General features: G+C 48.0%; 4 protein-coding genes and 1 pseudogene across 7 annotated transcripts in view; 2 read left to right on the forward strand and 3 right to left on the reverse strand.

Moving 5' to 3' along the window:
- The window catches only part of LOC136640396 (zinc finger protein 397-like), a 15,937-nt gene extending 10,976 nt beyond the window's left edge, over positions 1-4,961 (reverse strand). Inside the window, exon 1 of one of the 2 annotated variants that reach the window (XM_066615504.1) lies at positions 4,873-4,961. The gene's annotated coding sequence lies outside the window, so the exon portion shown is untranslated. Of the gene's footprint in view, positions 1-2,720; positions 2,808-4,872 lie in introns of those variants that run through there. The other variant, XM_066615505.1, reaches the window with a different exon arrangement.
- A 602-nt stretch (positions 4,962-5,563) lies between these two features.
- Positions 5,564-5,682, reverse strand: LOC136643177 (5S ribosomal RNA; annotated as a pseudogene).
- A 6,519-nt stretch (positions 5,683-12,201) lies between these two features.
- LOC136640332 (zinc finger and SCAN domain-containing protein 31-like) lies at positions 12,202-35,214 on the forward strand. 2 transcript variants are annotated; one of them, XM_066615380.1, is made up of 4 exons: positions 12,202-12,289; positions 13,654-14,396; positions 16,306-16,432; positions 33,202-35,214. In XM_066615380.1, the coding sequence occupies exons 2-4, from the start codon at positions 13,680-13,682 to the stop codon at positions 33,912-33,914; spliced, it is 1,557 nt and encodes a 518-aa protein (XP_066471477.1). In that variant the 5' UTR covers positions 12,202-12,289; positions 13,654-13,679; the 3' UTR covers positions 33,915-35,214. The 2 variants fall into 2 exon arrangements, with proteins under 2 accessions (XP_066471477.1, XP_066471476.1); XM_066615379.1 differs by lacking the exon at positions 33,202-35,214 and adding an exon at positions 25,609-30,055.
- A 1,554-nt stretch (positions 35,215-36,768) lies between these two features.
- LOC136639136 (zinc finger and SCAN domain-containing protein 2-like) lies at positions 36,769-47,475 on the forward strand. Its single transcript, XM_066613152.1, has 6 exons — positions 36,769-36,777; positions 38,823-38,915; positions 41,262-41,981; positions 42,758-42,884; positions 46,040-46,817; positions 46,882-47,475. Exons 1-6 carry the CDS (start codon positions 36,769-36,771, stop codon positions 47,465-47,467), a joined length of 2,313 nt encoding a protein of 770 aa, XP_066469249.1. The 3' UTR covers positions 47,468-47,475.
- An 8,487-nt stretch (positions 47,476-55,962) lies between these two features.
- On the reverse strand, positions 55,963-60,886 carry LOC136640387 (zinc finger protein 271-like). Of its 2 annotated transcripts, none has more exons than XM_066615479.1 (4): positions 60,655-60,886; positions 59,390-59,472; positions 59,029-59,155; positions 55,963-57,998 (listed from the first exon to the last, which is right to left on the reverse strand). In XM_066615479.1, the coding sequence occupies exons 2-4, from the start codon at positions 59,411-59,413 to the stop codon at positions 56,104-56,106; spliced, it is 2,046 nt and encodes a 681-aa protein (XP_066471576.1). In that variant the 5' UTR covers positions 59,414-59,472; positions 60,655-60,886; the 3' UTR covers positions 55,963-56,103. The 2 variants fall into 2 exon arrangements, with proteins under 2 accessions (XP_066471576.1, XP_066471575.1); XM_066615478.1 differs by having other exon boundaries at positions 55,963-58,001.
- Between the last annotated feature and the right edge of the window lie 8,837 nt (positions 60,887-69,723).

Raw genomic sequence — 69,723 nt, forward strand, 5'->3', positions numbered from 1 at the left:
AGCATACCAGATAACAAGAGACCTGCAAGGCCTCCTGGGAATTGTAGTTTAAGAACATAAGAACAGCCCCACTGGATCAGGCCATAGGCCCATCTAGTCCAGCTTCCTGGATCTCACAGCGGCCCACCAAATGCCCCAGGGAGCACACCAAATAACAAGAGACCTGCAAGGCCTCCTGGGAATTGTAGTTTAAGAACATAAGAACAGCCCCACTGGATCAGGCCATAGGCCCATCTAGTCCAGCTTCCTGTATCTCACAGCGGCCCACCAAATGCCCCAGGGAGCATACCAGATAACAAGAGACCTGCAAGGCCTCCTGGGAATTGTAGTTTAAGAACATAAGAACAGCCCCACTGGATCAGGCCATAGGCCCATCTAGTCCAGCTTCCTGGATCTCACAGCGGCCCACCAAATGCCCCAGGGAGCACACCAAATAACAAGAGACCTCATCCTGGTGCCCTCCCTTGCATCTGGCCTTCTGACATAGCCCATTTCTAAAATCAGGAGGTTGTGCATACACATCATGGCTTGTACCCCGTAATGGATTTTTCCTCCAGAAACTTGTCCAATCCCTTTTTAAAGGCGTCCAGGCCAGATGCCATCACCACATCCTGTGGCAAGGAGTTCCCATTGCCACTGCCACTACTGAGAAGGCCCTGTTTCTGGCTGCCATCCTCCGACCTCTCTCAATGGTGGCACAAACAACAGGGTCCCCTCCAAGGACCTAAGACCCGGCTTGTACAGAAGAAGGCAATCTCACTGGTAGAAGGCAGTACAGGGTCCCAAGCCATATAGGGCTTTTCAGTGTCAAAACCAGCACTATGAATTGGGTCCAGATGGCATCCACCCAAGAGTTCTTAAACCCATTTCTTCCGGGCCCACAGGTATACACTTTTGGTTCCTCTTGCGTATATGCAACGTTGGGCAGAAACGGCTTAAGGATTGCAAGTGTGAAACTACTGATCTTCTGACTAAAATAGCAACTTGTCCTTTAAAATGGCCACTGTGACAGAGGACTGGAGAATAACGAATATCACACCAATCTTTAAACAGGAAGAGAGAGGGGACTTGGGAAACGACAGGCTGGTCAGCCTAACATCTGTAGCAGGTAAGATGGTGGAAAGCCTAAACAAGGATATCTTGGAATGTATAGAACAGGGGTGTCCAAAATTTTTGGCAGGAGGGCCACATCGTCTCTCTGACACTGTGTCAGGGGCTGGGGAAAAAAATAATTAATTTACATTTAAAATTTGAATAAATTTGCATAAGTTTACATAAATGAATATATTAAAGATTTACTTGAATGAATGAATGAAGGTCTTGCAATAGCTCAAGACCTATAAAAGGCCTTGCACAAAGCAAGGCTGGCCTTTCCTTTGCTGCTGCTACTGCATCACAGACATGAAACAACAAGCAGTGGAGGAAGCCCTCATCCCACAGCTCACACGAGAGGTCAAACAGTTGCCCTCACACTGAGAGCAGTTGTATCAGGCCAGTGCAGGCTCCAACAAATCTCTGGAGGGCCAGAGGCTCATTGGAGACTGGGGATTCCCTGAGGGCCGCATTGAGAGGCCTCGAGGGCTGCAAGTGGCCCCAGGGCCGGGGTTTGGGCACCCCTGGTATAGAAGAACAAGCTTTGCTGAGGGAGCATGGCTTCTATATGGGTAAGTCTTGTCTCAGAAATCTTTTAGAGTTCTTTGAAAAAGGTTAACAGGTACATGGACGTGGGTGAGCCCACTGATATTCTTGGGGCTGGCATAAATGGCCTGGGATTGGGGATAAGCAGCAATGGGGCCAAGTTTCTAGATGACACTAAACTTTTTCCAGGTGATGAAAACTAGAATGGATTGCAAGGAGCTCCAGAAGGATCTCTCTAAACAGGGGGAATGGGAAGCAAAATGGCAGATACACTGCAGCATAAGTGTAAAATGATGCACACTGGTGAGAAATAAAAATTTCACCACGTCTCAGGAAGGAAATAGTAAAGTAGGAAAGGGTGCAGAAGAGAGTGGCAAAAATTATTAACGGCTTGGGGCACCTCCCTTATGTGGAAAGCTTGTGAGCTTTGGGGCCCTTCAGTCTGGAAAAATGTGCCTGAGGTGGGACATGACTGAGACATATAAAATTATGCATCGGATGGATAAAGGGAAATTATTTTTCCTCTTGCACAACACCAGAACTGGGACATCCACTAAAACTGACTGATGGGAAAATTGGAACAGACAACAGAAAATAGTTCTTCACCCAGCATGTAACTGGTCTGTGGAACTCCTTGCCACAGGATGCAGTGATGGTATCTGGCCTAGATGCCTTTGAAAGGGGATTGGACAGATTGATGGAGGAAAAGTCCATCACAAATTAAAAGTTGTTACTATATGCAACCTCTGGGTTTTAGAGGTAGGTTACCTCAGAATGCTAGGTGCAAGGGCATGGCAACAGGTTATAGGTTTAACCTCTGCTGAGTAAGAGGCACTTTTTCAAGTGGGATTTTTAGCAGGGGGAGAGTAACTGGCCCTCCTCACCCCAGCACTGTCTGTTCTAGTGGCTGTCTGCTGGTGTTCATTTGCATCTTTTTAGATTGTGAGCCCTTTTGGGACAGGAAGCGATTTAGTTATTTGATTTTTCTCTGTAAACCGCTTTGGGAACTTTTAGTTGAAAAGCGGTATATAAATACTGTTAATAATAATAATAATAGATACCTTGTTGTTTTGGGTACTTACAGAGGCATCTGGTGAGCCACTGTGAGATACAGGATGCTGAACTAGATGGGCCCTTCACCTGATCCAGCAGGGCTCTTCTTATGGACCACTGTGAGAAACAGGTTGCGGGATTAGATGGGCCTTTAGTCTCATCCAATAGGGTTCCCCTTATGTTTGGGAGGTTCCCCTCAGAAAACCCTGTCAATTAGATACTGGGAGTCATCAGTTGTCAGGGAATAGAAGACCCAGCCACGTATAACCAAGATGCAGGTCTCTTGTTATCTGGTGTGCTCCCTGGGGCATTTGGTGGGCCACTGTGAGATACAGGAAGCTGGACTAGATGGGCCTTTGGCCTGATCCAGTGGGGCTCTTCTTATGTTTTATAATCCCAGTCACAGGTGGCAAAATGCAAGGAGGCTATTGATTAGCTAATCTTCAGCAGAAGCTTTCTAACCCAATGGAATTCTTTAAATATACCAGATAAGCAACAATTAAACACCTCAATAATACAGCAGAACAGCAAGTACAGATTCCAGCATAAGTTCAGAGCAAATACAAAGGTTTTCACCTGGCACCAAGACAAGTACACAAAAATGGCTCCAGGCAAACTTCTTTGGAGAGGGAATTCCAATGCTGGGTACTACAGCCAAAAAGGTCTTGTTTCTTGTCACAGTTGACAGAGGGTCTCTGACCAGCTACTTCAGAAGATGATTTTAAAATCCAGGTTCTTGCAGGTTCATGCAAGAAAAGGAGATCATTTCACTACCCTGGTCTCAAGCCATTTTAGAGCTTCAACAGCTCCACAAGCACTTTGAGTTGCACTTGGAAATGGACCAGGAACCAGTGCCACTCTCTTAGAGCTGGCAAGAGAAGTTTCATAATCTGATCTCACTTAAAATGCATGCAGTTGTACATTGCACTAATCATAATTTCAAAACTCCTCCTTACCAGCAGCAATGACCCTTGTCTAGATAGCTAGCAGACACCCATCTTCACACAATATAATTCCCCTTGGAACAAAGCTGTGTGGTCATGTCGCATTGCGGCAAGGAAGTCTGCTGGTAAAAATGGCAGCCACCAGTCACCAATAAGAGTGTTGCCAACACCAGTAAAACCATCCTTCACCTTCCCCCATTTTCACTGTCTGAAATCATTGAAAGGCTCCCCTGTTTCACCACCATTACTCTAGATTAAAATTTAAACTTGACACAGGGCAGCACAACTGCTAGAAAATGAAAAGCACAATTATAATGCAGCTGAGTTAGAATAGCACTGTGCACTCTGAAGCTCTCAAAGTTGTTGGCAAACATAAGCTCACTGCGGTCCATACAGACAGGCTAGTACTATTATCCCTAAATACAGTATAACACATGTGGGTCCAAATTGCTGGTAGCTTGCGTAACCCATTTTTGCAGGCCCACAGGTGTACACATTTGGCCCCTGTTGCATATATGCAACACTGGGCAGAAATGGCTTTTAATTCACAGCAGAGATAAGAACCCAATGTGTAACCCTTATGTATTCGCAGGGATCCTGTGCTTTTAACAGGTGCGCAACAAGCAGAGATTCAACAGATGCAGTTTCCCCCATCACCATGCTAAAATTGTTTTGCCTGTTGGACTTTTGCATGCCATATCGCTCTGAAAGCACAGGGGTCTCATCAGAAAGCACGCACACACAGAGATGACAGCTCTAGAAGAGAACCACATATTATGTTAGTAATAATGCATTAGAAAGATTGATGCTTCCACACACTCTGCCCCCCCCCCCCCACCGAGAGGCTTCAGAGCAAGGCGGACATACCCCACGGCCTAAGATTGCCAATTCTGCAATTCCTTTAAATTGTGCGTGTTATGGTGGCTTCAATCTGCAAGGATTAGTTGATGAAAATCAACAGTAAAATCTCCATGCCCTGCAGGGCTTTACTTGCTGAATCCTACAAAGGCATAGCTGCAGAGGCTTGTTGAAAACTTGGCAACCCCAATGCCATGGGCGAGTTATGCTCCACCAGTACATTTCATATAATTATCCCCTGGATATTATTTACCCCAAGATTTAGTTTGAGAGTGTACTGAAAAGGAAGCTCATGTCTCCCCTTTTCCTGCCTGCAATGTTTCTCCTTTGAAGCAGGATCAATCCCCTCTCCCTTCTCCCCCCACCCAAAACCCCTCACCTGTATGTCCCCTTCCTCAAAATGCACCAGCCCCAACAATGCCACTCCTGCAGAATTCAAAAGCCCATTTTTCTCAAGGGAGGCAAAACAGAACAGGAAGGTGCAGCTAGTATTTAAATCCCCTCTAAAGGTCTGCAAGTCTTGGGTCTCTCTAGCAATGAGATGTCTCTTGATTTAACCCTTGGAGTACGGTACCCAACAGATACAACTACACACAGTACAGTACTCCCAGAGTAGCATGAGAGCAGTGGCTCCCAACATTTTTTCACATGCGTACTCCCTGGCAGCCCATTCCCATAAAAATTGTACCCCCCGTATTAGCAAAATGTTTGTGATCCAATACAGTTGCTGTTCTTCCAAATTTATATGCTTTCAACTACTGTTCCGTATCTGATCATATAGAATTTGATGACCAAAAAAGAACAATTGGTGGGGTTTTCGCAGCCAGCTAGCTGCCTCCCTTCCTGCCTTGCTGGCCCCACAAGGCATTCTACTGCAGAATGACCTTTTTCCTCCATTCTTCAATTATTTTTCAAGTACCACTAAATGTCCTGGCAGATTGGGAACCACTGCATTGGAAGGATAGTTATTAGAAGATAACCGTTTCATCCTTCAAGTCAAAACTGTGGTTGTCTTTAGTTGTCTTTCACAGCATGGTTGGCAACCTTCAGTCTCGAAAGACTATGGTATAAGCCTACAGCACCAGGTATTCCCAAGCGGTCTCCCATCCAAGTACTAACCAGGCCTGACCCTGCTTAGCTTCCGAGATCAGACAAGATCAGGCATGTGCAGGGTAACAGTTGTGCAGGCAGAAATCCACCAGATGAAGCTTTTCCCACAATGCTGAAGTTGGCTCCTAGTTCCCAATTTGTCTCAAAGACAAAAAGCTACAAGGTGCAGCCTGAATTAGGGCCCAATCCTATCCAATTTTCCAGTGCGGGTGCATCTTCTCCAATGTGCTGCATCCTGCAGTGGAAGGGTCATCACTGGGAACATATGTTCCCTTACCTCGGGGCTGCATTGCGGCTGCACCAGTGCTGGAAATTTGGATAGGATTGGACCCTTATGCACTTGGTTTTCATGCCATTGTGAATTGTGATTTACCACTGCTATTTGTGTTTTAATACTATTGTTAATGCTATAGGCTGCAATCCTAACCACACTTTCCTGAGAGTAAGCCCCATTGAACAAAATAGAACTTACTTCTGAGTAGACCTGGTTAGGATTGTGCCCATAGTGTTATATAGTACAGGGGGGTGTAGCTGGAGGGGGGCGGAACAGGCGGTCTGGCGGGGAGCCTCAGCAAAGCGGGCAAGCAGCCCCTCCCTTCGGAGCCATTCCTGAGGGGGGGAAAATGGAGCCGTACAGCTCATTAGTTTCAAATGGCAAATGTATCTTTTTGAGGGGAGGCTGGCAAAGCTGAGAGAAAAGAGTGGGAAAGAGTTGAAGAGGACCTGAGGGAAGACTTTAATTCAGGGACCTGCAGTGGGTGAGCAGGCAGGTGAGGCAGAGCCTCACTGCCAGAGTCCTTCAAAAAATGCCATCGCCATGTGAGGCGCCCAAGCACTCACAACCCATGCAGAGAGTGAGGAAGGAAGGAGCGCAGAGCGCATGGGTAGAGAGTGCTTTTCGAAGGACGCTGGTGGGGAGGCTCTGCCTCACCTGCCTCGCTGTCCACCGCACGTCCCTGCTTTAATTCACATTAGTTTCAAATGGCAAATGCATCTTTTTAAGGCAGCCATTTTCAACCACTGTGCCGTGGCACATTGGTGTGCCACAAGTGGTCCACAGGTGTGCCACAGGAATTTGGGGGAAGAGTATTTATTAGTAGGGCCAATGGGGAAGTGAGCCCCCCACCTGCAGCAGGGTGTGCCTTGTCAAGTGTCAAAAACCTGATGGTGTGCCTTGACAATTTTAGTGCCTTGTCAGTGTGCAGCAGGGGTTGAGTGTGCTTGAGCACCTCACACTGCGGCAACACTGCTTTTCAAAGGACTCCAGTGGGGAGGCTCTGCCTCACCTACCCCCCCCCACACACACACTGCATGTCCCTGCTGTGACCCCTGTTTAACCTTCCCATTAACTTGTAGAAGGCCAGGGTAAAGAAAAGGTGTGAAAAGCTGATGCTGAGACTTAGGACCAGAGTGAGATCTTGCCCCACCAGGTCCAGAACGGACGGCCTTTCCTTATATGGGCAGGCTTATAGAAGCTCCTGTGGGAGATGCTGACCTTGCTTGTCCATAAATACAGTATTTCAGTCACCTGCCTGAGAACAAAGAGCATTGCCATGGGAGAGGTGATACAGGTCACTAGAATAGAGGGGAGGAAATGGTACTTACCCTTTGTACTTACCTTACTGAATCCTGTACCTTTTATATCTTCTGCCTTACCTAACCCCATACCCCTTTACCCCCCTGGATTGTTTAATAAATGTTCTAGCAATTTTTTCAACAGTTAAGAACATAAGAACAGCCCCGCTGGATTAGGCCATAGGCCCATCCAGCTTCCTGTTATCTCACAGTGGCCCACCAGATGCCCCAGGGGGCACACAAGACAGCAAGGGACCTGCATCCTGGTGCCCTCCCTTGCATCTGGCATTCTGTTATAGCCCACTTCTAAAATCAGAAGCTTGCACATATACATCATGGCTTGTAACCCGTGATGGTCTTTACCGCAAGCGGTGTTTGGGGCCGTGGCAAAGACATTTGCAGAGACTGCAGCTCTCTGGCGTTCAGGAGGGAGCTTCAGAGTGTGTGCAGATATCCTTCTGCAGCTTGGCAGGTGCCCCCCAAACAGAGGAAGTAGGGGGCAGCAATGGCAGAAGCAAGAGCAGCAGCAGGAGCTTCAAAAAGCTGGAGGCCTTCCTGATTGGTCCTGGACTGCCAAGGTTGCCTGGCATGTAATAAGAATAAGAAGAACCCCTGGGATTCAGTGCTATCCTGGGAGGAGGGGGTTTCCTAGATGGTCCTTCTCTGCCTGGTCTCTGTAACTTAGGATGGCAGAAGAAACAAACCATCAAGCCATTGTCTCTGTTCAGCTGCTAGTCCAGCTGAAAGGGAGCAGGAATGGGTGTGCAGGTGCTAACCGCTAGGTACTATTCCCCACTGCCAGTCTGCCTTCTTCCAGGACTCACTTGCTCCTCAGTTCCCCCAGTGCCTAATTTAAATAACAGAGATCCCACTATGGATTCTATGGGGACCTTACTAACTTTCCCCCACTGTGAAAGCTGTCTGTTTATTTCTGTCCTCTGCTTCCTGCTCTTTAACTGGTCACTAATACACTAAGAGGACTCATCCTCTTATCCTTGCAAAGTTTACTCAGAAACATTTGGTGAGGGACTCTATCAGAAGCTTCTAAAGGACCAGGAATACGAGATCTACTGCCAACATGTGCGTAACTTGGAGGGAGGGGAGGCATGGTAGCGTTGGGGGGTTTGCCTTACAAGAGCTATAGGAACCTCCCTGTTACTATCGCTTGAGATAAGGGACTGTTTCCTACCAGAGCCAGCCCTTTCACTCCATAGGAAGTGCCCTGGGTCAGGAGTGAGGAGCACCAGAAGCATGGTTATTGATAATAGCATGCCTCAAGTGTGGAATGGATTTTTTCCCCAAGGATATTTATTTATATAAAGCTTGGCAAGTTTCTAACATCTACTTACCTTACTCACACCTCAGGGCCTCCTTTTGAAAATCCACTTCATCCAGGAACTATTTTATTTATTTATTTATTTATATTTATTTATTTATTCACATTTTTAGACAGCCCTTCCACCAAAGAGCTCAGAGCGGTTTACACAGCTGCTCCTCCCCTCCTTCTTGTCCTCACAACAACCCTGTGAGGTAGGTGAGGCTGAGAGAAAGTGACTGGCCCAAGGTCACCCAGGAAGCTTTGTGGCTGAGGGGAGATTTGAACCTGGATCATCCAGGTCTAAGTCCACCTCCCAAGCCACTACACCAACCTGGCTCTCAACTAGAGTCCTATGCAGATGTTACCCACATATGGTTGAAGCCAGAACACACTAGCATGTCCTATCTCCATCGCAGACATGCTCTTTAACCCTGGCCTGCCGCTACAGATGCTGTACGTGTGGTCAGCAGAGAAATATGATGTTGTGCTCTCTGTCCTCCCCCAACCACTTTCTATTGGAGCACACTAAGGTTATATCTTCATAATGCTAACATCCACTGAGGAACAGAAGCCAGATCCTGCTGCCTTTTAACTAAAAGATGCCTTTCCAAGATTTGCACCCTTTATTTAAAGAACAAAAACTGAATAAGATGCAAACTCTCTTTTGCAAAGAACTCCTCAAAGCACCAAACTGTAGGTTCACTGAAATGTGTGTGAGAGCAAGTGGATAAGGGTGGACATAAATTTGAATGTTACACTGATATTAAGAACATAAGAACAACCCCACTGGATCAGGCCACAGACCCATCTAGTCCAGCTTCCTGTATCTCACAGCGGCCCCACTAAATGCCCCAGGGAGCACACAAGACAACAAGAGACCTGCATCCTGGTACCCTCCCTTGCATCTGACATAGCCCATTTCTAAAATCAGGAGGTTGCACATACACATCATGTCTTGTAACCCTTGATATGCGCAGAACTTGGGCTCAGTTGACTGCAGTAAATTGGCCTGAGGGGATAGTAGCCTGTGCCCTTCATGAGCCAATAGGCAGTCAGTCTGAGTTTGTCTGAGGAGGACCAAATGGAAAACTGCTGCAGGAGAGAAGGCTGCAGTACCAGTGGAGGAAAGGTAGAGGCTGCTGTGTGCAGAGGAACTGAGGCTATAAAAGGGGCTGCACCAGCAAAGAGCTGGAGGACCACCAGGGAAGCTTGGGAGAGAAGGAGCTGCAAGGAGCAAGCTGGAAGAGATCAAGCTACAGAAGGAGCTGAGGAGAGAGCTGCAGGAAGGAGCCCCTGGGAGAGCCTGTGAGAAACAGGGAACAACCATCCAGACTGTGCCTCAAGTCCTGCTGCTTCATGCCTGCCTAGTGCCTTCCTGCCTGCCTCAGGTCCTCTCAATTGGGGGAATTTGAAACAAGGTTGTTTTTATTTGGTTCAGGTTCCATTTCTCCTAATAAAAGCCTTAAACTCAGTTTGGTGTCAGTGGTCTCTTTCAATCCTGCATAACACCTGTAATGGATTTTTCCTCCAGAAACTTGTCCAATCCCCTTTTAAAGGCATCCAGGCCAGATGCCGTCACCACATCCTGTGGCAAGGAGTTCCACAGACCAACCACACGCTATTAAATGTGAAATATGGGTTTTGTTGTCACTGAAACTTACAATGCAATCTTATGCATGTTAACTTGGAAGTTAAGTTTCATTGTGTTCCATGGAGCTTACCAGGTAAGCATGGATAGGATTGTGGCCTTATCCTACGCTCCAAGCAAGAGGCATAATGCATGCATCTAGCACCCAGGGCAGTGATTCCTGGTGTTGCCCTGTCAGTGCGCAGAGGCAGAAGTAATAGGTGGCAATGTCATCACATCATCACCAATTACTTCCAGGTAAGCAGCTGCTGACTCCGCTGACTTTTCGGTGCTCTCTGAAGCGTAGCGAAAAAGCAGCCAAGTCTGTGGCTGCTTAAAGGTGGTGGGCGCAATCTTGTTTCCTGCTGCTGCCCTGAGCCTTCTCCTTTGGAAGGAATAGGGTGGCAGGAAGTGAAATTACACTCACTGCCGCCACCATTTCTAAGCAGCAGTGCTACTTATTGCTTAGCGATGGCAGCCGTTGTGGATGCCACCCCCAATCCTTTATAGAGGGGAAGGCACTGGGGAGCGGCCAGAGGTGAGATTGCATCTGTTGCTACTGTGTTTGAAGAAACACTTAGAAGTAGTGGAGGGGAGGGATGCAGTCTAGCTGCAGCCACCATCTTGGATGGCCTCAGCAAGTTTGCATACCCCCCCTGGGCATAGTGCCCAAAGCAGGTGACCCTCACCCTCAATATTTTATTTTTAATAGACTTGATACTACATGGTAAGTGACTGGATTTGGGGAAATGTTAGACCTGTACTTTTAACAAGCTACTATGTTTATATATTAGACTATGTTTATTCATACACAGTGAATGGGACTTACTCCTGGGTAAGTGTGGATAGGATTGCAACATAGGATTGCATGTTGCAATCCTGGGTCCCTTTAGGGTCCCTTTAGGGAGAAGGGCGGGATAGAAATAAAGTTTATTATTATTATTATTAGGATTGTTAAAAATGGTCCTGCTTGATGATGTCACTTCCGGTCATGACATCACTTCCTAACAGATTCTCATTCTAAAAAGTGGGTCCCGGTCCTAATTGTGAGAACCACTGCTGTAAGGTTTTATTATTTTCAGAGTGCGGCTTGCCTGAGGCCACCTAGAGCCAAATCCTATCCAACTTTCCAGTGCTGGTGCAACTGCAATGCAGCCTCTAGGCAAGGGAAAAAAACATTCCCTAATTTGAGCTGGTCTCCGTGACAGCCTCTCTACTGTGGGATGCAGCGCACACCCAGTTACTGATACGTAGAGGTGCTAGAAAACAGTTTGATTTTTTTCAGATTTCAGGGTTTGTTTGTTTTTTTATAAAAACAAGAAGTATAGAAAGCAGTTTTTATTTCGTTCTCTGAAAAAATCGTATCTCTAATAATGTGCTCGGGCATGTGCAGGGTCAGTGTGATCTTGTCTGATCTTGGAAGCTAAGCAGGGTCAGGCCTGGTTAGTACTTGGATGGGAGACCACCTCGGAATACCAGGTGCTGTAGGCTTACACCATAGATTTTAGAGACTGAAGGTTGCCAACCAATAATGTGCTGGTTCCGGGCCATGACTTACTGCTCCAAAAGTGAATGGTGGTAGCAAGCCTATTCGTAAAACACACAAATACTAATTTTTCTGCTTATGTTCTACTTAGAACACTTACAGCCCAAATATTCCCACCAAGAGTGGCGCCACCAAATGTTGAGAAACACTGATGTAGCTGAAGGCTCTTCTCCATCCCCCAAGACTGTGTGCAATCCCCTCTCTGCCCTGCTGTTTGAAGCAGGCTGCATTCATAAAATGAACAGAGCAGCTTCTTTTCTAGTTTTATTTATTTATAGTTAAGCCAGTTTTAGCATCATGTGAAATCAAACATTAATTGTGTGTTTGGTGGTGGTGGGGGGAAGACACCTCCTTTCCACCTGGAACCCAGTTTGAATTTTGGTGCTTTCTTTTTTTTTGCAGCTGGTGAGGAACTAAAGGGGTTAACACAACTGAGCAGAGATTTCTAGACAGGCCCTGCAAGGCTGCCTGCTTATGCCTTTATTTATTTATTTTTGGGGGCAGATGGGCTTCCTTTTCCTGCTCCTGCTCTCCCTGGTTGGAGTGGAAGAAGCAATCCTGCTGCAAGGGGTTCTAGGCTTGGGTTGCAGATTTGCAGAGGAGGAGCTGCCTGGAAAGAGGTGAGCAAGCGGGGGGGGGGCAGGAAAGAACCAGACAGGGATGATTGGGGGGGGGGTCCAGGTCTCAGGGTGGGAGGGGGAGTCTGTGCAGCTGGCTTCTGCAAGAGGGACCCTGTTCTGCCCACATCAGGCAAGGCAATGGTGGAACAAAGAACCTCATTGATTTGCAAGGCAATGGTGGAACAAAGAACCTCATTGATTTCCTTGCTCCTGCCCCAGGGCTCTCTGTTGGACATCTGGATTGCACCATCTTGGAAGGAAATTTTTAAAAGGATTTGGAGAAAGATAGAGATGCACACAGGGAAAGAGCAAACAAAGCATGGGGCTGGCTCCTGAGTAAATATGCACAAACCAGCAGGCTTTGTGTTTGGAAACAGCAGGTTGAGGTCTCTGAACCTGCTCCCCCCCATAAAACTTTGAAGCTCCATCACAAAGTTGATCCCACCTCCCAGGAAGGACTTAGCAAGGAGAGACCACCTGGAAGGAGGTGACAGCTTTGATACTGTGCACGCAGAATCTAGGTCTGTCACTTCACCTTTAAACCATGTTTGCTCAATGTTGCATATTTGCAACAGGGATCAAATGTGTGCAACTGTGGGTCGTGCAGAAATGGGTTTTAAAAATCTTAGTCGGTGGTGCAAAAGAGGGGCTGTGGGAGCGCTGGGAGGCTCAATGGTGGGAATTCTTAAAAACAACGCAGTTCCCTCAGTCCAGACTGGAAGAGCAGCAATGGTCTCAGCTCTGGTCACAGGAAAAGACAAAGGGATTCCAGTTCTCCTTCAAGACTCTACCATCTTAGGAAAGGTCCTTCCCCCATATACCCAGATTCCCATGCATAATTTAAAAATGGGCTTCTTACTTCAGAACTATTGTATTGACCCGTGGGCAAGTTGATGCAAATCAAACACAATAGTTCTGCAGTAAGAAGCACAGTTCCTTGTTTTTAAATTGTGCGTGGGCATCTGGGTTGGGGGGGAAGGACCTTTCTTAAGATGGTGCTTGCACCTGTAGGGGGGCTTATGGCAGAGATGAGGGTTAAGCTGGGGGCATCCTGACTCGTAGCTCAGTCTCGCTGTATTACACCATAAGAAGAGAGAAGTTAGATCAGTCCAGAGGTCTTTCTCATCCCTTTTCCTACATGGTAGCCATCCAGCTGCCTGTTGGAAGCCCACGAATAGGGTGTGTAAGCATTAAAGCATTTCAGACCATTTTTCTCCTTGGCTTTACTTGTTGGATGCTCAGTGGTAGGAAGATTTCTCCTTCCTGTGTGTGTGTTTAAAAATATATGACATGTTGTTTGAGGTGTGTTTTTTTGCTTGGTGTGGATCATTTTTTCTCTTATTAAGACTGGATTTCCCTTGCAGATCAGGGCATTCAACTGGGAACAGAAATGGACGAACAGGACCTGGAAGAAACCAAACCAGGATTGGAGTTTGGAGAAAGAGACCATCAGGTTGTCCAAGTTGGGACCATCATGGAGTTTCAGGCTGAGTCAGCCCTGCGACAAATTAAAAGAGAACCAGCTGCGGGGCTGCAGGAGCGCTGGGAGGCTCAATGGCAGGAATTCTTGAAAACAATGCAGTGCCCTCAGCCAAGATGGGAAAACCAGCAATTTTCTCATCTCTGGTCACAGCAAGAGACAAAGGAGTTCCAGGCCTCCTTCAAAGCTGTAGTAGAAGCCCGCCAGTGGCCTGCAGGAGGCTATGTGAACCAAATGCTGCCTTGCCACACTTCAGCAAGCCAAGGGGCCCATGAAAGGCTGGATTCTCCGGTGCTGGTGAAGGAAGAGATCCTGGATGATGACAACGACGCTGTGAGCTTGGACTTCTGCCGCCAGCGCTTCAGGCAGTTCTGCTACCAGGAGGCCGAGGGGCCCCGAGAGGTGCTGAGCCAACTCCAGGAACTTTGCCACCAATGGCTGAGGCCAGAACAACACACCAAGGAACAGATGCTGGAGCTGCTGGTCCTGGAGCAGTTTCTGATTATCCTGCCCCAGGAGATGCAGAGCTGGGTCAGGGAACGGGGACCAGAGACCTGCGCCCAGGCGGTGGCCCTGGCTGAAGATTTCTTGATGGGCTTGCAAGAGACGAGGAGGACAGAACAACAGGTGAGAGGACTGTTTTTTAAATACTTATAGTAAGAAATTTATTGTGTATTTTTGCAGTTTTATTATAGATGTATGCATTTTTAAATGGCCTGTTAGTTGCTTTGGGTGCCCCTTTGGGAGAAAAGCAGGATAAAAACCAAAGTTGCTGAACTGTTAATGTGGGGAAGTTTCTAGTGTAGAATGGCACAGCTGGCAGGGTGCCTGGGAATATCTGTTTTGGATTTTCCCTCCTACCTGTCCAGTAAAATGCTCAGGGCGTATAGAAGTGGCTTATTGAGTTTTGTGATGTATCAGCTGGCAGGATTCATCCAAGATGTTGTTGGCAGCCTTCAGTCTCGAGAGACTCTGGTATCGCGCTCTGAAAGGTGGTTCTGGCACAGAGTCTAGTGTGGCTGGAAAGGCCAATCCGGGAGTGACAGTCCCTTCCACACTGGGAGCAAGTGCAGTCTGTCCCTGGTCTGTCTCCCTGGCTATGGGCCTTCCTTCTTTGCCTCTTAGCCTCAGACTGTTGGCAAAGTGTCTCTTCAAACTGGGAAAGGCCATGCTGCACAGCCTGCCTCCAAACGGGCCGCTCAGAGGCCAGGGTTTCCCACTTGTTGAGGTACACTCCTAAGGCCTTCAGATCCCTCTTGCAGATGTCCTTGTATCGCAGCTGTGGTCTACCTGTAGGGCGCTTTCCTTGCACGAGTTCTCCATAGAGGAGATCCTTTGGGATCCGGCCATCATCCATTCTCACGACATGACCGAGCCAACGCAGGCGTCTCTGTTTCAGCAGTGCATACATGCTAGGGATTCCAGCACATTCCAGGATTGTGTTGTTTGGAACTGTGTTGTTTGGATCCCAGATGACTTTCATTCAAAAGGGGTGTGTCTGTGTGTATGTTTGTATGTGTGCATGTATCTTAACTAATCACAAAGCCTATTAAATCAGTTATTCCTGATTTCCAGCTGGCACTGGAGCAGTTAATCCTTCCTCTATCAAATGTAAACAGCTACTGTTCCCAGGAGGCTACTGGGGCCGTGGGAGGGGATAGGAATTATGTTTTGGCTCAAATCAGAGAGGGAATCAGCGCGGGGCTTCTGGATTCCCCACCCCCACACCACATTTCCAACTGTAATTAGAATATTGTGCTGGTAATTGAAAAAAAGCCACATGCGAAAAGGGAAACTGGTAATTAGCTTACCTTCGAAATAAATGGCTGTCCTGGTTTCAGGTTAGTGGCACCACAGAAGCCCTTCTCACCATGCATTACCAATCAGCGTTGTTGTCTTAGTTAACTGCTTTGGGGCACAATCCTAACCTACTTTCTAGCACCGACATAAGGGTAATGCAACTTTGGGATAAGGGAACAAACATTGCCATATCTTGAGGAGGCCTCCGTGATTGCCTCCCAACTGCAGGATGCAGCACATGCCCCACTGGCACAGCTCTGCCAGTGCTGGAAAGTTGGTTAGGATTGCACCCTTGGTGTGTTACGCGTATCGGTTATAGCTCCTTGTTAGAAATAATGTCTCAAGTGGGTAAGAATCCCACTCCCAACTGGGCCAGTAGCATAACTAAGGCATCTGTACCCAGGGGTACAAAATGTTTTAATACTCTCTCATAAAATAAAATAAAATTTAATACCCCGTTGCATCCAGGAAGGCTGCACGTGGCCACTTTGAGTGGCCAACCACTTTTTTTGCCTCAGGTCTGCCGTCAGAGGGGTGGATTGGCACCCCTTCAAGGAGTGGTACCCAGGGCAATTTACCCCTGTCCCACCTTTAGCTACACCTCTAGTGCAGGCAGATTAATCGGACTGGTCCTGCCTCCTGGCAGTGGAGCAGCTCACTTTCTTATCATCCTGCTGCACCAAGGGAAACAACAATTCAGGCTAAGTGGTAATGATCATTTATATTTTCTTTTCAGATGCCAGTGTCTTCAGAAGGAATGGCCGTTAGTTTCTCCAGGTCAGAGCAGAATCCCTCCGACATCATGGAGTTGCCATTCCCTGTGGAGGATAAGCAGGGGGACGAAGGGGAGAGCAACTTGCTGGGTAAGAGAGGCCTTCTCAGACTGTATCCCAGGGCGTATAAGCAATGCCACGAGGGAACTGCTAGCAGGCCCTAAGAAATATTAGTCTGATGTATTAGTACAGGACCAACCTTGTTATACATGGATTTGACTCAACACATATGGCCACTACCAATGAGAAGGAATGTGCTGATCCCTGGAAAAGGGGAAAAATGCATCCCTTTAAGAAACTACTTTTCTTACTGTTGTAGAGAGTCAGTCGTGCAAGCGATTATAGGTATAACCTAATTATCCACAGATTTTTCATTCGTGGATTTTTCCATCTCAACATGATCAGAAGGGCTGAGAAGGACCCTTTAAATTAAAGGAAAAAAGTCATTAAACAATAGCCTCCTTAATGTGAGAAGGCAACCGGCAGACAACCCATCAGTCATTCTCTCTCCAGGCAGCTTCAGCTTCACTCCAAGGGCTTCACTCCCTTCCCCCTGAGCACCCTGAAAGAAAGAAAATCACTTTGCATTCGTGAAGGGAGGGGTTGCTAGCTCTGAGTGAAGCCTTTCTAAGCGCCTGGAGGGAGACTGACTGATGGATTGTCTTCTTAATGACTCTATCTTGTGTCACAAAGGTGAGGAAGGCTTTTTAAATGATTGGGTCATTGATTTTTAAATGGGTGAAAGGGGTCATTGTTTTTTAAATGAATTTGCTTTAATGCAATTTTTTGTGAGTTCTGGGAAGGGAACCCTCCTGAATAATGAGATACAACCTGTATAGCATTGTCTGTGTGCATGACACCATGCATAGAATGAGAAGAGAGTTTGATGCCCCAGGGAGCTCACAACCTAGCAAGAGAGATTGTAAAGAAAGGGGAGGGAAGGGGAGGCAGGAATAAACTGAGGAAGTCTAAACCTATACTTCATAGGCTTAATTACAACAGAGGAGGGAACCAGGGTCAAAGGCTTCACAAAAAAGGTGGCTTTTGAGGAAATACAAGGGGGGGTATCATAGAGGCATTCTGCAAAGCAGTTCCACACATTGCTCAGTCGTTACCATGCACATGCCCAGTCTTGTCTGATCTTGGAAGCTAAGCAGTCTGGTTAGTACTTGGATGGGAGACTGCCTGGGAATACCAGGTGCTGTAGGCTTATACCATAGCCTTTTGAGACTGAAGGTTGCCAACCATTTTTTAAGTCGTGTCTGACTCTTCGTGACCCCATGGACCACAGCACGCCAGGCCTCCCAGTCTACCGCTAACTTCCACGCAAAAGGGGCAGCAAAAGAGAAAGGGTGGAGTTACTCAAGGGAACCTCCTGGATTTAGACGTATGCTGCCCCTCAAAGCCAGGTGCAAGGGAGTGGCAAGTATTTTATTGTGTGCTCCCTGAGACATCTGGTGGGGCACAGTGAGATGCTGGAAGCTGGACTCGATGGGCCTTTGGCCTGATCCAGCGGGGCTTTTCTTACCTTCTTCTGAGCAGGTGATCTTTGGATTGCTAAATAAATACACCCTTCCCCTGTTTCCGCATGCCTCTTACAACAACCTAGGATCACAGAGAGGCACCACCCCACAATCCGTACCTTCACTATAAAGATTTTCACTCATACATACTGCACATATTAAGGCCGTGCTTCATTATATGTTCGGAGACTTTGGTATAAGGTTTGAGACAAAAAGAGTTTGGTAAAGCAGTAGCACCTCCTGTTGGCAAATAAGAGGAATAACGGCAAGAGGCATGAATGAAGCGACTCCAGCTGCTGAATGATGAATTGAGCTTGGGAAGCGGCTGTGGGAGACACAAGGCCTTATGTATAGTGCGCCCCCATACTCCAGTTTTGTGCTGGTATCAAGACACGTGCGTTACACGCTGCCTTTTTTGGTGTGTGTCCAGTCTGTTTTTCTGCTGTGCTTTGTTTCTACAAACCAGTGTGCAGCATGGGCCCAAAAGAAAAGAAGAGTGAGAGAGAGAAGGGGAAGAAGAGAACGGGAAACATGGAAAAGCGAGTGAAGCGTAAGAGAGTTGCTCATAGTTTGGAGCTAAAGCTTGAGGTGTTGAAGCGCATTGAACGCGGCGAAAGGCAGAAAGACATCTCCCTTGCTTTGGGCTTAGCAGAATCGACCGTGAACACGATCTGTGTCTCCAGGGAGCAAATCAAAGCGAGAGCCCAACACGTGTTTGGCAGCGATAAGCTTACAAAAGTCATGCGGGGGAGACACGCCATTTATGAGAAGCTGGAGACGCTTTTGGTGCAGTGGATAGACGCACACGGGGATCGCGGCATTCCCTGGTCTAAGATGTTGATCCGGGAGAAGGCCCGGACGCTCTTTGTGGACCTCAAGAACAAGGCACTGAAGGAGGGGGATGAGACTGCAAGTGAGCTGGAATTCAAGGGCAGTCACGGGTGGTTTGAAAGGTTCAAAAAGAGAGCGATGCTGCAGAATGTGAACCTTCGAGGGGAAGCCGTGTCGGCCGACAGCGAGTCCACCGCAACGTTCCTGGCGGAGCTTCAGCAAATAATTGACGAGGGCAACTACACGAGCAAGCAAGTGTTTAGCATGGAGGAAACGGACCTTTTTTGGAAACGGGTGCCGACGCACAGTCTTCTTGAAGTGAAGCAAAGAGGGCACAAGGCATCCAGAGATCGGCTCATGCTCTTGCTGGGGGGGAATCTGGAGGGCAACATCAAGCTAAAGCCCCTACCTTCTCTACCATTCTGAAAACCCTCAAGTGTTAAAAGGCATGTCGAAGCACGCGTTACCTGTTGTTTGGCGGTCCAATAGAAAGGCCTGGGTCACTCGTGAGGTGTTCATTGACTATATACATAGATATTTTTGCCCTTTTGTAAGAGACTACTGTGCAAGAAATAACCTGGACAACAAGGCTATTCTCCTGCTGAACAATGCTCCCAGCCACCCTAGACACGTTGAGGATTACGGGGATAATGTCCGCGTGGTCTTCTTGCCTCCGAACACCACATCCTGGCTTCAGCCCATGGCTCAAGGTGTGATCGGCACTTTCAAAGCATATTATTTGCAACAAATTATGAAACATATTGCCAGTCGGACTGATACGGAGGCAAACGTAACCGCTGTGGACGTTTGGAAAATGCTTACAATCAAGCAGGCTCTTGAAATGATTGCGACAGCTTGGTCCATGGTCTCCGACCAGACCATGAACTCGGCTTGGAAAAACGTATGCCCAAAATACGTTCACAGTTTCAAAGGATTTGAAGAGGATCTCAAATGCGTTCGGGGGGAAGTTGTACACCTGGCAGCGAGGGCAGGTTTTGAGGACGTTGACGATGAAAGTGTTTCCAAAGTTCTCGCAGCACGAAACAAGGCTCTTTCAAACGAGGAATTAATACAACTCTATGAAGAATGCCTGCAAGGCGAGAGATCATGTGAAGATCACGACGAACCGAAGAACTGGGAGCTGAAAACGTTGAAGATGCTTTTTCAGCATCACGAGGCCATGTTGCAACTTATTGAGGAAAACGAGACAAACATGGAAAGAGGTTACAGAGCCAAAATGCTGCTAGTGCAAGGTATTGAAGCATATAAAGACCTATATGAGGAGCAGAAGAAAGAGGCAAGACTCTCAAGCACGGTTGATTACCTCAAGCCAATAGAAAAAGCTGCCGCTGTGCAAGAAGACATGCCAACCACATCTGGACGTGGTCGTCCATCCAGAACAACTGATGCTGAAGAGGAAATGGATACCAAAGATGTTGACTCTCCTGATTCTTCCTCATCAGCCAGTAGCAATCAACAGTCTCCTTCACCACCACCACTTCCCCAGTCTCCAGCTTCCCCCTCCTCCCCCTAACACCATTGTTTTATTGATGCAGATAGAATGTTTTATAATGTTATTAAATGTTATTTATTTTATTTTATTGTGCCATGCAACTTTTTCCTTATGGTCCTAGGCATTTAGGATGCTTTGGGGGTGAATATTGCTGGAAGGGGGCACGATTGAGATGTATAAAATTAGGGATGGGATGGATAGAGGGGTGTCTTTTTCCTTCTCGTACAACATCAGAACCAGGGGACATCCACTAAAACTGAGTGTTGGAAGAGTTAGAACAGCCAAAAGAAAAATTTGTTTATGTAGCATGTAATTAGTCTGTGGAACTCCTTACCACCAGATGTGGTGACAGCATGTGGCCTAGATGCCTTTAAAAAGGAGATTGGACAGACTAATGGAGGAAAAGTCTATCAAAGGTTACATAGGTCTGAATGCATCTGGCATTCAGAGGAACCCGACTTCTCTAACCCACCTTCCTGGTTTTAGAAGTAGGCTGTCTCTGAATACCAGATACAAGGGAGTGGCAACAGGATACGGGTATCTTGTTGTCTTGTGTGCTCCCTGAGGCATCTGGTGAGGCACGAGAAGCTGGACTAGATGGGCCTTTGGCCTGATCCAGCAGGGCTCTTCTTATGTTATTATGTTCTTTGCACCTATTGAGCTAGGCAAGTGGGAGGAGAGATAGTCATGTCTATTTATTCATATGCCTGTCCCATTCTGGTATAATATTAGATGCAAGATTTCTTGCATCTATGTGGATGAGGTGAGCAAAAGCCTGCTCCTTTTCCCCATATTTCCCCCCTCCCCTCTATGCTTGGAGCAATATTTTTCTACCAGAAGTGGGCTGAACTGAGGAGACGGTTGGTTGAAGTGATGAAGTGCAATGAGGTAGCATCTGGGCCTGCAGTGGAGGAACACTCTCCTGGTTGACGTGGTGCACCTGGTATCTGGCAAGGGACAGTGTCCATGCTGGGGCCACCAGTTCTGAAGGCAGCCACGTGAATGTCAATGCTGGGACCACAGCTGAAGGGAGCCACATGAATCGGCAAGCGAAACTGACTTCCTCACGAGGAGCGGGATTTTCCTGTTCCCACCTCTCCCTGGTCATTTGGGCATCTAGGAGACAGGAAGGGCAGGGAAATGGGGCACAGCTGGGAGTGGGGAGAGGCCTGTCAGGAATGCCAGCAAGGCCAGACCATAGGCACAGTGTGCCTCCAGAGTGTGCCTTAGGAGCGGAGATCCTATCAAACTGCCTTGCAGAAGAGGAGAACCAGCGTGGTTCAATCACCTGGCCTCACAAGGAAACTGAGGCACCAAGGGAAGGGGGGCAAAAGTAAGAAACCTCACCAGGGAACACAAGGTGTAGGGCCCTCCCTACACCACAGGCAAGGTGGGGAGGGGGAGGGTTTACCCCCCATGTGCTCCTCTGCATGTAAAAATGAACATATAGATAAACTTGCTCTGTTTACCAAATACATGCATCTGGGTCCCCCCATCTCATCTCTTTCAACTTAGAGAAACACTGGATACAATGGTGGCAAACCCTCTGCGTCAGTACCAGGTCACCTCCAGTCTTCCTCTACAGCAGGGGCGTCCAAACTTTTTGGCAGGAGGGCCGAATCATCTCTCTGACACAGTGTCCAGGGCTGGGGGGAAAAAAGAGTTAATTTACATTTCAAATTTGAATAAATGAATACATTAGAGATGGAACTTATATGAATGAATGCATGAAGGTCTTGCAATAGCTCATGGCCTGTAAAAGGCCTTGCACAAAGCAAGGCCGGCCTTTCCTTTGCTGCCACTGCTGCATCTCCGATGTTAAACAACAAGCAGTGGAGGGAGTTCTCATCCCACAGCTCACACGGGAAGTCGGACAGTTGGCCGTCACACTGAGTGCAGTTGTGTCGGGCCAGCATGGGTTCCAGCAAGTCTCTGGAGGGCCAGAGCTCATTGGAGACTGGGAGCTCCATGTGGGCCGGATTGGGAGTCCTCGAGGGCTGCAAGTGGCCCCAGGGCCGGGGTTTGGGCACCCCTGCTCTACAGCAAAGCAAAAGGGGAGGTGATTCTGAGTGCAAGCCAAGCCTTTCCCCCTCTTGCACTCCCAGAAATGGCTTTTCTCCCAACCATTATAGTCCTTTTGAGGTTTCAAGGTCGGAGTAATTTTTGCTAGAATAAAATCAGCCTGTGAAGAAGCAGTCTTGTGAGGAAATGTGTGGGCAGGGGGCAGATTCTACTGTCTTCTCTTGACCATGCTGTGCTTTAAATTGCCCCCTTACCATCGCACTGCTTCATAGAGAATTGGCAGAGTTGACACTGTGCCATGCAGGTCTTGCTACTGTTGAGCTTGCTATATTTCCCTCAACTCATCAACATTTACTTATTCCTCACCACCTTTGTCCACACGTGAACGTGACAGTGACCAATTGCAGGACTATGCAGGCTAGGTGGTCCCCTGCTTTTTGCAGAAGAATGGCAAGGGATCAGAACAAGCCCCCCCCCCCCAAAATACTGCAGAGGCAAGAGGGAATCTTGTATTATAAATTACAAACCTTGTCGGGGGAGGGGGTGGTACATGTTGTATCTGTCTGTCAGCCCACTCCTATCCTCCTCCCCCACCCACTGGTGCAGCCACAGTGAAAAGGTGCAAACTGTATCCAGCGGGGGGGGGGGGCAGAAGGCTTTGGAGGGGGAAGGGGATTTAAATCTCCTTTCCCTTCTGTAAGCCTCCCACCTTGCAATGGTTCTCTTCAGACCTGTGCCAGTGATTTTGCTGGTGCAAGTCCAAGGAGAGAAAGCAGGCAGGGAGGCTGCTGCTGTAGGGGATAAGATACAGTGCCATCGCCGCTGGATCTACCCCTTCCTGCAGCCTCCTTGCCCGCGTTCCTCCCTGCTTTGGTGCCCTGATTGTACGCGCTATTTAAATGTATTTTCGCCTAGCAAATGTGGGCTCTAGCAATTATTTGTCGGCTTGTGAGTTTCACCTTTTGTCACTTACTGAGAGGCCTTGATTTCACAAAAGCCAAGAGGACCCTGTAAGGTTGAACTGGATCACAACTGAGCGCAAGACCTCATCCTGCAGACTTTAAGCTGCAGACATACTGCCAAAGCTTGGCACTTGAGGAGATTTATGATGCTAAGAGGAGTTTAGTAAACAGCAGGTTTCTCTCTGTCTGGCTGGCCTCCCAGGGTTGTTGTGAGCCTTTAAAGCAGGGGTCTCCAAAGTACGGCCTGTAGGCCTGATCTAGCCTGTGGCAACCCTCGGTCTGGCACAGGGAGACCTGGCACAGGGAGACCTTCAGCCTGACCTTTCAGGTGCAGGCGCAATGCACGAAGGCCAAGGCCTGCAGAGGACCAGCAGTCCAAGCAGCTTGCCAAGCTCCCACAAGCAGGGCCTCCCAAGGCCAGCGAGGGAAAGTAAAAGAGGCTTGCAGTCCATGCAGCCAGCCTGCCGTCTTGCGAGAACCCCCAGGGGAAAGAGACGACTGCAAAGGAGTGGAGCAGTCTAGCCTGGACGCCTTTAAAAGGGGATTGGACAAGTTTCTGGAGGAAAAATCCATTACGGGGTACAAGCCATGATGTGCATGCGCAACCTCCTGATTTTAGAAATGGGCTATGTCAGAATGCCAGACGCAAGGGAGGGCACCAGGATGCAGGTCTCTTGCTATCTGGTGTGCTCCCTGGGGCATTTGGTGGGCCGCTGTGAGATACAGGAAGCTGGACTAGATGGGCCTATGGCCTGATCCAGTGGGGCTGTTCTTATGTTCTTAACTACAATTCCCAGGATGCCTTGCAGGTCTCTTGTTATCTAGTGTGCTCCCCGGGGCATTTGGTGGGCCGCTGTGAGATACAGGAAGCTGGACTAGATGGGCCTATGGCCTGATCCAGTGGGGCTGTTCTTATGTTCTTAAACTACAATTCCCAGGAGGCCTTGCAGATCTTCTTGTTATCAGGTGTGCTCCCTGGGGCATTTGGTGGGCCGCTGTGAGATACAGGAAGCTGGACTAGATGGGCCTATGGCCTGATCCAGTGGGGCTGTTCTTATGTTCTTATGAGCAGCACATGCAGCGGTGTAGCAGGGGCTTTCCCTGCTCCAGGTCACACCCCCAGATGCAACCCCCAGCCTGGCTGCCTGGAAGTCATTGTGGTGATGTGGTGATGTCGCCGCAATCACTTCTGAAACGCTCAGGGCAAGGATGGCCACTTCTTCTGAAGTGGCTGGCTTTGCTCTGTGCAGGATTACGGGGTGGACTGCAGGTGAACATTACGGTGTGGGAGAACCTGCCTGTTGCCTCCGCAGCCAGTCATCTCGGGAGTGAAGGCGGCCATTTTGGAAGAAGCTCCCTGCGACTGCACCTCGGAGTGATGCCACCTGCTTCTTCTGAAGCAAGCGACATTACTCTGAGGGCCGCCACACTTGAGACTGGCTGTGGTGGAGGAGGAGGCCGCAGTCAGGCTCAGGGTGATCGCGCACCTCTGAGCTATGCTTTCTCGGAAGTGGGTGGCGTAGGTCCAGGCGACTGACTGTTGCGGAGGCTGTAGGCAGGTCCTGCTGCCTGCCACTCCTACAGCCCGTGGCCAAAGGCTCCATGGGACAAATTGCTGAGGAGGCGGTGGGCAGGAGGATCAGTTGCCCCCCAAGGGGAAATCTGAAGTGCTGCCCGGGACCATGTAGCATGCAGCTGTATGGAGCGACGCCACTGAGCAAGTGGAAAGGCTCAGGCCAGAGCACAAGTGCAGCTGTATTGACCCTTGGTCCCTGCTACTGTGAAAACAGGTACTTACAATTGGTTCTGTTCGTACGTGACCTGCCTCTTGTGATTCGCGCCTCTCTTTTGAGCAGCAGCTGTTACCCTGCACATGCCTGATCTTGTCTAGTCTCGGAAGCTAAGCAGGGTCAGGCCTGGTTAGTACTTGGATGGGAGACCGCCTGGGAATACCGGGTGCTGTACGCTTATACCCTAGTCTTTCGAGACTGAAGGTTGCCAACCATTTTTTTGACTATCTGCGAGACAGTGAGTTGTGTTTGCCTGCTGTTTGCAAAGTTCACTCAGGGAACTACATTTAAAGATCCATGCTGCCTCGCAGAGGTGGCCCAGTCCTGATCAGGATTGCAAAGATTTATTTGTTTGCCTTTTGTCCCTCATTTGTAGCATAATTTGTGCTTTGGGGCCCCTTGTATTTGGGCAAAGTGCCTTGCTACTGTGAAGAAAGGTATTTATATTTCTGCCTTTTGCCCCTCAATAAATTAAAAAGGAATAGGGGGAAGGCAAGTAAATTCTTTAGCTCAGTGTGACTTAACTTGTAGGGGGAGGGATACTATCATCTTTTTGACTGACTGTGGTCTTTGCACAGACCCTAATTTTTTTTTTTAATACTGCTGTTTCATTGTCCCCCCTCAGTTATGGATAAAAGGAGAAGAAAAGTGGACATGGAGTGCCGTGTGTTTAATCCAGAATGGGGCGTTAAGTATTTCTTCGTCCACTCGGGAGATAAACCCTTGTGCCTTATTTGCAACGAGACTGTGGCAGTTCTCAAGGAATACAATTTGCGTCGCCACTACAAGACAAAACATGAAGCGACATACTCCCAGTTCACGGGAGTGCAGCGCATGGAGGCCTTCGAAATGTTGCATCGCGCTCTGCTTTCACAACAAGCTGCGTTTTCAAATGCTCCTGTTTCATTGTCTGCCTCGGTTATGTATAAAAAGAGAAGAAAAGTGGATCTGGAATGCCGCATTTTCAATCCGGAATGGGGCGTTAAGTATTTCTTTGTCCATTCGGGCGATAAAGCCTTGTGCCTGGTTTGCAACGAGACCGTGGCGGTTCTCAAGGAATACAATCTGCGTCGGCACTATGAGACGAGACACAAAATAACGTACGCCGACTTCACGGGACAGCAGCGCTTGGAGGCCTTCGAAATCATGCAGCGCAATTTGCTTTCGCAACAAGCGGCGTTTACGCAGAGAAAAACGGAAAACGAGGCTTTGACCAGGGCGAGTTACAAAATTGCGTATGCATTGGCTAAAAGAGGGAAGCCGTTCACCGATGGAGAGCTGATCAAAGCCTGCATGATGGCGGCGGTGGCAGAGCTGTGTCCAGAAAAAATGAACCTCTTCAAGCTCCTCAGCCTTGCGCCGAACACCGTCGCTCGTAGAATAGAGGACATTGGAAATGATATCGCCAATCAAATCGCAGACAAGGCGAGAAATTTTCATCTGTACTCTCTTGCGCTTGATGAATCGACAGATGTGTTTGACACATCACAACTGCTGGTATTCATCCGTGGGGTCGACAGCGAATTCAGTGTCACTCAGGAACTGGCATCGGTTCATAGCTTCCATGGCACCATCACAGCGGGAGACATCTTCAAAGAATTAGAAAAGATTTTATTAGAATACAACCTGGAATGGAGTAAACTGAAATGTGTGACGATCGATGGAGGAAAGAACATGTCTAGGGTGAAGAAAGATTTGGTTGGACAAATCACAAAATGTGTGGAGGTTGGTGGATTCTCGAAGCCCATGTTCCTACATTGTATTACCCATCAACAAACATTGTGTGGAAAATATATTGACATGTCTTGCGTTCTAAAACCTGTTGTGTCTATAGTGAATTACATTAGATCTCATGGGCTTAATCATCAACCGTTCCGCGAGTTTCTGAAAGAAACGGATTCTGAGCTCATGGACTTGTCTCACTATTCGGCAGTTCGATGGCTTAGTTGCGAAAAGGTTCTGTCGTGGTTCTTCCAGCTCAGAGAGGACATCAAATCATTTCTTGCAGAGAATAATCGACCTGAAACCCTGTTGTCAAACACTGACTGGCTTTGGAAACTGGCCTTTTTTGTAGACCTGACCGGCCATATGAATCAGTTGAATCTGAAGTTGCAAGGTAAAAGAAATCTGATCACAGATGTGTTCTCGCATGTCAAGGCATTCAGGGCCACACTGCTGTTCTTTGAAAGACAGTTGCAGGCTCAGAACTTGAGTCACTTCCCCTGTTGTGCCAAGTTCCATGAAGAAAATAAAGCAGAATTTCCTTCTTCGTTTGCAAAAGAAATCATCAGGAACCTGCAAAAGCAGTTTCAAGAACGATTTTCCGACCTTGACGGAAAAGCAGATGAAATACAGATGTTTCGAAATCCATTTGAGTGCAATGTTGACACACTCCCAAGTCGGTACCAGTTGGAAGTGATTGATCTGCAGTCAGATGACATGCTGAAAGACAAGCACAAAGAAGGGAATCTGGTGCAGTTCTACAAATCTTTGCCGTCGGAGCAGTTTCCAAATTTGAAGCAGTTTGCTCGTGGATACGTCTCGGTGTTTGGCACAATGTACCTCTGTGAGCAGGCCTACTCAAAAACGAAGCTCATAAAGTCGAAGTACAGGCCAAATTTATCTGACGAACGTTTGAAGTCGGTGCTAGTCATCGGCTCATCGAGCCTGCAGCCCCAGTACAACGAAATACTGAAATGGAAACATCAGCTCCATCATTCGCACTGAAACCTCTCCTTCATGTTTCTCTGTAAATGTCAAAGTGATCGTGTGTCCTGCTTCGTAGCATGCTGTGTGTTCTGGATCAAAATTCTCTTGTGTCTGGTTCAGAGCGGGCTGTGCTGTATCATAAGCTGAGTGTAAAAAAGATCAAAGTAAAATTCATTCATTCATCTAAGTCCTGTCTGTGATGTATTCTTTCTTTTATTTTTCTGGCCCTCAACACTGTCAGATATATGATACAGCCCTCCTGCCAAAAAGTTTGGAGACCCCTGCTTTGAACAGCTCACTGGACCCCAAGAGCAAGATGCAAATAGATGTTAGTTTGTTTGTTTTGTCTAATATATGTCGTGCTTGTCTTTCACTTCTGTGTCACCTTTATGTTTTCTAAATAATTCCTGACCTTGGGCCTTGAACCAGCTCTAGTCATATGTAACAAAGTGCTGATTGCAGATAGTTATAAATGAGTGCATGGAGGAGCTTGCATTTGCCCAAAGCCAGCAGCCTTTTAGAAAAAAAAATGTGGATAGACTGCTATTTCATTTGGAGGGACATCAAGAAAACACATCTGATTTTTGTCTGCATCTCCAGTTCAGGAAATGAGCTGTATGTGAGTGTAACCCTACTGACATGTACAGATCTCCTTAGCTAGACTGGGGTGATGATTTTTGCCATTTAACTTTCAGGGCAGCAAAATACTGCGGGAGTGCCTCATCTCCAGACTCTGAGATCATCTGGGAAAGCCTTGCTCAATGTACCCATGCAGGGTAGGGGGGTGGCCATAAGTGGTTACGCCTTCTCTGTGAAGCTCCCAGCCAGTAGCTGTACACCTAGCCAGCAACTTCCCCTAAGTCGGGGAACAGTCTGGTTGGGGCACTTGAGGAAAAACAAAATAAAAACTATACATGAAAAGCAAGGCATACGTCTTTAAAAGTCAATGCAGTAAATATTTACATCAGCAGCAGGAGCATAGCTAGAGGGGGGACAATGTGGTAAGTATGGCAGACACTGCAACACACTGTGTAAGCAGCCTCTCCCCCTCTCTGTAAGAGCCATTCGAAGCAGAGACGGTATTGCACCACGTGTGGTTGTCACTGCCCTGAATGGCTCTTATGGAGAGGGAGAGCTTACATGGCACATTGCAGCGCCTACCATACTTACTGCACTGTCCCCCCCCAGCTACGCTTCTGATCAGCAGCTAGTCACTGTGCCCACAGGGACGATGGCTGGGAAGGGAAAGTGAAGCCCTACCTTCTTCTTGAACAATGAGCCTAAAGGATAAATAAAAGGGAGACGCGGAGCAAGGTCAGCGAGAAGGAAGTCAGCAGGAGTAGGAAGGACAGAGCCATCAGTGAGTACAGGGAACTATAGTTAAAGCAAGAGGGTCAGGAGAAATGAGGATCCCCCTTAGAGATGGAGTGGAGCCCTGTCTCCATTGGAAGAGCTAATTTCAGCTCCAGAAAGTTGACTGCTTGCCCATAATGGATCTCTATGGCCTCCATCTTTGTGTGTCCTTTTTAAGAGTCTTCTCATGAACTGTTTTGGGCCCCACGTCATTCCCCTTTTAGAACTCTCTTCATCGGGCCAACTTGCACAGAAGCCTCTGGGAGCTGGCAAATGCGCTTTTTTAGTTTAGAAGGGCCTTACTGGATGTAAGATTTATGGACTTCCTTGGTTTATGGACTTCCTTAGTTTCTTGTTCTCTGATACCTTGTACTCAGATGTTTGTTTTCATTTTTGATAGCTGTTTTGAAAGCCCTTTTTGGGGCTAAAAGTGGGGGTTTATGTGATAAATAAATGAAATAAAGCCACCCAGTGAGTCTACATGGCTGTCAAATATCCAGATATCTGCACTATTGAGGATCAGATCTCCTCACTACAAGCCCCCTTCCACTGACTCGCAGGGGAAGATCCTCAGTATGCAAGGAGAGTGGATAGCTCATCTAATAATCTCCTGTAGCTGGTCCTGTTACCTGTCGTCAGCTGCCCAAACAAGACCCTGAACCAAGTTTCAATAATTTTGCGAAAATCAACTATCTCATGAAAATATATGTGTTCCCAGGAACAGAACAGCACTAGAATATGTTGGAAACAGTAGTGGACAAGTTTTCCATTACACAAGACAGTTCAAATAATGTACAGCACAATCCAGACCTTCGTTTAGGCCAGCGCAAGTCCCTTGCGCAGGCCCAGGAGGGTTGCAAATGTAAGGCATCTTTGTGCCTCCTCAAGAGTCGGTTAGGCTGGCTTGTGGAGAGGTGCTGGCTTGCAGAGGCTGACATCAGCCTCCACGCCGATGGAGGCTCCAAGCCTTGCATCGGCCGATGCAAGGCTCTGGGGAGAGCAAGGAGGAGGCAGGAGGGAGGCATTCCGGTGTGGGAAGAGAGCGGGGTTGTGGGCGGTCCTGAGGGCAGGTGGGTGGGGAGTGGGAGGTGGGGCTGGGATCTGGCAGTTATGCCAGATCCCAACCGCCGTTCCCAGGGAGCAGAGAGGCTTCAATCCGCTCCACTCATCTCTGACTTGCAACACCTCAGGAGGTGGCGCAAGTCCAAGGAGACCCGTAGGGGTCAGGGTGGCTTACCAGGGTGGCCAGCTTCCCCTTACTTCTGACTGAGCCACTTTGCACAAGTATCCTGTGCTGGATACAGCGCAAGCCTCTTGGCTTGCCTGTTCCAGCGAAGGATAGGATTGCGCCCTTAGAGTTTGAGGTTCCCACACTCAGACTATGCTCTCTTTGGCCCCATAACAGTCTAACCCAGGGGTGTCAAACGTGTTTTGTGCAGCAGGCCAAATAGCTTTCATTATGCCTGCTGAGGGTAGGAAGTGATGTCATTAAGAAGGTCATGACCAAGAATAAGCACTTTCTTCATAGGACTAGACACAGCGAGCCTGGGTATGATTGGTTTAAGCGAAGCCTACAGGACTATCAAGGAAAGATTGCTCGATATTGAGCGTCAAGAGCTACTCTGTGCAGCTAACACCATTTGCTCCCCTCTCCATCTGCACATCCCAGTCAGCTTTGGGAAGCCGGCTTCTTTCCTTTATCATCTGCAGTGCCCACAGGCTCTCAGAGCATTCTCCCTTGCGAGATGCAATGCCTTTCCATCAGCTCTGCTAGCGGGCAGGTTTTGTGGCATTCCCTACTCAGAAAGAAGATGTACCTGTGACAGGAATTGTGTGGAGACATTACATCATATATTTTTTTTACTGCCCACTCCATGATACCCTTCGTAAGATCTATCTGGCTCCACTGCTGAACAAAATGCAGGGCTGGGAGGATTCATTTAAATTACAAACTCTTCTTTCCATAGAGGAAACTGACTCTCTTGACAAGGTTGCCAACTTTGTTTCTGGGATTCTGGCTGGACGGAATTCTGGGTCTTCCACTATATTATGGTGAATGGGGGGAGGGGGTATTGGATGATTACGAGTGTTTTATTTTATTGTGTGTGTGTTCTGAATGTTTAATGTTTGGTTGTTTTGTATTTCCATTATCTATGCCAATAAAGGTCTTATGTATGTATGTATGCACTTTCTTCACTTAGGAACTCAGTTGCAAATACAGAAGATAAAATATGCAAATATATTTTTTTTAAATATAAAATAGTTTTAAAAAACCTCTAATAGTGTAGCATGAGGAAAGCAGATATTCCTCAAATATTCTCATTACTTACAATTTTATATCTTAATAATCTAAATTTTCCCCTTATAAATGTTATATCTCCAACAGACCTTTTTAAAGTATTGTTCTGAAAAAATATTCTCTATCTCTTACAATCTAATCTTTAGGTCCACTACTCATTAGCTCGTTGTTCTCTCTTTCGTGCAGAAAATCAAATTGGTTTCCAGTTCTTCATAAAATTTTCTGTTGATTTCTCCTTAAGTAAGGTCGTCAGTCTCTCCATCTCTGCAAAGTCCATAACGTTCGCCCACCATTCTTCTATCAACGGAGTGTCTGCAGTTTTCCAATATTGTGCATAAAGTATTCTAGCTGCACTCAACATATATAAAAATAAAAGAAAATATGCAAATCTTGATAATATTTTTGAAATATGGGAGAACCAGTAATCATGCAGGCTGCCTTTTCAGCCATGACACCTCACCACAACTCAGCAACTGAAAGTCATAAGAACATAAGAACAGCCCCACTGGATCAGGCCATAGGCCCATCTAGTCCAGCTTCCTGTATCTCACAGCGGCCCACCAAATGCCCCAGGGAGCACACCAGACAACAAGAGACCTCATCCTGGTGCCCTCCCTTACATCTGGCATTCTGACATAACCCATTTCTAAAATCAGGAGGTTGCGCATACACATCATGGCTTGTACCCCCTAATGGATTTTTCCTCCAGAAACTTGTCCAATCCCCTTTTAAAGGCGTCTAGGCTAGATGCCAGCACCACATCCTGTGGCAAGGAGTTCCACAGACCAACCACACACCGAGTAAAGAAATATTTTCTTTTGTCTGTCCTAACCCGCCCAACACTCAATTTTAGTGGATGTCCCCTGGTTCTGGTATTATGTGGGAGTGTAAAGAGCATCTCCCTATCCACTCTGTCCATCCCCTGCATGCTGGGAGAGCCTGAGAGAGAGCCTGAGAGAGAGCCTGGTCGTGCTGGGAGAGCCTGAGGGCCAGATAAAGAGCTTCCATGGGCCACATCTGGCCCGTGGGCCTTGTGTTTGACACCCCTGGTCTAACAGGAACATTGGCAGATCAGGAGATGGCTTATGACCTTTTCCTTCTGATTCCTGTTGCTGGACAAGTTGTTCAGGGGATAGTGACCCTCCCAGTGAAGGGTTGGACTAGTAGAACGGTATTTGCACCATCTTCTGAAAAAGTCCACGAGAGTCAAGAATACCTCTAGAACAGTGTTTCTTAAACTGTGGGCCGGGACCCACTAGGTGGGTCGTGAGCCAATTTCAGGTGGGTCCCCATTCATTTCAATATTTTATTTTTAACATTAGATTTGATGCTACCATAGTATGTGACTGCATTTGGGGAAATGTTACACACCTGTACTTTTAACAAGCTACAATGTATATTCTTTTGACAATGATATTAAGTGGAACTTATGCCTGAGTAAGTGTGGGTAGGATTGCAACCTAGGATTGTAAAAACATTTTCCTGCTTGATGATATCAGTTCCAGTCATGACATCACTTCTGGTGGGTCCTGACAGATTCTCATTCTCAAAAGGGTCCCGGAGGTAAATGTGCTCTAGAAGATTCCAATGTTACGTTAGCAGGGAAAACTTCTGCAAGACTTGGGCAGCTACAGTAGTAAACTAGCTTCATAGGAACTGTGTTCTCTTTTACCAACTCATTATTAACCCATTTCTGCCCAGCTCATATTTGATCCCTGTTGTATAGATGCAAGGTTGGGCAAAAATGGCTTTAACAACCCTCTTTGTTTTGTTTCATTAGTACCCTGTTTGTTTACTTTACTTGACTCATCACTCAGATGTTCTTTTATCCCACTATGTCATGATTCTCTGTTCCAGAAGCTGATGAGCAAACTAGGAAGACCGAGGAGAACTTTTTGTTACAAGGACCTGAGAGGGCTGCTGTTTGTGGAATATCACTGATGAGAGCCAAAGGGACATTCTGCCAGCACCCTAAGGTAGAAGAGATGCCAGCAAGTCAGCAGGGAGCAGAAATTTGCCAAAAATACCAGCCAGGAAAGTCAGAAAAGCAAACTTTCCTTCAGGACAAATGTGTTAAAGGTTTAAATGAAAGTAACTTAAAAGAGGAACTCTTGACGCAGACAAGAAAAAAGGCAGGCACTGATTGTGAAAAAAAATGCTCCCCAAGAGCTGAGCTCCCTAAGAATCAGAAAATCCAAAAGCTGTTTGAATGCACCTATTGTGGGAAAATGTGCAACAACAGCGCCCACCTTATTATACACGAGAGAATCCATACAGGTGAGAGACCACATAAATGCTCGAAATGCGGGAAAAGCTTCTGTCAGAAAGGAAACCTTATTACGCACGAGAGAACCCACACAGGGGAGAAACCACACAAGTGTGGGGATTGCGGGAAAAGCTTCAGCCGGAAACAGCAGCTCATTAGGCACGAGAGAATCCACTCGGGAGAGAAACCGTACAAATGTCCTGACTGTGGCAAAAGCTTCTGTCGGAAAGACTCTCTCATTACACACAAGGGAACCCACACGAGAGAGAAATCGTTCAAGTGCCCGGACTATGGGAAAAGCTAGCTTTGGCCTGGGCAAAATCTTACAACACAAGAAAGAACCCATAAATGTTTGATTGGAAATCTCAGTTGTACTGAAAGCCAGCATGGTGTAGGACTAGGACTTTGGAGACCCAGTGACTTTGGATCAGTTGGTCTCTCTGTCTCTTACCATAACCTACCTCGGAGGGTTCTTGTGAGGGTAAAATGAGTGGTGTCAGAACTGTGTGGCCTCTGCTGAAGTCCTTGGAGGAAGGGTAGAATAGAAATGTAACACCCATCCGTAGTATTTCCTGCATATATGAGACACAAACATGTCTCCATGGACGAAGTGCCATACCGGCACTTTGAATGAGTTTCTTTATAGTAGTGGATTTGTGGTGCTAAGGGGCATGGTGTGAGTTTAAGAATATTTCAAGAAAGTATCTAGTAATACTAACACAGGTAGTTTAAGAGTTGGATCTGGGCATTGTTACATTGAGTCATAAGAACATAAGAACAGCCCCACTGGATCAGGCCATAGGGCCCTCTAGTCCAGCTTCCCGTATCTCGCGGTGACCCACCAAATGCCTCAGGGAGCACACCAGATAACAAGAGACCTCATCCTGGTGCCCTCCCTTGCATCTGACATAGCCCATTTCTAAAATCAGGAGGTTGCACATACACATCATGGCTTGTAACCCATAATGGATTTTTCCTGTGGCAAGGAGTTCCACAGACTGATTACCCGCAAGGTAAAGAAATATTTTCTTTTGTCTGTCCCACCCCCACCACCCCTGTTTTATAGCGATGGTTTTAAAAAGGGAATAGACAAATTGATGGAAGATTAGTTGTAAAAGAACTAGCCTTACTCTTATTTGGCATTTGGTGAGCCGCTGTGAGATACAGGAAGCTGGACTAGATGGGCCTATGGCCTGATCCAGTGGGGCTGTTCTTATGACCAGTTGCCTCACTGCCTACAATTTTCTCCCACACTGTAATAATGTATATTGATATAGATATTTGCTAGCTGGGCATTGTAACACTTCGTGCATCTGAGAACACTTATGCCCCAATAGGTCCCAGGGCAGGATCTGGAAAACCCATGACTCGTGCAGATGCTTTTTAGATAGAGAGGTTCTAGGTTCCATCCCTGGCATCATCTGCAGGAAGGGGCAGGAAGCAAATGATGAGGAGGAATAGCCTTTGCCTAAAATGTTGCCAACAGAACATGCCAACAGAACTGGGTCAGATAGACCAGCAACCTGATTGCACAAGGCCTGTGCCGTGGCCACCTTCCTGAAGCTAACCAGGGTTTGGTCTGAATGGGACACTGCAAGGGAAAGGCTGTGCGCACTGCCCTGAGGTCATGGAAGACTCTAAATAAATGGCTTAATCTTCAAGTGGCCATGAGACACTGTTGCCAACATTAACTGTGCAGAAGTGTGTTTTCTCTTAATTCTGCATACTCTTGTTTTACATTGTTTATTCTTTTGAATATGTTTTTCTGCTTCCACTAGTTGTAGGGAGAGACAAGGAGCTAGTCCTCATGAAGAAAAGCTCACCTTTCTGCCTTGCCTAGTTGTTTTTTTTTTCCTTTTTCCTGGCAAATGTCTGTTCCTTGCTACTTTCCAGGCATTTCTGCCACTTCAGGGGCCCTGGAAGATCATCCATTTGAGCTCTTGGCAATAACATTGTGTGGATGGTGATTTCTCAGATCTTTGCAGCAGTCTCCTGCATGTACCTATCTGAAACAGGAAGTACCCCATTGTGGAGAGAGAGAGAGAATGATCAATCAAGAGAAATAAACCAGTGGAGGACTAATGTACCTGAAACAAACAAGGACCCTGAGCCCCAAACTCCTGCCCTCTGACCACTAGATGTTTCATTCAGCTACGTCTCTGGCTCCTGAGGTCTTGACACTCACTGCCCACACATTTCCAAGCATCCCTTTGCAGCCACATGGCACTTCAGTTTTCTGGGCCTTCCAGCCTGGCAACCCCTTGTTGCACAGCAAAGGGCACAATCCTCACCTCTTATGTCAGTGCTTTCCAGCACTGGCATAGTGGTGCCAATGGGACGTGTGCTGCATCCTGCAGTTGGATGTCACTCACAGAGGCCTCCTCAAAGAATTGGAATGTTTGTTCCCTTCCCTCAGAGCTGCATTGCCCTTATGTTGGAAAGGGGATAGGATTGCGCCCAAAAGCCTGCACAGCTCTGTGTGTGCTTGCCAAAGGATGTACTGATTGCTGCTGCCTTAGATGGCTTTAAAGGGGAATGAGACAAATTTAAGAGGTTTGGATCTAACTATGACAATTAAATGGACTCTATTTGCTCAGGCGATGTGTACGTGACATTGGGAGGTATGGCAAAAGAGGAGAGCTCAGAACTCACTTATAGGATCTCTATCCTTTTCCAAGGACACTGGGGAAGTTTCCATAGTTCTCTCCCTTTCCCTTTATCCTCACAACAGCTTTGTAAGGTAGGTTAGAATGATTGGTTTCCTGGAGGCATCTGGTTAGCCACTTTGGAAACCGGATGGTGGGCCTTTGGCCTGATCCAACAAGTCCGTTCTTTTGTAAAGATCTGTGAATTAGCATTCTAGTCCAACACAGGCAGGAGAAAGGAGAGTAGAACAAGATATTGCTCACCCTGATCCTAACACCACATAGATCAGCACCCACACTGATGTGGGAGCCCTGAATGAAATCCACCAATCCAACTCGCCAACTTCCCCAACTAAAAGTAATAATTCCTCCCCAGTTGCCTTTTAAATGCAGTAGCTAAATGGGACATCATAAAAAGCAAGCAGGCAGGCCCAGTCTCTGCTCCACCTAATAATTCAGGTATGGTACCATCCAAAGAAAACAACCACTTTTCTTCCAAATCAGGCTGGCATGATGGAGCAAGTGAGAGAGAGGACATGACTCCCAAAAACCAATGTGAATTAAGGAGGGGTCTCTGATGGGGGCCTCCAATCTACCTGTATATTGGCTGGTGAGGGGAGGACGGCTCTGCCCACTTCTGTTATTCTCTGGAATGTCATGGCCTTTTGCATTTCTTAAAATATTTCCATATCCCCCCCATGCAGATCATTACATAACAGTCCATAGGAACTCCCAAAAAGTAGCTTATGGTAGCATCACAATTTGTAAAACACAGCAATAAAAGTAGTTACTCAAGTAGTTCATCAACCAGTGATGAAAAGTGGGATCACAGAGTGGCTTAGGATATCCTATGTATATCTACTCAGATGTAAGTCCCATAATAGTCAATAGGCTTACTCCCAGGTTAGGCTTGCAACCTTAGAGACTGAGCTGTATGCCAGAACTTCCATGATTTGAATCTCGCCTCTGCCAGGAACTCATTAGGTAGTCTTAGGCTGCAAACGTATACACACTTTCCTGGGCGAAAGCTCCAATGGACTCAATGGAATTTACTTCTGAGTATATACGCATAGGATTGTGCTGGAAGGCAAGCACTGTCTCATCCACAGGGCACAATCCTAACCCTTTATGTCAGTGCTTTCCAGCACTGGCATAGCGGTGCCAATGGGACATGTGCAGCATCCTGCAGTTGGGTGGCACTCACGGAGGCCTCCTCAAAGTAAGGGAATATTTGTTTCCGTTCCTCAGAGCTGCATTGCCCTTAAGTCAGTGCTGGAAAGTGAAAGGAGTGCTGGAAAGCACTGACATAAGGGGTTAGGATTGCGTCCTCAGTCTTCTAGTCTGCAATATGGGGGTAATAATAAAGGGTTGCTGTGTGGAGTATGTTAAAATAGGGCACATTCAAAGTGCCTTGCACATTCAAAAAATGTTATGTCAATGTGAAGAAGTGTTATTTGTAATCAATGCATGCGTGCGAACACCCAAGCCTGGTGCACAGTTTGAGAAACCAGCGCCAGAAAGGGTGATTTTGGACAAAAGTGAATTCTTAGAAAGCTAGAAATTCTGCCCAATATTATGTGGTGCAGGTGTTCCTACTTTATTTACAGGATAGGCAAGCTTGGCCATAAGGAAGCTCAGTTTAAAGGCTTGTGGCACATCCGTCCTCAAGAAAGCTGCCCTGAGACAGTGGGGAAAGCTTCAGCAAGAGCTGAGATTATACTGGGAGGGCAGATCTTTTAATCTGTGTGCACACAACACCCAGGTAGGGACGGTGCCTCATTCATCACCGGAAGATGCCTGTGGTTGATCACTCCCTGAAATCCCATGCTTGGGACCGAACCTTTCCCCGTAGCTTTCAAGTTTCTAGTCCTCAAGGGGTCTTGTGGAGTTGCCAAAGATATTTTAATGAAGCTAAGTTTCACATTCAGGGCTAATACGGGCCTGAAAACCCAGCCTGCCCCAAAACAGGTGGGGATGGTGTATCATGTCTCGTCCTGTAGGGTTATGAAATGTGGGGAGAGCAAAGGAGAGACGCAGGATGTGTCGGAGAAGACCAAGAACTCAGAAATCAATTGGGAGCCAACAAGCAGGAAAGAAGCAAAGAAAGCAGTTTTTAAACTGTGCTTTTTCGCTGCAGCCGGAAGCACTGCTTGTGGTCTGTGGCTGCTTGACAGTCACCCCTTGCTCTGATGCCACCCTGGTTGCTTCCTCCCCCCCGCCCCGCCAATCACTACTTTAGCTTTCGACTTAAAAAAAATAATCATTTTTTTCTTTTTGTCAAATAGATATCTAAGGGGTGTGACATCATGCCCAGAAGTGTGACCTCACAGGGGCGACATTTCAAACTTGGCCCTGGGCTCCAGAGTGGGTGGCTGTGCCACCGGTCCCTGGGCAACCCATTCAGGGAGATCTGGTCCATGAAGCTTCTCTAACAGCGGGTCTACTCGGAAGGAAGTGCCACTGTGATGCCAGATTCCCATGACAGTTGGTGAGACTCTTCCTCCCAGGCGGGCGGGGAAATAAACAGAGATCGCTGGCTCTCAGTTCCCTTTCCTGTTGCTCTCCAGGCCTGGGGAAGGGGCGGAGTGGGGTGGGGGCCTGCCTCTGTGCTGGGCGCTCGCTTTGCAGATTCCAGAGACCTGCAGCTGCGAAGGTTGGAGGTGAGTCCAGGGGGGAGATGTGGGGAAAGGAGGCGATCGGAAGGGAGGGGAAGTGCCGCAGAAGCGAGAGGAAATCAGCTGCTGGAGGAGGCGGAGGGGCTGCAAATAGAGCCCCCCCCCTTTAAAAAAAAAAACCCCTCCCCTTCCCAGATCGGAGGGTGCCTGTGCTGAAGGGCTCTGATGCTGCCCAGACGTGCAAACGCTCCACCCAGGCGTGGAACAAAGAGCATCATCAGTGCGCCCAGGTCTCCTTGCCCAGGGACCACTGGGGACTCCACACCGCAGCCTGGCTGTCAGCTCAGAACCACCTGTGGCCGCTCCACACTAAAGCATCCCTCCTCATGGAGGGCTCCCCCCTCCCCTTCCGTTCCCCACCCACCCCCACCTTCATCTATCTCTTCTCACCCCCCCCAACCCACTGATGACACCCTATACAAACCCCACCCATCTCCTCTGTTTCACACTCCTGTGCCTATCCTGTTATGTTCCTGGGGCAGGGTGATGGGGGGGGGGGGAGAGAAGCTCATGCTTTCCCCGCACAAGGTCACAGATGTTTCTGGGTGGGGTTGAGGACATGCCACCCCCACCTCTCTGCCCCCCCCCCAAAAAAACCCTGAAGGGCTGCTGCTGGTCATTTGGTAGAAAACTACCAAATGCTATGCTATTGTACTTGTAGATGGTGGATCAATGGTCTGATTTGGTAGAAAACAGCTTCCCCTGTGTTTGAAGAGACACTCTGCCAACAGTCTGAGGCTAAGAGGCAAAGAAGGAAGGCCCATAGCCAGGGAGACAGGCCAGGGACAGACTGCACTTGCTCCCGGTGTGGAAGGGATTGTCACTCCCGGATTGGCCTTTTCAGCCACACTAGACGCTGTGCCAGAACCACCTTTCAGAGCGCGATCCCAGAGTCTTTCGAGACTGAAGGTTGCCAATACCCCTGTGCATCACCATGCATTTATTGAAGGATATTTTTGCCTTTCCTTTCACCAAAGTTCTCAAGGTGATTTTTAGTATCAGTTTTGTTCTTCTGTGTCATTTTGAAATATGTCTTTGCATTCATTCCTGTGCAGCGCCACCATGATTTCTAACAAATTTTAAAAAATCTGACAAAGACCAAAAACAGAGCTTGGGTGCTTTGGGTTTAGTTCAGCCTGTTGGGTTCTTTCTGGCTATCGAGAAGTGTACGACCGGGGGTGGGGGGGAGGCACACTTGTGTTCAGGTTGCATCCTCCAGAACTGGAAATTGCTTTCAACTCCAAACCTGGATAAGTGGATCAAACGTGCTCTTTCATTGCACATGGCTCTTATAGAAAGAGCTCTTTCTATAAGCTCTTCTATAAATAATTATAAAGCTTAATTTTTTTAAGTACCTTTTGTATTAATTGTGATGCAAAAAGGAGTTCAGCCCATGTATTTCCCAGAGCCACACATTATATGTCAAAGAGCCGCACATGGCTCATGAGCCGTGGTTCAGCCACCCCTGATCCAGTAGGCCCAGTATGATCCAATATGCCCAGTAGCAGGCCTTACTGCTATCTTGTGACACAGGAGGAAAGGCTATGGCATTTGGGCCTCATCAGCCTAGAAAAGAGGCGCTTGAGGGGGGACATGATTGAGACATACAAAATTATGCAGGGGATGGACAAAGTGGATAGGGAGATGCTCTTTACACTCTCACATAACACCAGAACCAGGGAACATCCACTAAAATTGAGTGTTGGGAGAGTTAGAACAGACAAAAGAAAATATTTCTTTACTGAGCGTGTGGTCGGTCTGTGGAACTCCTTGCCACAGGATGTGGTGATGGCGTCTGGCCTGGACGCCTTTAAAAGGGGATTGGACAAGTTTCTGGAGGAAAAATCCATTACGGGTTACAAGCCATGGTGTGTATGTGCAACCTCCTGATTTCAGAAATGGGCTATGTCAGAATGCCAGATGCAAGGAAGGGCACCAGTATGAGGTCTCTTGTTATCAGGTGTGCTCCCTGGGGCATTTGGTGGGCCGCTGTGAGATACAGGAAGCTGGACTAGATGGGCCTATGGCCTGATCCAGTGGGGCTGTTCTTATGTTCTTATGTTGTGGAGAAAGCTATGTTTTTAATTCAGTGATTAGCGAGGAGTGGGGATACTGCTGCTGAGGACTTGAATAATAGCTGCAGTGGAACTGAATGGAAAAGAATATGTTTATAATTTGGACTCTCTGTAGCCAGACTTCTTTTGCCAGTGGAATTGCTGGGGGGGGGGAGTAATAAGTGTGGTCGAGGATTTAATGTGTACTTTGGAAACAAATCAATAAAATGTCAATAACAAAAAAAGAAGATAAAACAAATGAATGCTTTTTCTCCAGTTTAGGAGCCGCCGACCAGGAATAAAAATGGAGGAGCAGGACCCGGCAAGATTCAAGCCATGGGAAAAATTGGAGGCAGGAGGAAGAGGCCCTCTCATTGTCCAGGTTGGAACCATCCGGGAATTTCTGACTGGGGAAGGCCCACTGAAAATTAAGCAAGAACCAGGTGAGGGGCTACAGCAAGCCTGGGAAGCCCAATGGCAGGAGTTTCTGAAAGCAATGCAGGCCCCTCACTCTGGATGGAAGAACTCACAGCTGCCTCTGGCTGGGCCGGAAGAGGATGCGAGGGAAACACAGGCCTCCCTGGAGGGAGCCACTTGTGCCAGCCAGTGGTCTCAAGGAGAAGGTGAGACCCCAGATTTGCTCAGTGGAGAAAGCCTCAAGTCTTCCATGAAAGTGGAAGGAGAGGTTGTGAGTGAGGAGGGTGTCAGTTTGGAGACACAGCGCCAGCGCTTCAGGCGGTTCCGCTACTGGGAGGCCAGGGGGCCTCGGGAGGTTTTCAGGAGGCTCCATGAACTTTGCTGCCGGTGGCTGAAGCCAGAGAGATACACCAAGCAGCAGATGCTGGAGCTGCTGACCCTGGAGCAGTTCCTGACCGTCCTGCCCTGGGACATGCAGAGCTGGGTCAGGCAATGTGATCCGGAGACCTGCACCCAGGCAGTGGCCCTGGCTGAGGATTTCTTGCTGCAGCTGCAAGACCTGGAGAGAGCAGCAGAGAAGGTGAGCATGTGTCCTTCAAAGCATCCCCCAGGAGGCCCAGAGGAAGTGGCAGCAGCTGCATTCAAATGGCTCCAACGTGGTTAGATGTCTCTTGGAAAGGAATCTGGGGGCGGAGAGCAAAACTTGTCCTGTCCTTCTGGCGTCTGTAGCAAGTCAAGAGGAGGACGAGATGGTAGCTTGGTGGGGGAGCACTGTAGCAGGCAGACAGCCCCAGATGCAATCCCTGGCAGCGTCTCTTAGGGAGGGCTGCAAAAGGCTCCTGCCTACAAACTGGAGAGATTCTGCCAATCAGTGATTGCATGCAGTAGAGACCTAGGGAGAGACCAGGATCTGGCTCAGTAGAAGTGCCTTTGTGCATATATGATATCAAAAGTCCATACAGACCAGGACCCTCTTTCCAGTGGGGTGGTCCGGGAGCTCCCAATCTGTCATGGATGTTATCCTAATTTTGCAGTCAAGGCTACTGAAGGCTATTCTACAAGTGGAATAACCTCCAATAGCCCTGACCGCAAAGTTAGGATAACATCCATGACAGAAGATATGCGTTTTGATATCCTTGCTAACCAGTTAGTTTCTGGGTCCAATTCCAGGTCTTGGCACTGGCCTTTTAGCCAGGAAGGAAGTGAATGGGCCACAAGCCATAATGGCAGTATTAAAATATCAGCACACAATCAAATTCCTAATCTCTGTGACTGTGCAACCCTTTTCAGATAGTCCTCCTGCTCTGAAGGAGAATAACAGTTCCCAGAAGATGCCCCTTTTCCTTTGTGTTTCAGGGACTGGGACCTTTGGAAGAGGTAACCGTTCATTCCCCCACATCAGAGCAAGATTCACTGGACACTGTGAAGATTCACTGCTCTGTGGAGACCAAGCCAGAGAGTGACAAGGAGATCAACTTTCTGAGTAAGGGTTGGGGATCCAAGCTTCTATATACAGCACACAACATTTGCCAAAATATAATCTATCTATATATTTTATTTCAAATTTGGCTTTATAATTTTTTTAAATAGTAGACATTTGTTCACCCACCTTTCCATCTAAAGGTCCAATCCTATCCAACTTTCCAGCACCGGTGCAGCTGCAATGCAGCCCCGAGGCAAGGCAACAAATGTGCCCTTACCTTGTGGAGGCCTCCATAACTACCCTCCCACCACAGGATGCAGTGCACACTGGTTTGGCTACAGCAGTGCTGGAAAGTTGGATAGGATTTGGTCCTACGATATTTCATATGGTGCAATCCTATACTTGCAATCCTATACTTGCAATCTGCTGCGGGAACTTGTGAAAATGGCAATCAGGAAGGATATATAGCTGTGTGCTTCTGGACCGCCACCGAAGAGGTCACAGAGGCCTTGTACACGGTAGTGGAAAAAAGGAAGACGGGAAGAGGTGAGTCAGCAGGTTGGGTGTAACAGGATGGGGGTGGGCAGAATGGGGGGGATTGCCGGGGAACATGCTGGAGGTAGGAGGGGGTGGCACCTGGCACAGGCCAACCAAAACACACCCCCTTTAACTTCTCTGACTTGCACCAGCTAAAGAGCTGGTACAGGTCATAAGAACATAAGAACAGCCCCACAGGATCAGGCGACAGGCCCATCTAGTCCAGCTTCCTGTATCTCACAGCAGCCCACCAAACGCCCCAGGGAGCACACCAGATAACAAGAGACCTCATCCTGGTGCCCTCCCTTGCATCTGGCATTCTGACATAGCCCATAGGTCCAAGGAGACACGTTGCCAGATGAGGGGCTTATGAAGAGGTGAGAGAAAATATTGTCCCTTTCCCTTCTCAAGCCTTCTGATCACTGCCCCCCCCCCTCCACACACACACCATGGCATGCAGTGCAGCCTGTTTGGCTTGGCTGCATGCTATGGCAGGAAAAATCATGGGTTTGGGCTGATACCCTACTAACTGGGCAAAGACGCACCTTTTAAAGTGGTGGCTCTCTTATTGGAGAGCGACAGTATCTATGCACAGCAGTATAAAGCCCTTTCCACTTGCTGTTTTGTGCATGTCTCCTGTTTCTTTCCAGATTGTCAGAGACAACCCCTATGGGACAGAGAACTGGCTTGTCTTTTCTTTAGCTGTGTAAATTGCTTGGGGGCCTCCCTTGGAGGCATTTTTCCCTGGATTGGTAAAAGAAAAAAGGAGAAAGTGCATTAGAGGATAAATGGCAGTGGGAAGAAAGGTGGGCTAGGGTCTCCCTCAGACACGCTAGCCAAGGGGTGTCAAACTTGTTTCATACCAAGGGCCAAATAGCATTCATGATGCCTGCTGAGGGCCGGAAGTGATGTCATTAGGCAGGAATTAATGTCGAATTAAGGTCAAAATAAAAAATAAGCACATTTTGCTTGTATTGGCAACCTTCAGTCTCGAAAGACTATGGTATCGCGCTCTGAAAGGTGGTTCTGGCACAGCGTCTAGTGTGGCTGAAAAGGCCAATCCGGGAGTGACAATCCCTTCCACACTGGGAGCAAGTGCAGTCTGTCCCTGGTCTGTCTCCCTGGCTATGGGCCTTCCTTCTTTGCCCTTTAGCCTCAGACTGTTGGCAAAGTGTCTCTTCAAACTGGGAAAGGCCATGCTGCACAGCCTGCCTCCAAGTGGGCCGCTCAGAGGCCAGGGTTTCCCACTTGTTGAGGTCCATCCCTAAGGCCTTCAGATCCCTCTTGCAGATGTCCTTGTATCGCAGCTGTGGTCTACCTGTAGGGCGCTTTCCTTGCACGAGTTCTCCATAGAGGAGATCCTTTGGGATCCGGCCATCATCCATTCTCACGACATGACCAAGCCAACGCAGGCGTCTCTGTTTCAGCAGTGAATACATGCTAGGGATTCCAGCACGTTCCAGGACTGTGTTGTTTGGAACTTTGTCCTGCCAGGTGATGCCGAGGATGCGTCGGAGGCAGCGCATGTGGAAAGCGCTCAATTTCCTCTCCTGTTGTGAGCGAAGAGTCCATGACTCGCTGCAGTACAGAAGTGTACTCAGGACGCAAGCTCTGTAGACCTGGATCTTGGTATGTTCCGTCAGCTTCTTGTTGGACCAGACTCTCTTTGTGAGTCTGGAAAACGTGGTAGCTGCTTTACTTAGCTGCAAACAACAGAAGAGAAAATACACAAATCTTGATCATATTTCAAGATATGGGAGAGCCCAATTTTCATGTGGGCTGCCCTTTCAGCAGTAACACCACAACACTGCTCAGCAGATGAGAGCCTAAGGGCCAGATAAAAAGCTTCCGCGGGCTGCATCCGGCCCCCGGGCCTTATGTTTGACACCCCTGCTCTAGCCTACCACTCTCCTTCTTCTGTTCCATCTTCTTTCTTTTCTAGTCCATAAGAACATAAGAACAGCCCCACTGGCTCAGGCCATAGGCCCATCTAGTCCAGCTTCCTGTATCTCACAGCGGCCCACCAAATGCCCCAGGGAGCACACCAGATAACAAGAGACCTGCAACCTGGTGCTCTCCCTTGCATTGGCATTCTGACATAGCCCATTTCTAAAATCAGGAGGTTGCGCATACACATCATGGCTTGTACCCCCTAATGGATTTTTCCTCCAGAAACGTGTCCAATCCCTTTTTAAAGGCGTCCAGGCCAGTCGCCATCACCACATCCTGTGGCAAGGAGTTCCACAGACCAACCACACGCTGAGTAAAGAAATATTTTCTAGTGGATGGAGCCAAATGGGGGCAGCATTTGGCCTGCTGCCTCATGTGCAGGGTCTTGGGCCAGCCTTGCTGGGAACTCCTCTGTATGGCATAGAATTGAAATAAATACACCTCACAACTCTGCTACTTTGGCAAGAGTGTTGACCAGGCCTTTGGCTGCGAGGCTTCAGTGTGCTTGATGCACTTCCTCCTGTCACTGTTTTGTGTTTTATTTGCTGATGTCGTTCTCTGTTTATTTTATTTTGTTTGGGACAGTCTTAAGGCCTGTGCCTCTTATAAAGCACAGTACTCTTTTTTAAAAAAATTGATTCACTTAAGTGTATTTGCTGCTTAAAAGCTCCCACACAGTGAACATATTCATGTGTTGTTTGACTTGTGGTTTTCTGTTCCTGACACAGATGGTCACATGTGGAAGAACAAGGAGACCCTTCGACCTGAGCAAGTGGATGTTAGTGGACTGTCTCCTGGAAAAGCCCAAGGAACATCTTTCCCCAGTCTTGTGATGGATGAGATGCCTGGAAGTCCACAGGGCTCAGAAAGTTACCAGAAAAAGCATCTGGAGAAGACAGCCAAGCAAGCCTTTCTTTGTGACCAAAGTTCTCATCAAAGCACTTTCCCAGAGAGAATTGACAACTGTCAGACAGGAATTACCAGCACTTGCCAGGAAAATGCCACCTCCCAGGGTTCCAGCTTTTCTAAGGATCAGGAAATGCATTGGAAAGAAAACCCACATGAATGTTTATACTGTGGGAAAGACTTTAGGAACACGTCATACCTTATTGTCCACCTGAGAACCCAGGATGGTTGTCGGCAACGCTTCAGTCATCTTGTTAATCATGAGAAGATCCACATCAGAGAAAAACGGTACATTTGCTCTGAGTGTGGGAAAAGTTTCAGCAACAACTCGTGCCTTCGAAAGCATCAGAGGACACATGCAGGCGAGAGGCCGTATAGTTGCTCTCAGTGTGGGAAATGTTTCTCCCAGCGCTCTGTCCTATGGAGACATAAGAAGACTCATGCAGGGGAGAAACTACACACCTGCTTGGACTGTGGCAAGAGCTTTTGTGATAAAAATTCCCTCAGTACACACCAGAGAGAAGGAAAAAAGGAGAAAAGCCCTTTCTCCTTCTCACACAAAGGAGAAAAGCCCTTTGAATGCGCTGAATGTGGGGAAAAGTTTGGCTACGCCCCTAATCTAGCCAGACACAAAAAGCTACACATAGGAGAGAAGCCATTCCAGTGCTCAGACTGTGGCAAACGTTTGTGTGACAAAAAAATCCCTTCTCATGCACAGGAGAACCCATACAGGAGAGAAACCGTACACATGTTCAGAATGCGGCAAGAATTTCAGTTGGAAAGGGTCCCTCCTCATACATGAGAGAACACATACAGGAGAGAAACCTCATCAGTGTTCAGACTGTGGCAAAAGCTTCTGTGGTAAACAGTCACTTATCACGCACCAGAGAGCCCACACAGGGGAGAAACCATACAAGCGCTCCTTGTGTGGGGAACAGTTTGGTTACGCACCTAACCTTGTCCGACATAAGAGGCTACACACAGGAGAAAAGCCGTTCCTGTGCTCCCAGTGCGGGAAATGGTTCTCTCAGCCCTCTGACCTTCTGAGGCATGAAACCATCCACACACGGGAGAAGCCTCATAAATGCACAGGCTGCGACAAAAGCTTCCATCAGAAAGCGTCCCTCATTGGACACCAGAGAACACACACAGGAGAGAAACCCTATGAATGTACCGAGTGCAAGAAAAGGTTTTGTAGTTTTTCTGGTTTTCGTAAACATCAGAGAATCCACATGGGAGAGAAAATGTGAGGATGCTTAGAACATAAGAACATAACATAAGAACAGCCCCAGTGGATCAGGCCATAGGCCCATCTAGTCCAGCTTCCAGATGCTGTGGTATGAAAGCTTAAGAAGAGAAAATGTATATCAGAAATACATCAGAAAATGTACCCAAGAGCACAGACTTTTAGGTATTTGCTGATCCTAAATTCTAAGGGGGAAGAGACTTTGAGTTAGATCTAGAGGACGGAAATGCTCATGTTAACGGGCATTTTGCGCCATCTTTTCACTGCAGCTCTTCTAAGAAACCCATTTGTGAGGAGCAGGAGATTTTAAAATGTGGGTTTCATTCGTGTTTTAACTCTTTGGTTTAAATTCCAGTTCAAAGAATTTTATTAAATTAAAAAAAACAAAAAACTGGTTCAGACAGTTGGTCTGATTTAGATACATTTGATGCAGAGTAATGTCAGACTCTGGTTTTTTATTGTAACACTAAATGAATACGCTGATAACTAGTCGCCTCGATAAAAGCATTTAGTATTTCCTTAACGATGTGCTCTTGATTTTCAAAAAGGGGGTTACAAAATACTTTCCACAGGATAAAAAAAACGGGAAAATTAAACCTGAAAGCCTACTTTCTGAACACCCTTCAAAGGCAGCCCCATATTGAGCGTGCTGCAGGACTCTGCTTAACTGACACCCCAATCCTATGAAGGACTGGCTGTTGGCCGTAGCTCTTTGGGACATGCAGCTTCCTGGGTGACCTTCCTGGGCCACTTTCTCTCAGCCTCACCTACCCCACAGGGTTGTTGTGAGGACAAAAGGCGGGGAGCCCTGAGCTCTTTGGAGGAAGGGCGGCATAAAAATAAATAAATAAATAAATAAATAAATAAATAAATAAATAAATAAAGGCAGACACACTCCTGCTGTCACAAAATGGCCACTGACAGAGTGTGGAACGTTTTGTCAGTGGCCATTTTGGGAGTGCTGCCACAACAGGCCGCTGGGGCAGGCAAGGCTGTGGAGGGGGCGAAACGGGGTGGAGAGACTGAGGGAGGGGGTGGATCTGGCAGCGATGGCGCACACTGGAGCCTTTCCTTCCTTTTCGCAGCCTGCCTGCCCCTTTCTTCTCCTCAGACGTGTGCCAGCTGCAGAGCTGGTATAGGTCTGAAGAGACTCATTGCAGAACAGGAGGCTTACAGAGGGGTAAGGGGACTTAAACCCCTTTTCCCCCTCAAAAGCCTCCTCATCCCACCCCACTGGATGCAGTGCGCTTTTGAGTGGCTGCACCAGCTAGTGGGGGAAGGATAGGACTGGGCTCTAAGAAAGTGTGACAGTAGCTGGATCTCCTTCTCCAGAAAAGGTCACAGCTGAAGCTCTCTGACCTCAGAGGCAGTTTAAGCCAGCCATTTTCAACAGCTGTGCCGTGTCACACTGGTGTGCCGCAAGTGGTCCACAGGTGTGCCACAGGAATTTGGGGGAAGAGTATTTATTAGTAGGGCCATTGGGGAAGTGAGCCCCCCACTGGCAGCAGGGTGTGCCTTGTCAAGTGTCAAAATCCAGATGGTGTGCCTGGACAATTTTAGTGCCTTGTCAGTGTGCCGTGAGATAAAAAAGGTTGAAAATTGTTGTTTTAAGGGGAGGCTGGCAGCGGAGAGAGAAAAGAGCAGGAAAGACAGTTGGAAAAAAATCTGAGGGAAGATTTGAATTCAGGGAACGTGCTGAATTAGGGGAGGCAGGTGAGGCAGAGCCCCCCCCCGCTGGAATCCTTTGAAAAGCAGCGTCGCCGCAGTGTGAGGTGCTCAAGCACATGTGGGTTGAGTGTGCTTGAGCACCTCACACTGTGGCAACACAGTGTTCCTTGACGATTTTAGTGCCTCATCAGTGTGCCATTAGATGAAAAAGGTTGAAAATCTCTGGTTTAAGCCAATAATGATGTGCACTGAGGAGCATTGGCCTATCACTACTTTCTAGCCCAGTGATTTTCAACCAGTATGCCACGGCACATCCATGTGCCACGAATGGTCCACAAGTGTGCCACAGTTGTTTGGAGGAGGGCCATTTACTAGTAGGGCCATAGGTAATGTGAGCCCCAAACTGGCAATGTGGTGTGCCTTGTCATTTGTCACAAAACCAATGGTGTGCCTTTAGTGACTTGCTAGTGTGCCATGAGATGAAAAGGGTTGAAAATCACTGTTCTAAACTTTCAGGCTAGTAATTTTCTTTTGCTAAAAAGAAAAGAAAATGGAAACAGTGTCAGGATGCTGAATTCTGGCATGTGTGGAAACGGCTCTTGATATATATCTTTCTTTTTTGAGTTGGTTCACGCAACAGGGAAGGAAAAACATTGCAGTGATGCAACGTCTTGAAGCTCTCCTGGGAAAACAGAACAGCACATTTCAAGGCCTGTTTTGCACAGCAGCAAACCCAGATGCGCCAGGGAGTGAACACTCTTCGGAGATTTGTAGCCAGTCCCTGACAAGGGTATCTGGGTGATACACACAGTTCTTGCATTTGGACATTATGCTGCAATCAACTTGAGTGTGCATCTTAAAAAATGTTTCAGGTACGTGAAATAGTTCCAAGTCATTCAGCAAAGAGGGGACATATTATTTTTAAAAAATATATACAGAAAGAAAGTACAGAAAAGAAACATAAAAGGCCAAAATTGACCAGTCATAGCACTGTGGGATTCTCTGTCCTAATTCTCATGGAGATTTTTTCCCCATATTTTCTGAGTAAAGAAAATATTTCTTTACTCAGCGTGTGGTTGGTCTGTGGAACTCCAGATTTTTTCCCCATATTTTCTGAGTAAAGAAAATATTTCTTTACTCAGCGTGTGGTTGGTCTGTGGAACTCCTTGCCACAGGATGTGGTGCTGGCGTCTAGCCTAGATGCCTTTAAAAGAGGATTGGATAAGTTTCTGGAGGAAAAATCCATTACGGGGTACAAGCCATGATGTGTATGTGCAACCTCCTGATTTTAGAAATGGGTTATGTCAGAATGCCAGATGCAAGGGAGGGCACCAGGATGAGGTCTCTTGTTATCTGGTGTGCTCCCTGGGGCATTTGGTGGGCCGCTGTGAGATACAGGAAGCTGGACTAGATGGGCCTATGGCCTGATCCAGTGGGGCTGTTCTTATGTTCTTATGTTCCCATTTCTGGGCCAATTCAGATCACAGCTCACATGCCTGAATGTTCCTCTTGTGGTCAAAGTCCTGGATTTCCCCATTTCCCCCTTGTTTTGGACCAGTGGTTCTCAACCTTTTAGCACCAGGACCCACTTTTTAGAATGAGAATCTGTCAGGACCCAGGAGTGATGTCATGGCCGGAAATGACATCATCAAGCAGGAAAATTTTTAACAATCCTAGGCCGCGATCCTATCCACACTTACCCAGGAGTAAGTCCCATTTACTAACATTGTTAAAAGCAGATACAGAGTAAAAGTATAAATATGTCACATTTCCCCAAGTGCAGCCACATAGCATGGTAGCATCAAGTCTAATGTATTAAAAATAAAATATTGAAATGAATGGGGACCCCCATGAAATTGGTTCATGACCCACCTAGTGGGTCCCTACCCCCAGTTTGAGAAACACTGTTCTGGACTTTTCTAGCACCTGCCTCAGTGATGCCTCAGCATCCTGAAGGGGCTGCCGAGTCATCTGAAGGCAGTCGCCATGTTTATCCTGTCAGGGTTGCTGCTTACTGTTCAGGCACCTTCTTTTTCCCCAACTGGTTGGTAAACACAGGACCTGGCTGTGAACCAGCTCACTGGTCTGTGCAGTTCTCCACAAGTGGGAAATTCAAGTAGCCCAAGTGACCCTCCCATATGTCATCCCACAGCTGAAACCTGGTTATTAATGTCCTAGTAGTTGGCAACCTTCAGTCTCGAAAGACTCTGGTATCGCACTCTGAATGGTGGTTCTGACACAGTGTCTAGTGTGGCTGAAAAGGCCAATTTGGGAGTGACAATCCCTTCCACACTGGGAGCAAGTGCAGTCTGTCACTGGTCTGTCTCCCTGGCTATGGGCCTTCCTTCTTTGCCTCTTAGCCTCAGACTGTTGGTCAAGTGTCTCTTCAAACTGGGAAAGGCCATGTTGCACAGCCTGCCTCCAAGTGGACCGCTCAGAGGCCAGGGTTACCCACCTGTTGAGGTCCACTCCTAAGGCCTTCAGATCCCTCTTGCAGTTGTCCTTGTATCACAGCTGTGGTCAACCTGTATTCATCATTCATTAAATGCAGGGTCAGGAACCCTTCTTTGTGCATTTGCCCAGTCCTGATGCCAGAAGCATCTGGAGCCTCACAAAGTCTCACCTACCATTCTATGAGTGGGTGCAAGAATCCAGAACCTGGAATAGAAGAAGCAGGGTAGAGAAAGTAACCAGAAACGTCAGTTAAGGTTTTATTTGCTGCTTGTTTTTTAACATCCTTTGCCACCACACACCCTTTTATTGGAAGCATCAGCCACTTAAAAAAATCCTGAACTCTTTGACTGCTTTGATATTTTTCAACCTTTAATAAACTTCTTGTGTTTTTACCTGCTTTGTCCCTGCTCACTCAAAGGAACCATGTTCCCACAGACTGTCCACTTTCCACCACTGTCTATTTATAAAGAGCCCCAGTATTTCGGAAGGGGGGTGTCTTTGTCCTATTGGAAGGTAATTTTCCTCAAAGCAGCCTCCCTCTGTATGAGTCCCCAACTTTGGGTATTTGCAGCAAATTGCCTTTTCCTGGTTCATTCCCAGTTTACACAGTTATGGGTTACAAGCCATGATGTGTATGTGCAACCTCCTAATTTTAGAAATGGGCTATGTCAGAATGCCAGACGCAAGGGAGGGCACCAGGATGTTCTTAGTTAAATGAATAAATAGGGAGGTTAGGGCTAGTTGCTAACTGCGGGGCCCATACCCCTATTCAAAAATAAAGTTCCCACAGACAGAGAAGTACCATGTTAGGTGCAAAAGAGAGCAACTAAGATTATTACTGGGCTGGGGCACCTGCCTTATGAGGAAAGGCTAAGGCGTTTGGGCCTCTTCAGCCTAGAAAAGAGACGCCTGAGGGAGGACATGATTGAGACATACAAAATTATGCATGGGAAGGATAAAGTGGATAGAGAGATGCTCTTTACGCTCTCGCATAACACCAGAACCACGGAACATCCACTAAAATTGAGTGTTGGGAGAGTTAGAACAGACAAAAGAAAATATTTCTTTACTCAGCGTGTGGAACTGAGTTGGTTTGTGGAACTCCTTGCCACAGGATGTGACGATGGCATCTGGCCTGGACACCTTTAAAAGGGGATTGGACAAGTTTCTGGAGGAAAAATCCATTATGGGTTACAAGCCATGATGTGTATGCGCAACCTCCTGATTTTAGAAATGGGCTATGTCAGAAAGCCAGATGCAAGGGAGGGCACCAGGATGAGGTCTCTTGTTATCTGGTGTGCTCCCTGGGGCATTTGGTGGGCCGCTGTGAGATACAGGAAGCTGGACTAGATGGGCCTATGGCCTGATCCAGTGGGGCTGTTCTTATGTAGGCAAACAATTATGCTAGAACCCTTTTCCTTCATATGCTAGTTTTCTATGCTCCTACCTAAATAAGGGGTGGATTTGGGGAGTTCCAGAAACACAAGTCTATGTTTACTAGACTTGGAGCAAGATAGGATTCCGCTGTTTGAATTCATTGCTACAACCAGATTGAGTACTCAGGAATGCCAGCTTTCTAAACCAGTGGTTTTCAAACTGTTTAGCACTGGGACACACTTTTTAAAATGACACCCTATTGGGACCCACCTAGCTTTACGAGAAAAGTGATCTAGAAAGAAATATGTTATTTATTTACAAGTAATATTTTATTTATTTACAAAATCCATTTCTCATAATGAAGCAGCCCTAATGAATATCCTCAAGGCTTGAAGCAGCCCAATCCTGTCTTGTGCTGGAACAGGCAGGCCACTGGGCCAGCGTTGTATCCAGCGCAAGCCAGGGGCTGTCAGAGGCTCAGCCTCAGGCAAAGGGAAATTTTTCCCCTTACCCCGAAGAGGTGGTACAAATCCGAGCAGCCCGGGACTGCTCTGGGCTGCCGAGGAATGGGGTCAGGATCTGGCATAAGTGCCAGTAGTGGGCCCCGTTTCCCGGTACCTGCCTGCCCACAGTCCCTCCCACCGCCCGCCCCCGCTCTGAAACACCTCCCTCCAGCCTCCTCCCCACCCTCACCACACACCCCCAATCTTTGTGCCAGCCGAGCTTGGTTGGCGCAAATTTCCCCTTCCCGGGGCCCATGTCAGTGTGGGGAGGCCCGCGTCTGTGCGCTGGCCTATCTCCCCTTATGTTGGCACAAAAGTGCCTTATGGCTTGGGACTTGTGCCAACCCATCTGCGAACCAGGATTGTGCCCTTAGTTATTTGACCCAGCCTTTACCTGCCATCAGAAGGAGAGCAACCCCAGCTAAGAAAGGAGGAACCTCTGTTCCCAAACACCCTGTCCTCCAGATTATGGTACGTTGCGCCAGCCCAAGGCACAATTTGGATTGTGCCTTTAGTCTACTTGGATGAATTTTTTTTTGTTCCCCCCCCCCTTTTTATAAGACTAGATTTGCTTTACTTTTTTGTGTGTGTGTTTTGCCAACAGTCTGAGGCTAAGAGGCAAAGAAGGAAGGCCCATAGCCAGGGAGACAGACCAGGGACAGACTGCACTTGCTCCCAGTGTGGAAGGGATTGTCACTCCCGGATTGGCCTTTTCAGCCACACTAGACGCTGTGCCAGAACCACCTTTCAGAGCGCGATACCATAGTCTTTCGAGACTGAAGGTTGCCAATATATAGAGGAGACTAATAGCTTCTTTCACAACTGCAAGGGCAAACCATGACATGGGGATCTAACCATTGGGCTATGTTTTTGCAACAAGTACCAAGATTAGATTTTGAGGCGTTTGAGAGCTGGAAGTACAGAAGAGCCAAATGTGAAGAACGGGATTACTATTGTACAAATACAAGTACAATACAAGTATGCCAAATACTTGTATATGCCAATATAAATACTGTACAATACAAGTATGCCAAATACTTGTATATGCCAATATAAATACTGTACAATACAAGTATGCCAAAGCTAAGAATATACTAATTAGGGCCCTGACTAATGAACAGCTAGTCCACAACAACGAGGCTACAACTGCCAAGAAAAATGTTGCATAACTTGGGTAAAATGTAGGGAAAAACTGGGATAAGAGACCACATATATCAGATTAGGGATATCTGCAATCTGAAACGGAGGTTGACAATGGAAAGCATCTAGCTAAACTGGGCCTAATTTTGGATGACTTAAAATTAGCTAGTTCTGTGCTAAAGTGCTGTGATAAGTGAGGTATTTGGGCAGTGGGCAAATGAATTGGTAAGGAAGCAGAAATATGATGTGGGCTCTTTGTAAGTGGCTGTGGGGGGGTTTGATTGTGTGGAGGAGATGAACTGGTTGATTAGGCTTGTAAACCAGAAATTCAATGTGCCTTGTCTGTGTTCTTAAGGGCGCAATCCTAACTTGTGCTGGAACAGGTAGGCTGGGTTGCCTGCACTGTATTCAGCATAAGGTAGGACCAGGGCACAAAGAAAGTGGATTCTATTCCATTTACCCCCATGTCACACACCAAACAGTCCTATATGGTTACTTGGATCTGCGCCCACAGGCACAAATTTCATGGGTGCAAATCTGAGCAGCCTGTGTAAGCCCTGTTGGACTGGGGCCAGGGGTTAGGATCTGGCCTGGGCTGCCGCAATCGGTCCCACCTCCCTCCCAATCCTGATCCACCAAGTGTTCTGCTATCCTCTGCTCCAAAATGCCCAACCTCCATTACGCTCTCCCGCCACCTCTCCAAACCCCTGCACCAGCCTGTGCAGGCTGGCACAAACATACCCGGTCAGAGCACAGGTCCGGTGCTACTATGTCAGTGCCCATCCTCACAAGGGCCTAAACAGCTCCTGAGTAGTCCTGAACGTGCATTATGGACACATTCACATTCGTGACACTTGGGAGCAGGCGTAAGGAACCTGTGCTGCCTGGGATGGGGGTTAGGATTGCGCTGCCCTTTCGTCTTCTGCTCTGAAAGTATAGAAGCACCTTGTTGCTTGGGGTTTTCAGTGTGTGAACTGAAACTGCCACACCATCATCATGCATGTCCCCATCCAGACACCTGCTATCTTTTTAATGCCACCAGAAACATTTTCTGATCTTACAAGGATGGTCATATGAATCTTCGGATCTTGTGCAGCATCAGTACAGGTAAGTAAACAGTAACAATTGACAGGGAAGGGGAGCTAAAGGCCTGTTTACACCCATTCTCTGTTTCTTGGTGTTCAACCAGTTCCTCCCTTATTCCCTGACTGTGGGGTTCTCTCAGGAGCCTTTGGTGAGAGACTGCATCTAAGAACTTTTGAATGTCCTGATAAATAACATCAGCATGTACACCCACATGCCTGCTGACCTTTTCAAACATCATGGTCTCTAGGAAATCATAACAGGATGTCCAGTGACAAAATTCATTTATTTTTTTTTTAAAAAGAAGAAACTACTTCATACACATTTCAGCGGAATGTTGGCGAAACAGCAGGAATGTTTAAACTTCAATTCTTGGGTGGACATAAAATGGACTCCGCTTTGAAAATTCTTCCCTCTACCTGCCAACATTCATATGGTTACTCTCCACTGTGTTCCATTTTATGCTCAATAAGACTGGACTGATCACAAACACTCTTTCCATACTACCGGCATATATAGGGTCTTGCTCTTGTGTGAATTCTCTGGTGGTAGGTGAGTTCATAATTCCAGCTGGAGCTCTTTCCACACTCCTGGCATGTATGAGGTTTCTCCCCTGTGTATGTTCCATGATGACTTGTTTCTCTTCTGTTTGAATTTTCTGGTGGGTGGTACATTTGCCACTCTCACTGAAGCTCTTTCCACTCTCCTGACATGTATAGGGTTTCTCCCCTGTATGGGTTCTCTGATGGATCTTAAGTTTACTGCTTTGACAGAAACTCTTTCCACACGCCTGGCATGTGTAGGGTTTCTCCCCTGTGTGGGTTCTCTGATGAATCTTAAGTTTAGCATTTCGACTGAAGCTCTTTCCACACTCTTGGCATGTGTAGGGTTTCTCCCCTGTGTGGGTTCTCTGATGGATCTTGAGTTTACTATTTCGACTGAAGCTCTTTCCACACTCCTGGCATGTGTAGGGTTTCTCCCCTGTGTGGATTCTCTGATGAATCTTAAGTTTACCACTTTGACTGAAGCTCTTTCCACACTCCTGGCATGTGTAGGGTTTCTCCCCTGTGTGGGTACTCAGATGGATCTTAAGTGTACTACTTAGACTGAACCTCTTTCCACAGTCCTGGCATGTGTAAGGTTTCTCCCCTGTGTGGGTTCTCTGATGGGTCTTAAGTGTACTACTCTCACTGAAGCTCTTTCCACATGCCTGGCATGTATAGGGTTTCTCCCCTGAGTGTATTTTCTGGTGGCTCATAAGTGCCCCAAGCTGCCGGAAGCTCTTTGCACACTCCTGGCAAGTATAGGGTTTCTCCCCTGAATGAATTTTTTGGTGGTTTATAAGGGCCCCAAGCTGCCGGAAGCTCTTTGCACACTCCTGGCATGTATAGGGTTTTTCCCCTGAATGAATTTTCTGGTGGCTCATGAGGGTACGAAGCTGACCAAAGCTCTTTCCACACTCTTGGCATAAATAGGGTTTCTCTCCTGTATGAGTTCTTTGATGGGTAGTAAGCTTACAACTTTGACTGAAGCTCTTTCCACACTCCTGGCATGTATAGGGTTTCTTCCCTGTGTGGGTTCTCTGATGGATCTTAAGCGTGCTAATTAGGCCGAAGCTCTTTCCACACTCATGGCAAGTGTAGGGTTTCTCTCCTGTGTGGGTCCTCTGATGCATCCTAAGTCTATAATTTTGACTGAAGCCCTTTCCACACTCCTGGCATGTGTAGGGTTTCTCCCCTGTGTGGATTCTCTGATGGATCTTAAGTTTAGCACTTCGACTGAAGCTCTTTCCACACTCCTGACATGTATAGGGTTTCTTCCCTGTGTGCGTTCTCTGATGGATCTTAAGCGTACTATTTACACTGAAGCTCTTTCCACACTCCTGGCATGTGTAGGGTTTCTCCCCTGTATGGGTTCTCAGGTGGTTCTTAAGTGTACTACTTAGACTGAACCTCTTTCCACATTCCTGGCAAGTGTAGGGTTTCTCCTCGGTGTGAGTTCTCTTATGTGTCCTAAGCTCATCAACCTGACTGAAGCTCTTTCCACACGCTTGGCACAGATAAAGTTTCTCACCTGTGTGACTTCTCTGATGGATCTTAAATTTATCACTTTTATAGAAGCTCTTTCCACACTCCTGGCACGCATAGGGTTTCTCTCTTGAACGAGTTGTCTGGTCATTTGCAAGGATAACACTCTGATTGCAACTCTTTCCATACTCCTGGCCTGTAGAGGGTTTCTCCATCGCGTGGGCTCTTTGATGTGAAGAGCAAGCCTGTTGCGTCTTTCTTCCACACTGGTTCAAAACTGATGCTGCTGAAAGAAAGAGAAATGCGATTAGAGGCCAAAGGCAGAAAGTACAGCTAGTTGGAGATCTTGTAATAAAACATATTTGTTTGCAATCAGAACTGAGGCCCAGGAAAACCACATCAACCTGTACCTGAAAGTAGCGTCATTAATGCATGTTTCTTCAGAGGAAGAGACAGAATTTCAGAAAAATCAAGGCCACAATTGGGGGGGGGGGGGGAGAGAGAGAGAGAGAGAGAGAGAGAGAGAAAGACTCTAGTGAAGAACAAGACATTTGAGATTTAGGAAATCTGTGAAGCAATCTTAAGATCATAAGAACAGCCCCACTGGATCAGGCCATAGGCCCATCTAGGCCAGCTTCCTGTATCTCACAGCGGCCCACCAGATGCCTCAAGGAGCATGCAAGACCACAATATACTTGCATTTCGCTGCTACTCCCCTGCATCTGGTATTCCATTTACCCTCACACCTCCCAGGGAAATCTTCTACAGTCTAAGGTTTTCTAGAAAAGAGTCACAGCTGACGAATTAGCCAAAGTTGTGTCCAGGCGACATCTAGGCTTCCAGAAGCAAACTGTGTCTAAAAGCACAACCAGCCCGGTGCCCTGCTTCCGTCAGAGGGAGGGCAACCCCATTTACGAAAGGATCCACTTCCAAAACTGCCTGTCCTCCAGAAAGAAAGGAAGTCTGCTCTGTCAAAATTCAGTTACAGTTTGTTGCCTCAAATCCAGCCCAACAGTAGGAGAGCCCAAACACAGGGTGCAGTGCACTCTCAGACATGCCCACCTCCTCCAAAAGACAGCTGAAGGATAAGATGCCCAAAGCTTTCCAGCATGGCACAATTTGGGGCTACCCTCCTCATCAAAAAACTCCAGATCATTGTTGGGCCAGAAGGGGAGGATGTGGGGCCATCAGGCTTAGCAGTAGCCATGACCAAATCAGGCAACCTAGCGACCAACTCCCCATGCCAACATCCAATGGAGCAGGGATTCCCACGTGAGCCGCCTATCAGTTACGGGCCAAAGGACCCTTCTTACCTGCAAAGGCCACATTCTCATAGTTGTCCATTGTGACTGCTTCATAGAGGCACCTTTGGCGTTGATCCAGCAGAGCCCACTCCGCACTGCTGAAATACACAGCGACCTCTGCAAACGAAACGGGGCTCTGAAAGAAAAAGGAGAGATGCTGCATCAGCAGGTCAACCCAGGTTCTGCCTGCATGTCCCAAAGAGAACTGCCCACAAGCAACAAGAATCTGTGTGCTTCTGGCTGGTGTGCAGATCCATGGGAGAAAGAGGTGGGGAATGTGGATGGCTCTTCTTCTTCTACCCTCTAGAGGGGAGATACCCCTGCCAGGCAGGAGGAGAGGCTCAAGCTGTGCCCTGCTCACACCCTTTACCTGGCCTGGATGAGCGGCAGCCATTTCTGCTCCTCCACAAAGATGTGATGGCTTGGTTTGCAGGGACTCTGTTTCTTCACTACCTGTCAGGGAGAGAAAAGATGAGAACTGTAAGAGGCTTTTTCCTCTCATACACATGCTTATCCTGGGTGTCCCGGTTTGAATTCCTTTCTCCTCATTGTGGTGACAGCTGCAAGGGAGACTGGACAGACTGATGGAGGAATGCAGCGACGGCCATGGCTGGATGATACCCATCTTCAGGTGCAGATGCAGTCCTGGCTGGAGAAGGAACCCTTGCTTCTCTGTGCTGGTGGGTTCCAGGGATCGCCCTGACTCCTTGCTAAGAAGAACAGATGACTGAACACTAGCAGGGCCGTCCCTAGAAATTGCCAGTTGTCACTTTCATGTATTATACCTCAAGGTCATTCCTCACAAGCCTCTGATCACTCCCCCCAGCAGCCTTCCAGGGAACCTCCATCCAGGATGCATCCAGCATTCAGGGCCATCTCTCCCTTCACCCACCTCTCCTGCAGCCTGGCAGGGGAGTAGGGGGGCTCACCATGGAGTCCTCTATCAGCCTCTACTTTGGCCCCAGCAGCTGAGGGTGACTGGTGGGTCCGCTGCAGACCAGCTTCAGTGCAGCCTGGCTACTCCTTCGGTGCCTCCTGCTTCTCCATCCTCCTGCCGCCCTCTCCCATGGGCTGGGAGGGGGTAAGCATACAGCAGCCACCCTAGTGTTTGTCATGTCATAGCTGGCCTCCCAACCCAGAAGTAACTGGTGATGACATCATCACCAGTTACTTCTGGTGGTACTTCCAACAGGTGGGCCACGTGAAGTGGTATGGCGGAGAACAAATGTTGAGGAACGCTGGACTAGATGACCTGGTGGCTCCCTTCCAACTCTATAATCCTATGTTAGCTATTCACCCCCTGGTGCCAGCACTGCAGACAAAGTCCTTTGGGCAGACCCACCTTTGAGAGCCCATGTCTACTCAGGAGTAAGTCAGTCCTTGTCTCACTCACTCCAACACTCTGTCTCCCCCCCCCCAAAGGCTTCCAGAACCTCTGCAGCCCCCAGCCCCTTCCCTGGTTCTTTAGCAGTGGCAGCAGAAGCAGCTCTTGGGGCTGTCAGGCCTCCTGGCAGGTGGTTGTGGGTCACTCCCCCAAGCCCCTCATCACCACCCACCCCCTCCAGAGAACCTCCACCCAGGATGCCTCCAGCAGCCACTCAGCCCCTCCCCTCCTGCAGCCTGGCTGGGGCTCACCTTGGACTCCTCTGCTGGCCTCTACCCCTGCCCGGGGGGGGGCAGCAGAGGGCGACTGGGGGGTCCCTCCAATGCAGCCCCCTCGCCCTCTCTCTCTCGGGGGGGGGGGGAGCAGAGGGTGCAGCAGCCCCCTGGGAGGCTCAGGCAGCCTCTTCCCGAAGCTCCTCCGCGCAGGGCAGCAGCAGGACCAGGAGCCTCCCAGCGCGCGCCGGCGACGGTCCTTCCTTCCGGGGCTGGAGAGGCTCCAGGAGGGGCTGGAGGGAAGCGGCCGGGCTTCCTGCCCTGCGCAGAGGCTGCAACGGTGCCCCAGCAGGAGGGGCTGGGCTGGTGCTACAGCTGCAGACTCTGCTGAGTCAAGGGCAGCCTCCTCTGCGCACAGCAGCCCCCCTGGACTGTCCCAGCCCTGCCCAGGACCCCCTGGCTCTCCCCCTGCAGGGCCACCGAGTGCCTGAGGAGGGGCCGGGCTGCAGCCGGAGGAAGGGCAAGAGGAGCCTCCTCTGCGCACAGCAGCCCCCCTGGACTGTCCCAGCCCTGCCCAGGACCCCCTGGCCCTCCCCCTGCAGGGCCACCGAGTGCCTGAGGAGGGGCCGGGCTGCAGCCGGAGGAAGGGCAAGAGGAGCCTCCTCTGCGCACAGCAGCCCCCCTGGACTGTCCCAGCCCTGCCCAGGACCCCCTGGCTCTCCCCCTGCAGGGCCACCGAGTGCCTTCATCTGCTTCAAAGGGCAGGCTGAGGGGCATGCAACCAGAATGGTCCTGATCCATTGAATGCAGGCCTCAACAAACTCCCAAGCCAACAAGGAAAATGTATTGAGTCCCATGGAAAGCAAAACGAAGCCACGTGTGTGCATCTACTTAAGAGTAGGCAACCATGCCTCTGCTCTTATTGGAAGCTAGGCAAATGCAAGGCCACCTGAATGGTCCCAATCAGACGAACACTCCAGAAGGCTGCAGCCCACCACAGTAAAAAGATTAAAAACATAGACTTTCAGACCCAGTTTCATAAAGCTGGGCGGGTCCTGATAGAGTGTTGTTTTAAAAAGTGGATCCTGGTGCTAAATAGTTTGGGAACCACTGGTATAAGGAAAAGATCCCATTTCTATGCCAGCGGAGGAAGGTGAATTTGTGCCAGGTTGCAAGGGGTAGCAGGAGGGCATTCCAGGAGTGGGGTGGGGGTATTTCTGGGCAGAGGGAGGGCCGATCAGGGGAGGACCAAGCCTGGGAAGACTGCTACTTCAGTGACGGAAGTGCATGCCCTATCTTCACCCCCATTCCTGGACCTGGAAGCCTTACACAGGTTGCTCAAATTTGCACCAACTAAATAGCAGGTGCAGATCCAAGTAGCCCCATAGGGCAGGCTGGGGCTGTACACTGGGTAAAGGGAAAAACATCCCCTTATCCCAAGGTGACCTCCAGTTGCCTTCCAACCTGCGTTGGATACAGGTTAAATTGGGCTGTTTATATTTTCATTTTTAGTATTGTTTAAAATTTAGTTTGTATCGGTTTTTATTCTATTAGTGCCCTTGAGTGTGGGAGAAAGGGAGGGAATAAATAAACTATCACTTTTAGGTAATAGGAATAGTATTATAAATGTATGTAAACATACAAACTTTTCAGATTTAACCTGTGTGTAACTAAAAACCCCTGTGTGATAGGAAAAAAAAAACTTAGTAACATATTTGAATTCAGCATAAAAAGTACTATTAAGATTGGCCAGTTTTTCTTGTGTGCCAAAAATTTTGTTTTATTTTGTAGACTAGTGCAATCAATGGAAAGTGACTTTGTTATTATTTTAACTGCAATACCTATGGATCTGAAGGCATACCTTCAGGCCTACCTATAGGTCTTAATTTTGTTGTAGTAATTCAACAGAAAATATATTTAGAGTCTACTGGACACAACAACACCTTCACAGTAAGGCAGTAGTTTCCAAACTGGTAGCGCAGGACTCCCAGAAGCCTTCAGCACCAGTCACTTCTTAAGTGCAGGGTGGTGGGGGCCAGGCACAGCTTCCCTGTACTTCAGAAGGTCTATCAGGAGCCTCTTAAAGCAAAAGTGCAGAAGGCTAGGAAGAACCGCAGCTGCAGGCAATTCCCACTCGGCAAGACCTTGCCCAACCAGCATGGTATCAGGCCTCTCACCTGGCCAAATTCCAGATGAGGAGGCCACAGCTGCTGTAAAGTGGTGGTAGGTTTATCGGATCTCAGTCAGTGATGCTGAGCCTGTTTCCTAGGCTGGGTTTTCAGCTGCTGGTTGAGTATTTTGCTACTGCTTTCTTGTACGTGATAGAGTTCTGATTTAATGTGCTGACCTGTGAAACTGTTTTGTGTGTGTTAATTCCAGCAGGGTGTATATGTTCTGCCTGCTCTGTTGAAAGGCTTTTAAAAAAAAATTTGCTCGGGTACAGAAAGAGAAATTATATTCCTTATTACTGCCGCAGTCTTCTTCCTCCCAACTTGTAGCTCTTGGGGAGGACTGGGCTGTGAGAAGACCAGAAATGCTCTACCCAAAAATACTCTTTTGGAAAAGAGCCAAGTCCCAAGTGTGTCTGGAATGAGGGACTTCAGGTGGTACAATCTGCTACTACCCAGCCCTAGTAAAAGCAGGGAACTACAGAGATATTAGCCAAGGAAGCGTCTTTGATACTGATGGGCCAGAAAGGCTCATGGGATGCTTCCTGTCCCCTAGAAAGATGTCCAGTGCAGGCCTCCTTACAGGTTTTCAAAAGCTGTTCTTGCTAGCTACAGGCAGCCTTTGGTTGACATCACTTTCCTCTTCTTTACAGGTTCTGGTACTGTTACAGCTTTCATTCTTCCAGGTTGTAGAACGTTCCCTGTTGTCATTGGATCGTCCCTTCCTTTGTGGGCCAGGAAGATGGTGGAAGCAGAGGTGTTGTGATTATGATGTTGCATCAGGGAGCTGTGTGTGGGTTGGATTTGGAGGAGGGAGGGGGAGTAGAGAGATGGAGGGTGGAGTGGCACCCATTACTTTCTCCAGCTAGAACTCAGAAACAGTACAGGCCCATGTATGGAGCACAGATGTAAAATTGGTCCTACAGCTGCTGTACCCTCTGTCCATGTAACCTTGGAAACCATGGGAACCATGTCATTCTATGAGGGGAAGGGGTTCTGGATCTTCAGCCTTAGCAGAAAATTTCTAGGCTTCTTTGGGGAAAGCTATGATGGGTTGCCAGCTTTGTTTTCTAGACCCTGCTCTTGTGCCTTAAACAGCAGCCTGCTATACACAGAAATCAAGTAGGCAAGGCTCCCTTGACATGGAGACAAGTGGTAGTCAGAAGACCAGGGCCACAAATAAAAAAAAACAAAACCATAAAAGGTATGGGATCACTGCCAGAGGTACTTTCTTCCAGAGTTGCAGATCTGCTGCTTGGCCAAAATGAGCGGAGAATCCTGACAGGGTAGAATGGACTGTGTTACTTCAGACTGGGGTGCCAGGGCGGGGGGAGGGGGAAGAGTCACGTTTTTGCCAGTTTTCCTATCCTGAAAGCACCCTGCAAGTGGAGAACCAGCACAAAACACTTTGCAAATAGAGAACCAGGACAAAAGGTAACAGATTGATTCTGTTTCCTTTGATGCAAGGTTTTTGCTTGGAAACTTTATATTTATGAAGTGTTGGCAGTCTGAAATGGTATCCTCAGTCCTACCATCTCATCCGGCCGCATTTGTAGAATACGTGTAAGAAGAAAGCATGAGAGTGAAAAAGACCATTCTAAGCTGTGCTGCGGTGATCTCATGAAGCCTTCTGCAAGAATGCCCTGGCATGCCCTCTCTCTTTCAGCCAAAGGTGTTTTCCCCCCCTCCTCAATGAGGGAATGGCTTCCTGATGTTTCTGGTGTTCTCTGCTTTCAGGAGCTGATGACGTTTGATGATGTAGCTGTAGGCTTATCGGAGGGAAAAGAGGATCTGCTGAATTCCAGTCAAAGTGCCCAGAACAGTGAGGTGGTGCAGGCCTCCTTGGGTAAGATTTCTTCTTGCCACTGACTTTAGTAGAAATTGTTGGATTTGCATGATCAGTTTCTCCTGTGGACTTCAGCGCTCCTCTAGGACACGCAGATTTTTTGAGCTGTGATGTGCAGCAGGAACAATGAAGTAGTTAATAGAATTCATTTGTACAGTATGTATTTATCCAGACACCTGCCAACCTTCGTGGATCTGACTAAGGGTGCAGTGCTAACCCACTTTCCCGCACTGACGTAAAGTAAGCAGCTCCAAGGTAAGGGGACAAACATTCCCTTACTTTGAGGAGGCCTCCGTGGGTGCCACCCAACTGCAGGATGCAGCACACCCCCCATTGGCACAGCTATGCCAGTGCTGGGAAGCTGGTTAGGATTTGATCCTAAGTGGACTGTAAGTCCACGTAAGCTTCTGCTGCTAGAATTCTTCTAGTGCAATCCTATACAAGTTTACTCGGAAGTAAGTCCCATTGTGTTCAATGACACTTACTCCAGGAAAGCATATAGAGTGATGCTTTTTCCTCTAGTGCAGGGGTCTCTCAGCCAACTTTTCAGCCAAAGAGCCGCATCAAATAACTGGTACAGTGTCAAGGGACAGGAAAAAAATAAATATAAAATGTAAATAAATACTTTAGAGAGAAATCTTGGATGGAATGAATAAATGATTGGGCTCAAGTGTCCAGGGTTACTCCAAGTACTGACACAGCCCAAGAAATAAAGCATACACTTAAATGGACCCCCATTCCCCCACCCCACAAGCACAACTCTGGTTGTGTTTGGGTCAACTGGACCAGAGGCTCTCAGGGGATCAGATTACTGTGGGCTGGATAGAGGCTTTCTGTGGGCTGCATCTGGCCCGGGGGCCAGGGTTTGCAAACCCCTGCTCTCCTGCTGTTTTGTTACAGCCTTCTTCAGGGTGATTGACAGCCATTGTAGCCAATGGGAGCAGTGCATTCCAGGCATTGGGGGCAATTGTCTCCTGTGGCTTTAAACAGCATCTCATTTAGATCTGCTTTGTGCAATACTTGGCTTTAGCAGAACAGATGTCTGCTGAGGTATTACTGCCTTAATGTTTAAGGTGCTACAAGACTCATTGTTAAATCTGGTTATAGATCTGTACCAATCCCTGGTTTCTCCAAGGAGGGCTGGGGGATATCCTTCATCTGAAACCTCTGAAAGTCACTGCTACTCAGAGCAGACAAATATTGAGCTGGATGAAGCAATGCCCTGACTTGACAGAGGGCAGCTTCATGTATGTTCACAACTGACAACAGCATCAGTGGACTCATCGCACCCATTTCTGACCCTTCTTCTTTCTTCCTCCTTATGCAGGTAGCCCAGCTTCCAAACCTGACCTTGCTTCCCAGCTGGAACCAGGAGAAGGGTTGCAGGTGAGAGACTCCAAGGACGTGGAGGAAATTCCACCACTTGCCAGCTCAGGTAAACCACCTTAAGTCTGCATTATTATGATTGCATATAATGTATGATTATATGCCTCTGGAGCATAAGTCATGGGTGTGTCTTCAGTGCAAGGAGCTCCAGGGTCTCAGGAAATGCGTCTGCTCCCTTGAAGCCTTGGTGGCTGACCTGGAGAAGCGCAGGCAGGCAGAGGAGGACCGTGGGGAGACTTCTGGGGACGATCAGGCTTCGTCCCAACCTCAGGCGTGCAGCTCCTCAGCTGCCCGGGTGGGAAGTCTCGGGACTGGAGGACGTCATCCTGGAGAGGAGGGAAACAATCCCCTAGGGGGGACCCCTTCTCCGGGGGATGGGCCCGTATCCGAATGCACTCGGGATACTCCTCGGCAGGAGGGGGGTCGGGGGCTTCTTGTAGTGGGGGATTCGATTATTAGAAACATAGAGAGGGGGGTTTGCGACGGATGTGAGGACCGCATGGTGACTTGCCTGCCTGGTGCGAAGGTTGCGGACATCACTTCTCGTCTAGACAGGCTAGTAGACAGTGCTGGGGGAGAGGTAGCGGCTGTGGTGCATGTCAGCACCAACGATGTGGGCAAGTGTAGCTGGGAGGTCCTAGAGGCTTTTAGGCAGGAAATTTAGGTCCAAATTTAGGCTTTTAGGCAGGAAGCTGAAAGCCAGGACCTCAAAGGTAGCGTTCTCTGAAGTGCTACCTGTTCCACGTGCAGGGCCAGCTAGGCAGGCGGAGCTCAGGTGTCTCAATGCGTGGATGAGACGGTGGTGTAGGGAGGAGGGGTTTAGATTTGTTAGGCACTGGGGAATGTTTTGGGACAAGCGGGGCCTGTACAAGAGGGACGGGCTCCACTTGAACCAGAATGGAACCAGACTGCTGGCGCATAACATTAAAAAGGTGGTAGAGCAGCTTTTAAACTGATCCCTGGGGGAAGGCCGACAGGAGCCGAGGGGCATCCGGTTCGGGACTCCTCATCCCTATGGGGATGGTTAGAGAACAACAAGACAAAGGCAGAGTAGGAGAAGAAATTGGGAAAGGTAGCGTGATGGGATGTGATAGACGGTTTGGCACAATGAGAGGATGTGGGGACAAAGGAGCGAATAAGCAGCCCATCCTAGGGCATTCCGTGTACAAATGCTTTTATGCGAATGCCCGAAGTCTCCAAGCAAAGGTGGGAGAACTGGAATGTCTGGTGACAAGGGAAAACATTGACATAGTGGGCATAACGGAAACGTGGTGGAATGCGGAGAATCAGTGGGCTACCGCAATCCCGGGCTATAAACTCTACAGGAGGGACAGGCAGGGGCGTGTTGGAGGTGGGGTGGCCGTTTATGTTAAGGAAGGGATAGAATCCAGCAAAGTAGAGATTGAAGGCGGGTCTGACTCCACCGTAGAATCTCTGTGGATTAAATTACCAGGTTTGTGCAGCGATGTAATACTGGGGGTGTGCTATCGTCCTCCAGACCAGAAATCGGATGGGGACCTTGAAATGAGGAAACGGATCAGGGAGGTGACAAGGAGGGACAGGGTTGTAATCATGGGGGACTTCAATTATCCTCATATTGACTGGGTCAATTTGTGTTCTGGTCACAATAAGGAAACCGGATTTCTTGATGTGCTAAATGACTGTGGCTTAGAGCAGCTAGTCACGGAGTCCACCAGAGGACAGGTGACTCTGGATTTAATATTGTGCGGTACGCAGGACCTGGTTAGAGATGTAAACGTTACTGAGCCATTGGGGAACAGTGATCATGCTGTGATCCGTTTTGACATGCACGTTGGGGGAAGAATACCAGGCAAATCTCTAACAAAAACCCTTGACTTCCAATGGGCAGACTTCCCCCAAATGAGGAGGCTGGTTAGAAGGAGGTTGAAAGGGAGGGTAAAAAGAGTCCAATCTCTCCAGAGTGCATGGAGGCTGCTTAAAACAACAGTAATAGAGGCCCAGCAGAGGTGTATACCACAAAGAAAGAAGGGTTCCACTAAATCCAGGAGGGTGCCCACATGGCTAACCAGCCAAGTTAGAGAGGCTGTGAAGGGCAAGGAAGCTTCCTTCCGTAAATGGAAGTCTTGCCCTAATGAGGAGAGTAAAAAGGAACATAAACTGTGGCAAAAGAAATGTAAGAAGGTGATACGGGAGGCCAAGCGAGACTATGAGGAACGCATGGCCAGCAACATTAAGGGGAATAATAAAAGCTCCTTCAAATATATTAGAAGCAGGAAACCTGCCAGAGAAGCGGTTGGCCCTCTGGATGGTGAGGGAGGGAAAGGGGAGATAAAAGGAGACTTAGAGATGGCAGAGAAATTAAATGAGTTCTTTGCATCTGTCTTCATGGCAGTAGACCTCGGGCAGATACCGCTGCCCGAACAGCCCCTCCTGACCGAGGAGTTAAGTCAGATAGAGGTTAAAAGAGAAGATGTTTCAGACCTCATTGATAAATTAAAGATCAATAAGTCACCAGGCCCTGATGGCATCCACCCAAGGGTTATTAAGGAATTGAAGAATGAAGTTGCAGATCTCTTGACTAAGGTATGCAACTTGTCCCTCAAAACGGCCACAGTGCCAGAAGATTCCTCTTCAGAATGTTCCTCTTGTGGTCAAAGTCCTGGATTTCCCCATTTCCCCCTTGTTTTGGACCAGTGGTTCTCAACCTTTTAGCACCAGGACCCACTTTTTAGAATGAGAATCTGTCAGGGCCCAGGAGTGATGTCATGACCAGAAGTGACGTCATCAAGCAGGAAAATGTTTAACAATCCTAGGCTGCAATCCTACCCACACTTACCCAGGAGTAAGTCCCATTTACTATCATTGTTAAAAGCAGATAGAGTAGAAGTATAGATATGTCACATTTCCCCAAGTGCAGCCACATACCATGGTAGCATCAAGTCTAATGTATTAATAATAAAATATTGAAATGAATGGGGACGCCCATGAAATTGGTTCATGACCCGCCTAGTTGGTCCCTACCCCCAGTTTGAGAAACACTGGACTTTTCTAGCACCTGCCTCAGTGATGCCTCAGCATCCTGAAGGGGCTGCCGAGTCATCTGAAGGCAGTCGCCATGTTTGTCCTGTCAGGGTTGCTGCTTACTGTTCAGGCACCTTCTTTTTCCCCAACTGGTTGGAAAACACAGGACCTGGCTGTGAACCAGCTCGCTGGCCTGTGTAGTTCTCCACAAGTGGGAAATTCAAGTAGCCCAAGTGACCCTCCCATATGTCATCCCACAGCTGAAACCTGGTTATTAATGTCCTAGTAGTTGGCAACCTTCAGTCACGAAGGACTATGGTATCACGCTCTGAATGGTGGTTCTGGAACAGCATCTAGTGTGGCTGAAAAGGCCGATTCGGGAGTGACAATCCCTTCTGCACTGGGAGCAAGTGCAGTCTGTCCCTGGTCTGTCTCCCTGGCTATGGGCCTTCCTTCTTTGCCTCAGACTGTTGGCCAAGTGTCTCTTCAAACTGGGAAAGGCCATGCTGCACAGCCTGCCTCCAAGCGGACCACTCAGAGGCCAGGGTTTCCCACCTGTTGAGGTCCACTCCTAAGGCCTTCAGATCCCTCTTGCAGATGTCCTTGTATCGCAGCTGTGGTCAACCTGTATTAATGTCCATCATTCATTAAATGCAGGGTCAGGAACCCTTCTTTGTGCATTTGCCCAGCCCTGATGCCAGAAGC

Source organism: Tiliqua scincoides, chromosome 2 (assembly GCF_035046505.1).
Source record: "Tiliqua scincoides isolate rTilSci1 chromosome 2, rTilSci1.hap2, whole genome shotgun sequence".
NCBI classification, from domain to species: Eukaryota; Metazoa; Chordata; class Lepidosauria; order Squamata; family Scincidae; genus Tiliqua; species Tiliqua scincoides.

Coding starts and splice junctions, on each gene's coding strand:
- LOC136640332 (XM_066615379.1), top strand. CDS start 13,680: ATGGACGAACAGGACCTGGAAGAAACCAAACCAGGATTGGAGTTTGGA. Junction 14,397..16,305: donor CGAGGAGGACAGAACAACAG/GTGAGAGGACTG, acceptor TTTTCTTTTCAG/ATGCCAGTGTCTTCAGAAGG. Junction 16,433..25,608: donor AGGGGAGAGCAACTTGCTGG/GTAAGAGAGGCC, acceptor GTCCCCCCTCAG/TTATGGATAAAAGGAGAAGA.
- LOC136639136 (XM_066613152.1), top strand. Junction 38,916..41,261: donor TGCAGCTGCGAAGGTTGGAG/GTGAGTCCAGGG, acceptor CTTTTTCTCCAG/TTTAGGAGCCGCCGACCAGG. Junction 41,982..42,757: donor TGGAGAGAGCAGCAGAGAAG/GTGAGCATGTGT, acceptor TTTGTGTTTCAG/GGACTGGGACCTTTGGAAGA.
- LOC136640387 (XM_066615478.1), bottom strand. CDS start 59,413: ATGGCTGCCGCTCATCCAGGCCAG. Junction 59,156..59,389: donor CTGCCGCTCATCCAGGCCAG/GTAAAGGGTGTG, acceptor TTTTTCTTTCAG/AGCCCCGTTTCGTTTGCAGA. Junction 58,002..59,028: donor TGAGAATGTGGCCTTTGCAG/GTAAGAAGGGTC, acceptor TCTTTCTTTCAG/CAGCATCAGTTTTGAACCAG.